This window comes from Tenrec ecaudatus, chromosome 2 (genome assembly GCF_050624435.1).
Source record: "Tenrec ecaudatus isolate mTenEca1 chromosome 2, mTenEca1.hap1, whole genome shotgun sequence".
In the NCBI taxonomy this organism is placed as follows: Eukaryota; Metazoa; Chordata; class Mammalia; order Afrosoricida; family Tenrecidae; genus Tenrec; species Tenrec ecaudatus.
In genome coordinates, this window is record NC_134531.1 from 156,120,621 (window position 1) to 156,192,709 (window position 72,089).

General features: G+C 41.1%; 1 protein-coding gene across 1 annotated transcript; it reads left to right on the forward strand.

Annotated features, from left to right (window-relative positions):
- Positions 1–32,506: 32,506 nt before the first annotated feature.
- Positions 32,507–35,842, forward strand: SCGB3A2 (secretoglobin family 3A member 2). The gene is made up of 3 exons (XM_075543151.1): positions 32,507–32,561; positions 35,032–35,231; positions 35,819–35,842. Exons 1-3 carry the CDS (start codon positions 32,507–32,509, stop codon positions 35,840–35,842), a joined length of 279 nt encoding a protein of 92 aa, XP_075399266.1.
- Positions 35,843–72,089: the final 36,247 nt, after the last annotated feature.

The following is a 72,089-nucleotide window of genomic DNA, read 5'->3' on the forward strand; positions in this document are numbered from 1 at the left end:
TTTTATGATTTTGACTTTTGTTCCACATTGTCTCTCACTCTACCCAGGACCTTTGATTGTGATCTTTGCAGAGCAGTTGCTAGGAGCTGGGTATCATCTAGTCCTTCTGGTCTCAGAACTATGGAGGTGGAAGTTCATTTGGTCTATGCATACCTTGGACTCACTGTCACTGCCAATGAGTTGATGCTGACTCATAGTGACCCTATAGGACAAGGTAGAACTGCCCCTGGGAGTTTCTGAGACTACCTCTTTTGGGGGAGGGCCGGGGGTGGGGGGTGGGCGCTCGTACAGCTCTTATCACAATCCATTCATCCATCCATTGTGGCAAGCACATTTGTACATATGTTGCTATCATCATTTTCAAAACATTTTTCTTTCTACTTAAATCCTTGGCATCAGCTTATTTTTCCCTTTCCCACACCCCTCCCTCATGACCCCTTGATAATTTATATATATATTTTTCATGTCTTACACCAACCATTCTCTCCTTTCACCCAATTTTCTGTTGTTCACCCCCTGGAAGGGACTTATATGTCAATCATTGTGATTGACTCCCCTTTCCTCCTCAGACCTTCTCCTTACCCTCCTGTTATCACCTACTCTCGTTGTTAGACTTGAAGGGGTTATTTGTCCTGGATTCCTTGTATTGTGAGTTCCTATCTGTAAAGTGTATGTGCTCTGGTCTAGCTGGATTTGTAAGGTAGAATTGGGGTCATGATAGTGGGGGGGGAGGAAGTATTAAAGAACCAGAAGAACGTGGTATGTTTCATTGGTGTTATAGTGTACCCTGACTGGCTTGTCGCTTCTTGGTGACCCTACTGTGAGGGATGTCCAATTGTCTACAGATGGGCTCTGGATGTCCACTTTGCCCTCCCCCTCATTCACATCTATAGGACTTTTTGTTCTGGGTCTTTCATCCCTGATACTTGATCCCACAGAGACCTCATGATCACACAGGCTGGTGTGCTTCTTCAATGCAGACTTTTTTGTTTCTCAGCTAGATGGCTGCTTGTTTATCTTCAAGCCTTTAGGACACCAGACCCTATATCTTTTGATAGCCGGGCACCCTCAGCTTTCTTCACCACATTTTCTTTTGCACCCATTTGTCTTCAGCAGTCATGTGGGGAAGGTGAGCATCACAGAATGCTGGGTGATTAGAACAAAGTCTCCTTGCATTGAGGGAATACTTGATCCATCTGCTACCATAATATATAACATAAAAATACATGTACATAGATCTATTTTCCTATCATTTTATATAAATATATTATATATGTATATGCCTGTATTTAGACCACTGTAAATGTCCTTTTCCTCCTAGTTCTTTCCTCTATTTTCTTTTCCTTTCCTCCTGTCCCACTATCATGTTTGACCTTTATTCAGCTCTCAGTAATTACTCTTGGCTACATTGCACCATCGATTTTAGATCACTTATTGTTCCCTTGTCCCTGGGTTTGTTGGCACCCTACTTCCTTTCCACTGCCTCTCCCTCTCCCATGTCCTCCCAGAATGATTGGTCCCATTGTTTTCTCCTCTGGGTTGTTTATCCCACCTATCTTATCTAGCTAGACATGCAAAACTAATAATTATCACAAAAGCAAAGCAAAGCAAATCAAAACAACAACAAAAAGGAAAAAAGAAAAGACTATAAATAGTTTGCTTGTTGACCTTTAGGAGTGCTTTCTGGTCCAATCTGATGGGGTGCCGCACCCTGGCTCCAAAGTCTAGCTTTGGTATTCTTCGGGAACTCCATTACTTTTACTCCTCGTGCTGCTCTTTTGCATGCCTTTAGTGTTTGGCCCCGGTGTGGTGGGGTCAGAGCAGTCACAATTCCTGCGCTGTGTATCCAGTGTCGTCTCCCATTGTGCAATGGGTCCTTACTGGAGTAGGAAGCCCAGTAGTTCTCCCATGAAGTGGCTGGTGGTTTTGAACTGCTGATGTTGCAAATTTCAGCCCAATGGGTAACCATTATGCTACCAGGGATCCTTTGGAAAAGTTGTTTCCATGTCTTTTGATTTTCATCATCCTTCTTTCCTTCTTGGAGCCCTGGTGATGCAGTAGTTAGGCGCTGGGTTGTGATCCTCGTGGCTGGCAGTTCAAAACCACCAGCAGCTCCGTGGGAGAAAGATTGGGCTTTCTATTCCTATAAACAATTACAGTGTCAGAAACCCACAGGGGTCACTATGAGTTGGCATTGAATCAATGACAGTACGGTGTTTTTCTTTTCTTTGGACAAGGCGAGACCAATGAATATAGCTTAGATAGTCGCTCATGAGTTTGTAAGACGCAAGTCACTATTCACCCAAGTAGGATAGAGAACATCGTCTTGGTGAACTATGTTATGGGAACTGACATTGGGGGGGGGGGGGTTCTCCCAATTCTATGTTCTAAATCTTCCATGCCCAGCAGCACAAAGGTTTCATAGCTTGTCCTCCTGTATGCCCCACCACATTCCTTGATATGTATACAGCAAACGTAAATGCATACACACACAAAGACACACACATATCATGTTCCAACATATATGTGTATGTATTAGTGGGTATACTCCCACTCTGCTTCCCACACCTCCTCAGCCTGTGTGCCTGTGGATATACTTATGGATCAGCACCATTGAAGGAGGAGGCATATAGCAGTAGCTAGTGCCTCTGACTCTGATGAACCTCTTGGTGTCTTTGCTAACCTCCTCTGTTGCTTTTTGCTGACCTCCTCCTTATTTTATAGAATAAGGAGGTTAATAGGTGAGAAAAGAAATTTCTCTCATGATCCTCAAGTCATTTGGAGAGAAGAGAATTTATGAGGATATTTTCACAAAACGCTTTGGGTAATAATGGCAATATATTAACATTCAGGTCATATCTGCCTTTATACCAAAGCCATTTTCACACCAAACTGATAATTTTCAAAAATTTTGAATTGTCTGTTATGATTTAGTATAGGTATGCATACATGCAGATCAACAAAAATGTTAAGAAGTAAAAGTTATCCTTATTATATGTGATCATACTTGATACTTTATTTCTATTAATCTCAAAGTTTATCAACCTTGACTTGCAATTTGAATGAACTATTTTTATAGTGTTTTCCTGTTGACTCGCAAATAATCTGGTTTTCTTAACCCCTGGTGGCACAGTAGTTAGATGTTAGGCTGCTAACCACAAGATCAGCAGTTCAAAACTACCAGCTACTTCTTGGGAGAAATATGAGGCTATATATTTTTAAAAAGTTCTCAGAAACCCACAGAGGCAGTTCTACTCTGTTCTAAAGGGTTGCTATAAGTTGAAATTGATTCAATGACAGTGACATGAGTTGTTGTGTTTGATATAATATTAGAATATAATTCATTATACATTGTTCCTAAAATTGTGGTGGAAAATGGCCCAATGGAAGCAAAAAGCTGAAGAGGGGTCATTAAACTCATGACAGCGAACTGGGTTATATTTCCATAAAGGCCACTTTAATTGCGATATGACCCTATTATATGTGCATTACGATATACTGATTTTATGTAAGAATAAATGTAGAGATTGTAAATAAATGTTGTGCAAAGATATGGAACAAACTGCTATTCTGTTTTCCCTGAAATAATATAATTGCTAGCTAGTAATAATATCATATTTCCTTCCATTCACTAATGGATAATATATCCAGACTTCATGTAATCAGTGTCTTCACAGAATAAATATTTTTCTTCCTGGGTTGTTTCTGGGAGAGGGGAGCATTGGCTGGAACAATCCCTCTCAGGTGCTAGGCCATGAATCATATTTAATGTGTTTATATTGCCTAACCTTGGATAAATCTTTCACCTTCTTCTTGCCTGTGTACATATCTATGCATGTATATCATCTAGCACTCAAGCAAACATGTGGTCTACGCTCCTCTATTCCAAGGATTAATAATTCACCTGAATAAAGAATGATAGCAACTCTTCACGGAACTAGACTAATGGGTGCTGACATATTGCTGGAACTGAGTGGCCATTAGGCACCTGCAGATTTTCACACACTTGGCCCAGTATTTGGCTAGCAAGAAATCATGGCAGAAACTAGAGATAGAAACCAGATCTATTTAGCATGGCATTAGAAGACTTATTCGACATTGCTTTTTCTGAACTTTTCAATATTTATGAACTTTATACTTTCTGATTTAACAGCCCCTGCTCTCCCTCCAGTCTGCATCCACGCAGTGGCGGTCAGTTTGGTTTGCTTTCCTCTTCCTTCCAGTGCTTACCCTCCACCCATTTCTCCGTGGCTTTGATTGTGCCTATCACTGACGTTGAGCCACCAGCACTGTGTTTTTCATCCCTCCTCTTTCATCTCTCCTACCCTTCTAAAGGTTATCAATAATTGATCACCATACAAGTCGCATCATTGCTATTATCAATATCATCTTGATAACCACTATTAATGCAATTTTTCAACATCTTCTTTGTGCCAGGTCCTATGATGCCTGGTTTCCATCCTTTTAAATCCCTCGGGCATCACTACAAGGCAGGCATTATTGTTTCCATTTTACAAGGAAGGATACGAAAAAAGGCAAAATTCAAAGGCCTTGTTCATTCTTCTTAGGGATTTCCTGGTGTTCCTATCTGATCACCTTTCACCCTTAATGGTGAGAACATTGTGCGCACTTCAGGAGACTAGGATCCCAACTCAGCATCAATGCTATCAGAAGCTTTGCAAGATTTTCCAAAACCTGTTGGAAGATTTGCAAGAGTTTTCCAAGCTGCTGGTTTCAGTTTTGCTCTGAGACAAGAAAAAATACCCAAGTACTTCAGGACCATAGAACTTTTTGATTGCGTCAAAACCTGTATAATAACAAGCTTTGCCTTCCAACCAGTTTTAAATGTACAATTCAGTGACAATAATTACATTCACCATGTTGTGCTACCCTCAATAGACATTCGTTAAAATTTTCATTATCACAATCAGAACATCGCATCTCTTCATCAATAACTCCCCATCTCTTAGCCTCTGTGCCCCCTGGTAACCACTATTAAATGTTGGCTTTTATGCACTTGGAATATCAGTTGTGGATATTTCATGTAAGGGAGATTACACTGTTTGTACTTTTGAGTCTGACTTATTTTACACACTGTAATGATTTCAAGGTTAATCCATATAGGAACACGTATCAGAATTCTTTTCACTTAATGACTGGATAATAATCCTTTGTAAGGATACCTCACATTTTGTTGATCTATTGATCTGGTGACCAACCCTTGGGATGTTTTCGCCTTTGGTGTATAAAGCTGTGCATGTGAAACGCAGCCTCCCCATCATGATGTTTTCTCTTTGCTCTAGCGTTGGGGCTTCTTTGTTTTTCTTTTAGAATCCATTTCTCTGGCAATGGAAAATGTGTCATGGCCTATCAGACAAATTGGGCATCTTCAAGTCTTGGTCCTTCAACTGGCATCACTAAGGATTTAAGTAGTGTTGAAATGCTGTTCTCTTCCGGAATGTGTTTTGTTTTTGGTAATGAGGAACGTTGATGGTAGCAAAGATGTATACATGCACAGCTGTGTACATGTCAGTGAGAGATGAAGCCCAGCTGTTTCTGACTGTTGTTTCAATCAACAGACTAAGAAAAGCATGTGCCCTAGGAAATACACATTTTTTTTTCACTAATGCATTTTTAAAACAGAATAATACTTTATTGTGTTTTAGGTGAAAGTTTACAGAGGTAGTTAGGTTCGTGATCTAACAATTTTTATACAAATTTCCTTATGTCGTTGGTTACAATTTTTACAATGTGTCAATGTCTTCATATTCTATTCCGTGACTGAACAATGACCTTCAGGAATAGATTTCCTTCCAAGTTCAAAAGATACTTTGGGATGCTAATCTCACGAGTCTCTAGTCTCATTGGGACCCTAGGCCTGGCCTTCTCTGGGATTTTGATTGTGGCCTACATTTCCCCCTAGTATATTGCTGAACCTTTTTTTGTGTCATTGTTCAGAATGCATTGGTAACCAGACCTCAGCTGGCCCTGGTCTCAGGTTAAAAGAAGCTATGGTTTGTGTGCACCCTAGTCCTGTGTACTGGAATCTTCTTGGAGCCTTTGATTTCCTTCACTCTCTTGGGCTATCAGTTTTATTTCGATGGGTGCTCCAAAGCTGTTGGGACCCAGATGTGCCTCACCAAACTGGGCAGTAGAACACTTTCTTTGTGGATTATTTTATCCCAATTGACAATGCTATCCCTAAACTCTATGTTCCTAACACTTGTAGCAGATTAAACCAATCCCCCAAATTGTTTGGATATGCCCAAGACTTCATAACTGTGTATGCTATATGCTTTCGTACAGATATATATAATTACCACATTCAAATGTGTGTATACCTACAGAATACACCAGCTCACGCATTTACTCATAAATGCCTTCCTGTAGTCATGTACATTACATATATGTAATCTATGTAACCACACATACGCCTTGGCTGTTACTATTGTTGCAAAACTGTATATGTTGTAGCATTTAGCAACACTGTCCTCTTTTCTTGTGTATTTCTTAGTCAATGAGCATGTAACTTTTTTTTCCCATTCACGGAGATCTCTTTTAGTTTCTTGTAGTAGAGCCAACAATGCAAATTTAAGTCAAAGTTAAAGTACGGAAGTGGCTGGCACAGTATACCTCTTTAAGGTTTTGCCATTGCTCCACACAGTGACTGTGTTTCTCATAGAATCAGGAGGCACAAGCATTACTTGTTCCAACTTTGAATCTGATACTTGAAGTCTATCGCCTCCTAGTGGACACTCCTCCCATTCTTAAATACGTCAGGTGACAGATCTGACAGCCCTTAAACCGAACTGAGAACTGTACATCTGACGTTTCTCTTATTTATCCTAGTCCTTGATTTGAGAACGATTCTCCTCCACTGTCCCCAAAGCCCCTTAAAAATGCCTTCATAGTGAGTGTGGTCCTTTTAAAATCTTCTCTTCTGTGGAGTAATGTGCTCCAGCCCATTAACTGCTTCTCGTTTACTTATGCTTCAGATTTTCTCTCCTCAGAATAGTTTAATTCTGTCTTCGTGGTTGTTAAAGGGAAAGCTAGAATTGAGTACTCTTCTCAACAGCAGTGTTACCAGCAGCTTGCCTCGATTATAGAACATAACACTTGGGATCCTAGCTTATAATTTTAATTAAATTCTTCTTCTTCTTCTAGGCTGAAGACTTGGATGACATGATGTTGCCTTTTATTTCCAGGATGGGAAAAATTCATCCACTCTGAGCAGTTGCAAGCATTTTAAATTTTAATATGTTTTCAAAGGAATGGTGGAGAAGATCACATCACCAGACCACAGAAGATTTAAAACATCAACCTTTTAAATTCCTCTTACCTAGCTAGGACTTTTCTCTGTGGCATGCTGCTAATCACAAGATCAGCAGTTTGAAACCACCAGCTTCTCAGTGGGAGAAAGACCACAAACAGAAAAGAAAAAGAAAAGAGTTACAGGCTCTGAAATCCACAGAGGCAGATCTACCCTGTCCTACAGGGTTGCCGACAATGGGTTTTGGTTAGAAAGGACTCTTTCTTTGCCCTTGAACCCACAAATAGAGTTAAACCCACAAAGGTGTGACTACTCCTTTATCTTTCCCTGTGCTATTCTCTCCCTTCACAATTGAAACAACTGGTTTTTGTTTTGTTTTTTTCCCCCTTGATTAAATCAGAACTGCTTCTTCCAAGATGTTTCCAAGTTAAATGATGCCTCAGGCCCTTGTATATTACACCCAGCAATTTTTTTAAATGTAAAGACACCTCCACCCCTACCCTGCCCCAAGATGTTCTTTTCTCTAAGATAATTGAATGGATTTGAAATTCAGTCTTTGGAAAATGTCACTCCTTACTCTTAATCTCTGCCCAGTGTGACTTTGAGCTAAACATTAGATTCAGGACCCTCGGTTTCCATAATCTCTTGTCTGAAACCTCTGAGGTTAGATGTGTTTTGGATTCAGATTTAATGATAATCATATGGTGAATATGCTGTTGGTTCTTGAAAACCCAGTGGTGTTTGGGCAGTTTCCTCTAATCAAGCACATTAGTAATCCTGCCATTAACTGAGCTAAAAATAAAACAAAAAACCTTTTGGCCTTCAAGATTGGTGGGGGTTTAGGATTGTGAATTGGAGGTTATAGGTTTATACCAATTTTAGTTGTTATGAGAAATAAAAAGAACAATGCATGTAAAGCTCAGCGTCATCCAAACACACACTGAAGGTTGAACACAACGCAGACATTACTGCTCCTGCTCCTAGAACTACGGTGAAGGGTCTTAGTAAGCTCACGAAAAATGGAATTAAAAGTTAAAAATACATAAACTTTGCTTCTCAACATAAGCTCCATCAAGTGTAAGACTTTGGCAAGTGATGCTACCAGATCTGGAGTCCATTCCTAAAGAATTGAGGGTCCTGGGGATTTAGCCATGTCGATGCAGTCTTTTTACATGATTACCTGAAGAAAAATGGGTGTCCTTAAATTAAAAGGAAAACAAAAAGATTTTAAGATTAGGAAACAAAAGGACGTCAGAAGCAGTCTATGGTTGTTACATAATTTCATGTCTACTTGAACATATATAATAGCATAGGGGTTGCGTTTAGCCTGTCAATCAGGTCTGATTGTCATTCCTTGAGTGTGTGGCCTTCTCATAAGAAGGTCCTGGGAACCTCTCTCTCTGTCTGTCTTGTCTGTCTTCACCCTCCTGCTGGCTGACTTTGATTTCGGCCAGAGCCACCGCCTTGGATCCACATAACTTTACACCCACTGATCTGTGATCAACCTGAATTTTGCATCATTGCATGTGGCAATATGAGTCAGAAGAGGGACTTATGGACTAGTATCTGACTTATGGACTTGATTTGGACTGGGCTGGAGGTTATCTCAATACATAATCACTTACAAAGCTCTTTCTTACATATATATGAGAGTCACTGGATTTGTTTCTCTAGTCATCCTGGCCAAACACATGGTAAGGTGGATGCCAAATAATTTCCCATACACACTCTCTCAAAACTTCCCTTGCCAATGGAAATTACTGAGCAGGAGCAAAATTGTGTGGGGGAGAACTCTCTGGTAAAGCTCTCTTTGAGTGTTTTCTGCTAAAATCTCAAAGCTCTCTCATAAAATGATTTATTCAGTTCTTGCCCCTCCAGAAAGTCAGCAATGTAAAAACTGCCAATGATACCATTATGTAATTTGAACATTTGGGTTTGGTTACAAATATGGATTGTTTAGAGTCAGTTGGCTAGATAGGTAGCTGTCTTCCGAATATCTTGGAACTGACAAGCGAGTGCTTCCAGTGTTTTATCTGCTTGTTGAAACATTTGATTTGGCATTCCATCAATTCCTAGAGCCTTTTCATGGCCAATGCCTTCAGTGCAGCTTAGACATCTCCGTTCATTAGCACTGGTTCTTGATGATGTGCTACTTGCTGACATGGTGGAATGCTGACCAGCTCTTTTTTGCACAGCGATTCTGTGTACTCTTTTTATCTTCTTTGGATGCCTCTTACAATGTTCAATATTTTGCCTGTAGAGTCATTCAATATTGCAACTCAAAGCTTGATCGTTTTTCTTGAGTTCTTTCGGTTCAAGTTGTGCTGAGCATGTTCTTTTTTTGTTTGTTTGCTTTCTAACTTTACGTCTTTAAACATTTCATTAGAATACTTTATTTGTAATGTTGAACTGCTCTTTGAAAATTTCTGTCCAACTCGTTTACTTCATTTCATCTATTTCCTTTTGTTACTCTACTTTCAAGAGCAAGTTTAAAAGTCTCTTCCGACATCCACTTTGATGTTTGTTTTCTTTCTTGTCTTTTAATGACCTTTTGCTTTCTTCATGTGTGATATTTTTGAAATTATTCCACAGCTCATCAGTTCTTCTATGATTAGTGTTCAAAGCATCAAATCTCTGAAGATGTTCTCAAAATTCAGGTGGGATAATTTCAAGGCTATATTTTGGCTCTTGTGGACTTTTCGTTAGATTCAACCTGAACTGATGTGTGAGCAATTGATGGTCTGCTTCGCAGTCGGCCCCGGGCCTGGTTTTAGCTGCTGATATTGAGCCTCTCCTTCTCTCCTCACAGGTATAATCAAGTTGAGTTTTGTGTGTCCCATCTGTAGAAGTTTACGTGTACAGTATTTATCTGTGTTGCTGAAAGAAGGTGTTTCTTCTCATTTGGACTCATGCCCCATCAGCAAAGGAAGCTTCCAAAGGCCTTATTCTCACGGGCTTTCCTTCATCTAGGTCATCATTTCCACCTCTACCTTGAGAAGGCAGCTCTATCTCAGTCGTATTTTGATTGCTCATTTTGGGGCATCATTTCTGACAATGTCTGCTTCATTTCATGAGGTTTCCCATATCCCACGAAGTTTTGAAGAAGCGGTCCATAAGGTGTTCAGGTTTATCCTTCAATACCTTTTGTAGCTGGTTTCTTGGGTCATTACTATAGAGGGTCTCCTTCGTGTGCATGCTCAATTCAACACTTTGCCTCTCAGATGCTTCACCAAAGATGATGCTCAAGAAGCCAATAAAAAGATGAAAAAATGCTCACAATCACTAACTATTAGAGTTGCAGATAAAAGCAGCAATGAGATGACATATTTCCCCAGCTTTAATAGCAAAGATCAAAACAATAACCAGAAAATAGCATATGTTGGTGATGGTGTGGAGAGACTAGAACCCCCACACACTGCTGATGGGACTATAAAATAGTACCAAACAGTATACTGCTTCCTTAAAATTTGAAAATAGAATGACCATATGCTCCAACAATTTCACTAGTAGGTACATATTCTAGAAAGTAAGACTCATGACAAATATATGCATAATATCTTCATCACCATACAGGCTACAATAACAAAAATAGGGAATTCGTGTAGGTGCTCAAGAAATACCACAGTGGGCGATGCCTAACCTCTTACACAAAAGAGCAGAACACCACTTCACATCTGTCCAAGGATGATTCCTACGAGACAAATATCAGATATGCTTCCGCCCTTCAGCTTTCTTTGCCATATTCTGACACCAACCACCTCTCCTGTGACACTACTTATTCTCTAGGTTCAATCATCTGTTTCAATAACCACACAGAATTCTTAAAAGCACTCATGATCATGGGGGTTTAATAAGGAAGTTAACATGTTATCACAGATCATGGTTAAAAAAAACAAAACAACCAAAAAACATTAAAGAGTCAGTCTTGTGCTCATAGAATATTCTCACTTTAGCCATGCCAGCAGCCACTTCTTTCTCTGGTCCTCAGCCTCTCAACCATATGACTCCCTTCTCCTCTATGCTTTGGCAAATGTTACAAAGCTCCTTTAGTGCTGCTAAATGCCCACAGGGCACCCCACTCTGCAAGCCAGCTTCCTGACCAAAGGATTTGATATACTGTGAACTGGAAAGTCTGCCGCTCTGCCACATGGTCTTCGCACTGCTCTTCTGTTCTGTTTCAGTGCTGCAGCCTTTGGTGACCCTTCTTTCTGGATAGTTGCAGGATTCTTCTCTCCTGCTTCTGAAATGGCCCACTTTTATACCCAGCAGAATGGGAAAATGAACCACACTTCCAGTTAGAGTCTATACATCTTATTTGCATAAGTCCACCCAATCATTTGGTGGCAGTTACAGAGATGATAGAACCCATAGTTGTATGAATGCATTTTGAGTTCTTGCTTGACCATAGCACTAGTAGAAGAACAAATGGTTCTCATGACATGACCCTGCCTGGTACTTGCTCTCATGAGATCACTGAAGACATGGGTACCATAGCAAAGGGTGTGGAAGAAATCGAATGGTGGCTGGCTTTCAGGGAAAATAGCATCTGGGGTACTAAGGGCTTCTCTCAAAATAAGCACCCATGAACTGAGGATTCAGCTAAGTCCATGCAGAAGAAGCACATGTGTAATCTGAGCATCATAAACAATAAGATCCAAACCCAGATGAGGGAATGGTACCGGTGCCTAAACACTAAACACACAGTTTGTGGAACACTGCAGATGAGAGTGGAAGCTGCAAATCCATTTGCAGGGTCTCTATGTTGAGTGAGTCTCCAGTAGATGTCCCAACTATCCACAGAGTAGGAATTGAAAAGACCTAATATTAGGCAAGAAGCATTGTAAAGAGGCACTTCGATTGGAATGTAGCACCTTGACACTAGATTTCCCTTTGGACCAACTTTCAATTTATCCTAAATTTTTAATTTCATTTGCCTTTCCTTAAATGGAAACCTTTCACTGCACTATTTTACACGATCAAGGTTGCTGACTTTGCTTGTTTGCTTGCTTGCTTTTTCAGATCCCTGTTCTTGTTTTATGTTTTTCTGTCTAGGGAAGGCGGCATTTATGAAGACAGTAACTTAAATAATATTAATGGGGTAATAGAAGGGAGTGGTGAGGGAAACGGGAAGTCAACAGCTGTGTTAGGCCAGGTTGAGTAGAGAAACAAATTCTGAGACACTCATAAATGTGCAAGAGAGCTTTCCATCAAGAAGTCATTCTATATCAAGCAGAATCCCAGGCTAGTCCAGATCAAGTCCATGGTCGATTATGAGTCCATAAGCCCCTCTTCAGATTTACGCAGCTGCATGCAGTGATGCAGAATGCAGGAAGATCACACGCAGATGGGTACAAAGTTGTGTGGATCCAATGGTGGTGGCAGCAACCAGGGTCAACCAGCAGGAATATGAAGGCAGAGAGAGAGAGAAGGAGGTGCCCTGGGCCCTCCTTATGAGAAGACCACATCCACAAGGTGTCGCCACCAATCTCTGACCTGATTGACAGGCTAAACTCTACCGCTTCACTTTAATATATCTTCAAAATGACACAAAATTATGTAACTACCACCAGAACAATGGGAACACGAAAGTAGATGTTCCGAAGTTGATTGCAATGATGTACAAAGTTGATTGTACAACTCTTCTTAATATAATTGAACTATTAACTGCATAATGTGTTAGTCATAGCTCAAAAAAACCTACTTTTTTAAAAAAAAGAAAATAAAATCTTACGAGTTACCACCTAAGGTATACCTAGTGCTCTCTCCCCATCCTGAGAAAAACAAGAGTAGGAAAGTCAAACACCTACAGAGACAACAGACCAACCAACTCAGACCTCAGCATCCCACTCAGACCTCAGCATCTCACTCAGACCTCAGCATCTCACTCAGACCTCAGCATCTCACTCAGACCTCAGCATCCCACTCAGACCTCAGCATCTCACTCAGACCTCAGCATCCCACTCAGACCTCAGCATCCCACTCAGACCTCAGCATCCCACTCAGACCTCAGCTTCCCACTCAGACCTCAGCATCTCACTCAGACCTCAGCATCTCACTCAGACCTCAGCATCCCAAACCCTGAGACCAGAAGAACGATACTACTGACTACTCTGAAAGGAATCACAATCAAAGGTCCTGGATAGAGTGTGTTGAGGCCGTGGTGAAACACATCTCAAAATCATGAGAAAAAAATCAGGTTGACTAGTTGTCCAAGGACCGGTGGAAGCCCTATGACCCTTAATCACTTTTCAAAACTAAAACGCACTCACCCCATGGCTCAACTTTCAGGCCTAGAAAGTGAGCAATAATACCAGAGTAGACTTATAACAATGAACTATTTTCAATCAAAAGGACAGCATTTACTCAGGGACAAATGCCTGAAGGCAGAAAGGGAGAGGAAGGAAGGAAAGATGAAAACGGGACACACAGGGAGCGTGTGGGATGAGTGCTGTCACATTGTAGGTGCTGGGGCCAATGTTGAGAGAAAATTGGTATCAATTATTGAATGGAAAACTAATTATCTCTGGAAAACTTCACCCAAATCACATTAAAACTATTTCTGTGAAGTTGATTCTTACTCGCAGCAGCCTGATGGGATAGAGGAGGGCCGCCCCATAGGGGTTCCAGAGTTACAGTCTTGACAGAAGCAGACTGACACATCTTTCCCCCGGGAGTGGCTGGTGAGTTTTGAACTGTCTACCATTTAGATAGCAGTGGAGTGCTTAACTGCCGTACCCTCAAATCTCCTTGCTATAAGGATAATGGTAAAATCAAGTTAAAGCAACAACAAAACTGAGCATCTTTGGTTTCAGATAAAGAGGACTTAGAGTATGCTTTTCCTGTTGCAGCCTCTAATACCAAGCCATTTGTGGTAGAGTGTGTAGTCTATAGTTAGTACTGAATAAACAAGTAAGTGTTGACAAACAGGCAGAAGGAAGTGAGGGTACATCATCTCTAGATGGAAGGCTCGCGTAGAACAAGGAAGGACGTTGGCCTTCATGTCCTTTAGGGGTAGAGGCAGGACACAGGCAGTATTCATAGTCCACACACACCAAGGGGTATTCTTGAATGGCTATGTGGCCACGTGATAGAATTAACTAAGAGGGTGTCGTAATTATCTAGTGCTGCTATAGCAGAAATACCACACTAACACAGAGAAAGCTGTTCTCTCAGTGTAGCAGGCTGAAGTTAGGGCCCTGGTTCAAGGGAGAAGGCTTTTTCTATCAGCTCCTGGGGAAGGACCTTTTGAACATCCTTGGCCTTGGTATCTTTAGAGATCACTATGTGTCTTGGCTTCAACCTTCCTCTGGAATTTAGAGGCTCACAATACAGAGACCCTGGGTCCAACGGATGTGCTCTATGTTTGGTTCTTCTTTTTTGGTGAAAGTAGGTTCCTTGCCTGTTTAATGCTTTTTATGTCTCAAAAGAATGACATAAGATACAGCCTGATCTTGTGCATTGTATTCTGCCTCATTAACATTATGGCGGGAGGGTTCGCAGCACATAGGATAATTACATCATATCCCTAAATGGAGGACAATTACATAATACAGAGAATTATGGCCCAGCCAAACTGACAGATATTTTGGAGAGACACAGTTCAATGCACAACAGAGGGATATGGGTGAGATTTTTTAAGTGCCTCCCCGACCCAAGAAGAGATGTATGGAGAATTATAAAAATTGAAATTATGTGAAGTTTCTTTTTGATTTTCTCTTCATTAAACTTCCAATTTCTTTTGACTTCTCCATTAAATATGGCCTTTATTGGTCCTCAAACACAGATTTTCTCTAAAACTACTGATGAAATGATTGGTTTAGATTTGATATTAAATAAAAAACTATAAATGTATTTAGTTTAATAAAAATCTCTCTACACGGCCATGAGGATGCTTGGCATAAGGAATGGAAAGGTAGCATGTATTACTAGCACTTATTTACCCTAGGAGGGTAACAAGAATTCTTTTTTTTTTTCAACATATGGCAGCCCTTAAATAAACAATAATAAATGTACCAGTCGCGATAATAGCCCCCATGTACTGAGCACTCAAGAGGTGCCAAGAATTGTACCAAATACCATACAACTAATTTGATCCCAAAGAACACGTTTTTCTTAGCTGCCCAGGAGTTGGGCCCTGATGTCCTGATGGCCTTGCAGCTCCATCCTGTACTAGCATCATGATCTGGCGTGGACTGGATCTTCATGGGTCATCCGGTTTTTAATTGGCTGATTTTGGAAGTAGACCATGAGGTCTTTTATTTAGCTCATCCTTGTCCAGTAGCTCTGCCAAAAACTTTATAGTATGTTGCTGTTGTTAGGTGCTGTGGTGTTGATTCACACACACACAGCAATCTGATAGACAACCAAACAAAACACTGCAGGGTCCTGCCCCATCATCACAATCTTTTCTATGTTTGAGCCCATGGTTGAAGCCACTGTGTCAATCAATCTCCTTAAGAGTCTTCCTGTTTTCGCTGACCTTGCACTTTACCAAGAAAGATGTTCTTTAAGGATTGTCCTTCCTGATAACATGCCCAAAGTAATGAAATCTTAATGTCCTGTCTTCCAAGGAGAAATCTGGCTGTACTTTTCCCAAAGCACATTGGTTTGTTCTTTTGGCAGTCCATGCTAGTTTCCCTACTCTTTGTCAACATAATAATTCCAATGCTTCCATTCTTCCGCTCAGTTCCTTACTCATTGCTCAGCTTTCCCATGCATATGAGGTGACTAAAAGTATCACAGGTCAGGTCAGGCCCACCTTAGTCCTCAAAGTGATAGGTCTGCTTTTTAACATGTTAAGAGTCTGATGCAGCAGGTTTACCCTATGCGGCAGTATGTTGTTTGACTTCTTGACTGGATAAATCAACAATCATGTGGATCCAAGTAAAGTAAAATTCTCCACAACTTCAATATTTTCTGTGCTTATCCTGGTATTGCTTACTGGTCCAGTTGGGAGTTTGTCGGGTTCCTTTACTTTGGGATGGACTCCATATAGAAAGCCATGGTCTTTGACAGTCATCAGTAAGAGTGCTTCAAGTTGTCCTTGCTTTCAGCAAACAGCGTTATGTGATCTGCATATCACAGGATGTGACATGAGCCTTCCTCTAATTTGATGCCATGCGGTTCAAAGTTCAGTTTATTGGGATGTCTGCTTGGCATATAGATTGAATAAGTATTGTGAAAAGAAACAGCCCTGGTGGGCACTTTCCCTAACTTTAAAACCTTCGGTGCTCCCTTTCCTGTACAAAACACCCACTCACTGGTTAGTGCTTTGTATGGTCAGTAAAATACAAGAAAGCTTTACAGCATGCTCTGCTTTCAGCCAAGCTACAGCTGACACCAGCATTCTCTCCTAATTCTAGCCTGAATTTCTGGCAGCTCCCTGTCAAAGTACTGCTGCAAATAATTTTGAATTCTCCTTGGAAAAATTGTATGTGCATGTGATAGTAATAACATTGTTCAGATATTTCCATATTCTATTTGATCATTTTTTTCTTTGAAATGAGCACAAAGCTGGATCACTTCCAGTTAGGTGGTCAAGTAGCTGTCTTCCTCTTTCTTTCCCAATTTCTTTTTTTCTTTCTTTAATAGATGAATGAACACTTCCGGTCTGTTTGATGAAACACCTCCATTGACAATCTATTGATTCTGGAAAATTGTGTTTCACTTGTGTTTCACCAGTCCCTTCATTGCAGCATGGACTTCTACTTCAACACCATTGGTTCTTGATCATTTGCTCCTCCTGGAATGATTAAAGTTCCACTCATTATATTTGGTACAGGGACTCAGTGTAGTCATGCTATCTTCTTCCTTTTTAAACAATCAAACAAAAGACCCCAAAACTTTTTATTGTGAATTGGGTGAAGCTTTACAGAACAGATCATTAGTTTCACGTTCAATGATCCTAATGCATTTGCTTCATCTCAGTCATTGTAATCTCCTTAAGATATCATCGCTTATGCCACTTTCCCCCTGTATGTGGTTTTCTCCTTTCTTTAAAGGTTCCAGTCTCTTCTCCTGCCTCTATCTACTGCCGACCTCCTTGTTATTGCATATTGACTTCCCCTTCACCCAAGTTAACATTTGTCGATCCTTTCGCCAGGGACTCCCCATCCGTCTCTTCCTCTCTTTCAAAGAATCGTTATTTTAGTATAAGCACCTACCCTGAGTTTTCATTAGAGTGGTCTGCTACAGTATCTGTCCATTTGTGAAATATATATATATATAAAATGATATATAATGTCCTCCAGATTTACTCATTTTTTCAGGTTTCCTCGCAGTCTTATTTTTCTTTAACATTGTGTCTCATTCCTTTGTACATATGCAAGTACATCTTCTGTTTGATTGTTTTAACCTTTCGCACACAGCATGGCATAAAGAAGGTATCTAAAAGACTACTGCCCTGAGGGGTTTATCTATCCTGGATTCCGTGTTGCTAGCTCTTATCTGTAGCAGAGTGCATGTTCTTGTCTAATCGGGTTTATAAGGTAGAATTGCAGTCATGAAAGTGGAAGGAAGGAAGCACCAAAGAACTAGAGGAAAGTTGTGGGTGAGGGGAGACAGAGTGCGATATAAGATATGAAAATAATAATAATCTATAACTTATCAACGCTTTGTAAGGGAGGGTGGGCGGGGAAGAAAGGGGAAGAAATGGGGGGCTGATATCAGGGCCTCAAGTGAGAAGAGAATGCTTTGAAAATGATGAGGGCAGTATATGTGCAAATGTGCTTGACACATTGGATGAATGCATGGATTGTGATATGTAAGAGCCCCCAATAAAAGGCTTGTGCATATGTAAATATATTTAAATAGGATGATGGGGAAATAGATCTGCGTGCATATATTTATAGGTTTAGTATTAAGGCAGCAGATGGACATTGGGCCTCCACTCAAGTACTTCCTCAATGCAAGAACACTGTGTTCTATTAAGTTGGCATTCCATGATGCACACATTCCAGACACGCTTGCTGAAGACAAATGTGTGTATAAGCAAATGTGGTAAAGAAAGCTGATGGTGCCCAGCTATCAAAAAGTATCGCATCTGGGATCTTAAAGGTTTGCAGGTAAACAAGCAGCGATCTAGCTCAGAAGCAACAAGGCCCACATTAAAGAAGCACACTAGCCTGTGTGATCACGAGGTGTCAAAGGGATCAGGTATCAGGCATAAAAGAAAAAAATATATAATTGTAAATGAGGGAGAGTGCAGAGTGGAGACCCAAAGCCCAACTGTAAGTAACCGGACACCCCCTTATAGGAGTTGTAGGCAGGAGATGGGCGAGTTAGCGTGCATTGCAGCAACAATGAAACACACAACTCTCCTCTAGTTCTTAAATGTTTCCTCCCCCCACTATCATGATCCCAATTCTACCTGACAAATCTGGTTGGCCCGGAGAATGCACACTGGTACAGATAGGAACTGGAAACACAGGGAATCCAGGACAGATGATCCCTTCAGGACCAGTGGTGAGAGTGGCAATATAAGAGGGTGGAGGGAAGGTGGGGTAGAAAGGGGAACCAATTATAAGGATCTACATATAACCTCCTCCCTGGGAAGCGGACACAGAAAAGTGAGTAGGGGAGATGTCAGACTGTGTAAAATATGACAAAATAATAATAATTTTTATATTATCAAGGGTTCATGAGAGAGGGGGATGAAGAGGGAGGGGGAAAATGAGGAGCTGATACCAAGGGCTTAAGTGGAGAGCAAATGTTTTGAGGATGATGAGGGCAACCGAATGTACAAATGTGCTTGACACAATGGATGTGTGTATGGATTCTGATAAGAGTCGTATGAGCCCCCAATAAAATGATTAAAACAACAACAACAACAAAGAAACGGTAACCTTTTAAGTGAAATATAATTAAAAACAAGGTTGAAATATTCATAATTTACATGTGTAACGGACTTCTAAGAGAATCTCTATCACCACAGTTGTCATTATAAGTGTATATAACTTGTATCCAATATTTCTGGAAGGATTTCATTTAAATTAAAATGTACCTATTTTTATATAAGAATAAAAATTAGACAGCTCTAATTAGAAAAAAAAAGACTATCTCCAGGTTGTTTTGTTTTGTTTCCTGAGTATGTTCTTTTTGTAACAAACCTGGCACAGTCTATGAACTGGCTACAAAGGGCACATGGGCTCCATCTTGAAGTGATTCTTGTTAACATAAAATTTTGTAAATTCTCACGGTTTTACATTCCAACTTGAAACAAATCATACATACAGTTACGGAGGCTCGAGGAATGTCAGACAGAACCCAAACCGGGTTGCCCACAGAAGGGTCCTCAAGAAGGATTGTACTTTTCCTTAACACCATCATGTGTCATATTTCAAAAGAATCTAAAGATAAGGTTATTGGAATTGAAGTTTAAGTAGCTTTACCTTTGGCTTTTTTTATTACCGTATGCCCTTGATAGCACAAACCTTCCAAAATGGGATTAAACAAACAAACAAACAAACAACAAACAACACCCTTGCTGCCATTGAGGCCTCCCAAGCAGCACCTGGTGGTTCCTCTCGCAGCTCACAGCACAGTGCACAATTGACTATGCCACGACAGCCCTCAAGCCTGTAGCTACAGGAGAAACACTGAAAAGGCATCACGTTTCCTCAGTTGGAGGCTTTTCACTGGTTCTAGAGTCCAAGAAAGGGTAAATAAAGGGTTAAGCCATTTATTTTTACATTTTATTAGGGGCTCATACAGCTCATCACAATCCATACATATACATACATCAATTGTATAAAGCACATCCGTACATTCTTTTCCCTAATCACTTTCAAAGCATTTGCTCTCAACTTAAGCCCTTTGCATCAGGTCCTCTTTTTTATTCCCTCTCCCTCCCCACTCCCCCCTCCCTCATGAGCCTTTGATAATTTATAGATTGTTATTTTGTCATATCTTGCCCTATCCGGAGTCTCCCTTCCCCCCCTTCTCTGCCGTCTGTCTCCCAGGGAGGAGGTCACATGTGGATCCTTATAATCGGTTCCCCCTTTCCAACCCACTCACCCTCCACTCTCCCAGCATCGCCCCTCACATCCTTGGTCCTGAAGGTATCATCCACCCTGGATTCCCTATGCCTCCAGCTCCCATATGCATCAGTGTACAACCTCTACCCTATCCAGTCCTGCAAGGTAGAATTTGGATCATGGTAGTTGGTGGGAGGAAGCATCCAAGATCTGGGGAAAAGCTGTGTTCTTCATCGGTACTACATTGCACCCTGACTGACCTATCTCCTCTCCTAAACCCCTCTGTGAGGGGATCTCCAGTGGCCGACAAATGGGCTTTGGGTCTCCACTCTGCACTTCCCCCTTCATTCACTATGATATACATATATTTTGCATGATGCCTTATACCTGGTCCCTTTGGCACCTCGTGATCACACAGGCTGGTGTGCTTCTTCCATGTGGGCTTTGTTGCTTCTGAGCTAGATGGCTGCTTGTTCACCTTCAAGCCTTTAAGACCCCAGACACTATCTCTTTTGATAGCCGGGCACCATCAGCTTTCTTTGCCACATTTGCTTATGCACCCATTTGTCCTCAGCGATCGTATCATGGAGGTGTGTAGCCAATGATATGAGTTTTTGTTCTTTGATACCTGATAACTGATCACTTCGAGACCACGTGATCACACAGACTGGTGTGTTCTTCCATGTGGGCTTTGTTGCTTCTGAGCTAGATGGCCGTTAGTTTATCTTCAAGCCTTTAAGGCCCCAGACACTATCTCTTTTGATAGCCGGGCACCATCAGCTTTTTTCATCACATTTATTTGTTCACCCGCTTTGGCTTCAGCAGTTGTGTTTGGAGGGTGAGCATCGTAGAGTGCCAATTTAATAAAAGAAAGTATTCATGCATTGAGTGAGTGCTTGAGTAGAGGCCCAAGGTCCTTCCACCACCTTAATACTAAACCTATAAATATAGACACAGATCTATTTCCCCATCCTCATATATATATTTGCATGTACATGTCTTTGTCTAGACCTTTATAAATGCCCTTTGACTCCTAGATCTTTCCTCCATCTCCCTTGACTTTCCTCCTGCCCTATTACCATGCTCCGTCCCCACCTGGGTTACAGCTATATCTCTTCTTTACGTAACCTTACCCTTGATCATTCCCTACCAGGCCTGTCACTCCCCCCTCACTACCATTTTGGGTCCCATGTTGTTCCCTTGTCCCTGTGTTTGTTAACAACTCTTCCTTACCCCCCCCCACCTCCCCCTATCCCAAGTTCCCCTGGAACTGTCGGTCCCGTTGTTTTTCCTCCAGATCGTTCATCCAGCCTGACTTATTTAGACAGACCTGTGGAGACAATAACATGCACGAAAACAAGACAGAGCAAAACAAAGCAACAGTATACAACCAGACAACAAAACAACAACAACAAACCACTGACAAAGAACAAAACAAAACACATCAAGAAAGAACAGCTTGTAGTTAGTTCAAGGATCATTTGTTGGCCCTTAGGAGTGTTTTACAGTCCATTCTGTTGGGGTACTATGCCCTGGCCCCAAAGTCCACTTTCAGCATTCCCTGGGGACCTTGCCACTCCATTCCCTTCCTGTTCTGCTGCACTCCCCCAGTGCTTTACCTCGGTGTGGTGGGATCAGGTCAGGTGCAATTCCTATACTATGTCTCCGGTGCTGTCCCCTCTATCGCCCTTGGTCACTGAGGGGCATCATTTCTCATAGTGGGGCCATCCATGTTGTTCTCTCTGTGGACTGGCTGCTCTACTCAGGAACATCATCCTCACGGCTTGGTGGGCCAGGCTGTGCTCCACTCTCTCCTCCTCCCCCTTCCTCTGCTCCCATGTGCTCTGATCAGATATGTCCATCTCCCAGAGCTGCAGAATCAATGTCGTCCTTTGAAACAAATTCTTCTCGGGGGAGGGGCAGGAATCCACTTAATTTTTGGTGCTGGGGCCAGCCTCCCAGACTTCAACCCAGTGCCGCAAGGTGTGAATGCAACATCCTGGCGTGGAGTAGGGAACCAGCGGGTTAAGCCATTTTAAAGTGATTCTTTTGTTGCAGTCTTGAGCATCTCTTGAATCGTGCTTTAGGTTAAGACAATGGTTGGAGTCACATAACCATAGATAGCATTTGTAAGGGGAATGAAGTTTATCTAATCCATTTAAAACACCTAATTTAAAATTCTCTTCTACCGTAAATCTGACATTTGCCAGCTTCTATTTGTGGGCTTCAGTGTGCAATTATTAAACTGTATTTTCTAATCACCTTTCAAATCTCTCAACATTTTTATGTTTTCAAATCTATTCTTGCTTTATTTACAGCCCTCCAAATATTTGAATAACACATATATTAAGAGCTTCTTGATTTATCTTTTATTTCCAGACTAGTTTCCCCAAATTTCTCACCAGTCTCTCTATAATCCTTTAAACCTAGGTCCTCTTTCTAAAGAACAGACAAGTGGTTTACACTCACTGGGATTGTCATGGATTAAATATAACTCTAAATTCTTTTCCTTTTTGTAGGAATAATAATTTTTATTATTCTCTGTAACAATTCCATATAAAATCATAGCCATCACAGTTACCAACTCTAACATATATTACGACATAAAGAATAAAAGTAATAAATTGCATTTTTCATATACATATATTTCATTTTTTCTCTTACAGATGTCATAATATTTCACAATTCAAATTAATCTAGCATAATTGTACAATTGCTACTAAAATCTGTCAAGTCCTCCCACCAGGAAGGAGAGCCTATTTCTAATTTCTTCCGATCCTAGGACTTGATTTGTTAAAGAGAATGCGGCAGAAGTGATACTGCATATCTGACTTGTGTTTTCAGAATCCTCTCATCAAATTCTTCTGATACCAAAGCATGGGACAGCAAAAGGGTTAAAGTTTCTTTATAGCAGCCACTCCATGCATACTGGGAGACATATAATTCTCCAAACACCACCCCCAATCAAAATAAATTAGAAATACTGCTCTTAAATTTGTTGGGGGTGGTAGCTGCGGTGTTTGAGATTATAGTCAGGAAGCCAGAAAACTAAAAACAGAAGCCAAGAGGGTAATGGTAATAAAATAATACATAATCGATGGTGAATACTCACTCTGAAGTACTAATTTTTGTACATTTTGCCTTGTATTAACTCATTACTCTTTACAGCCTTACTAGGAATTCAGTTTTGTGGGCTTCATTTTATAGTTGTTAAAAGTGAGGCCCTGAAGATTGAAGTAACTTTCCCAAGGCCATGCAATTGCTCAAAGGAACTAGGGTCTGGATCCCAACAGGCTGACTCTAAGCCCTGTACTCAATCTCAGAATGGAGAAGTCAAGCAGCCAGGGACCAAAGAACAAGCCTCAGGCTCCAGGATGGTTTGGAGAAGCTCAAGGCTTTGTTAAACAAACATCCATCAACCGTGCATGTTTGCATAAGGCTTGCCAAGAGTCCACAGGCCTTTAGAGAAGTCTTCCTACTCGGTACGGATGACCAAAGGAGTAATAGCAGTGTAAACATTTCAGAAAGGGGGAAATTATTTAAAAAGCAGAGGCACAAAGACTTATAACCTGGCAAAACGCAATATGAACTTTAGGTATTCTTTGAGTGGCATCCACATGATGGATGGACGTCCAGTTTAACAGCCGGCTGGATTGGTGTCAAGTCACACAGACGAGGTAAGGAAAGGTCAGGACTGAGGCCTGACTGGTAAAGACATAGTGAGGGGCTTTAGATTAGATCGTTGTGACTTGGTTCATAGTGGAAGAAGAATAAGTCAAAGGCGACGACTCCACGTGATCCTTGCCCTGTACACCAAAACTTAGCCAGCACGAAAACAAAAGAAGCGCAATGACCATCATTGAGTTATGGGATTTCCCATTGCCAAGGGCCCAGATCTAGCCTGCAGATCATTACTTTTATATTTCACAGCCCTATTCAGAGGGAAGTGTGCCGAAACTGTGAATTTTATCAGAAATGGGGACAAGAAGCTATCACAAGACATCCTCCCTCAGAGATAGGGAGGCAGTGGAAGATGGCCTCAAAGTAGCTTCGTACTGGACTCAACTGCTTCATACTTTTGACTGCTATGGAAAACACAAGGTTGCCAGGACACCAGGATGAAGCCATTGCCAAGCAAGCCAGCCAAGCAAGACTTAGAATAGGACCATTCATTCGCTGCATTTGAACTCTGGTATTAGTGTAGAACATTGAGTGTACCATGGACTGCCAAAAGAGCAAGCACATTTATCTTGGAAGAGGTATCACCGGAATATTCCTTGGAGGCAAGGATGGCAAGACTTCGTCTCGTGTACGTTGGGCATGTTATCAGAAGAGATAAGTCCGTGAAGAAGCACATCATGCTTGGTAAAGCGAAAGGGCAGTCAAAATGAGGAACGCTGTCCACAAGATGAATCAAAACAGACTGCAACCACGGGCTGGAACGCAAGACCAAGTGGGAGGATGGTGCAGGACCAGGCGGTGTTTCCTTCTATGGTACCTGGGGTCCCTGTGAGTCAGAACCAATTCCATGGTACCTAACAACAGCAACAACAGCAACAAGAGGATCAGACCACAGTAATATCAGCTGTCTGATATAGGAATGAAGGAAGACAGGCGGGGAATAGGCTACCACCTGGTTGCCGAGAAAGATCGTGGCATTAACAGGGAATACATGAGCGGAGGATGAAACATGGATTGACAGGGTCGTGACTTCTACTCACTGAAAGAGCACTCTACCTCATTTTTTTACTCTGAAAACAATTCTTCACGAAGCTGCTTTATCAACTGCTATGACCAGGTTTCCCCAGTACAAGAATCCCTGTTTCTCACTATTAAGTCTCACAAGGTGAAGTGTAGGCTTCATTCTGGCAATTAACATTTAGTGTTTGTTTTCTTTTTTGAATCAATTTATTGGGGGCTCATACAACTCTCATCTTTTGACAGCCGGCACCATCAGCTTCTCCACCACATTTGCTTATGCACACATTTGTCTTCAGTGATCGTGTCAGGAAGGTGAGCATTATGGAATGCCAACTTAATAGAACACAATATCTTGCATTGAGGAAGTACTTGAGTGGAGGTCCATCTGCTGCCTTAATTCTAAACCTATAAATATATGCATATAGATTTTCCCATCATCCTATATAAATATATTTACATATGTACATGCCTGTATTTAGACCTCTATAAATGCCCTTTGCCTCCTATTTCTTTCCTCTATTTCCTTTGACTTTCCTCTTGTCCCACTATCATGCTCAGCCTTCATTTGGGTTTCAGTACTTTCTCTTGGTTACTTTGTCCTTGCTGAATCCCTACCAGGCCTCTCACACCCTCTTGCCACTGATTTTGGGTCACTTGTTGTTCCCTTGTCCCTGGGTTGGTCAACATCACCTCCTTCCCCTCACTTCCTTCTATCCCATGTCTTCCCAGAACCATCAGTCCCGTTATTTTCTCCTCCAGACTGTTCATCCAGCCTACCTTATCTAGATAGACCTGCAGAGATAATAACATGCACAAAAAAACAAGACAGAGCAAGACAAAGTGACAAAAGAAAGCAGGACTGCAACAACAAAAATCAATGACAAATAATAATAATAAATAATTTTTTTACAAGGTAAAACCTGTAAATAGTTCAAGGTCTGTTTGTTGACCTCTAGGTGTGTCCTCCCGTTGAGTCTGATGAGGTGCTATGCCCTGACCCCAAAGTCTATCCTTTGCACTACCTTGGGACATCCCTGCTCTGCTCCCCCAGCTGCTCTGCCTCAGTGTGGTGGGCCAATCCTGACACTGAGTCTCCACTGTTGTCCCCAATAGGGCCATGGGTCAGTAAGGGACATTGTGGCTCATAGTGGGACCAGCCATATGATCCACTCTGTTCATTGGCTGCTCTGAGCGGGGATATCATCCTCAAGGCTTGGTGGGCCAGGGTGCGCTCCACTCTCTCTTCCTCCCCTTTCATTTTCTCCCATTAGCTCTGATCAGACATGTCCCTCTTCCTGAGGTACATCTTCAGTGATGTCCTCTGAACTAAATTCTTCTGGGTGGAGGGGCAGTTGTCCATGTAGTTGGGATTGGGGTCAGCCCCTCAGACCTCTTCACTGGTTCCCTACTCAATGCTGGCATGTTGCATTCATATCTTGGAGCACTGGTTGGAAGTCTGGTCCCTCATTCCCTGTGGAGATATAAAAATACCCTCCCCTTGGGTGAGTTAGTACCCTGTTACCCCACTACACATTGCTATCTATCCCATCCCATCCTCCTTTTTATTTGCCTACCATATGTACCCCTGGATTTAGTCTGGCCACTGCGATACTGCCTGGACCCTAGTTCAGGAATGTTTGTATACAGTAGCTTTTTTCCTATGTCCCTTTTGCATTTTTTAAGCTTACCTCAGTGGACTCATGCTGTACTTGTACTTTTGTGTTTGGCTTACTTCACTTAGCATAATTTCCTCTAGTTCTTCTCATGCGACCATATGCTTCATGCGTTCATCACTGATTTTTAGCGATGCATAGTACTCCATTACATGTATGTATCACAGTTTTTTAATCCATTTGTCTGTTGATGGAAATTTGGGTTGTTTCCAACTCCTTGCAATTGTGAACCGTGCTCCGATGAACATTGGAGCACAGATGTCTGGCCGTGATTTGGTTATTGCCTCTTCTGGGTTTATGCCCAGTAGGGAGATTGCTAGGTCATATGGTAGCATAGTTTCCATCTGTTTTAGAAATCACCAAATTGATTTCCATAGTGGTCATACATACTTACAAGTCCACCAGCAGTGGATGAGAGTTCCTGTTACCTCACAGCTCCTCCAACACTTGTTGCTTTCTGATTTTTTGAATTGTGCTGTCTTTGAGGGTGTTAGGTGGTATCTCATAGTTGTTTTAATTTGCATTTATCTTATGGCTAAAGAGCAGGAACATTTTCTCATATGTTTATTCATCATTTGGATTTCTGCCCTTGAGAAACTTCTGTTCAGATCCTTTGCCCACCTCCTCAGTGGGCAGTGAGTTTTTCTCTTATTGTAAGCTTGCAAAGTATTGTAGATATTAGTAATAAGGCCTTTGTCTGATATGTCATTGCTAAAGATGTTTTTTTCCCAGTCAGTGGACTCTCTTATTACTCTCTTGGTGAATTCTTTCGATGTACACAGGCGATTTATCTTCAGTTTATCCTACGTGTCTATTTGTGACTCCTCTATATTTGTGTCCTTCCCTATTTCTGATAGCCTATGTATTCCCTGTGTCAAGGTTCTCAGGTTTGTCCCAATTCCCTCATTAATGGCCCTTATTGTTTGGGGTTAACATTTAGTGTTTTATGATTAAACTTTCCCATCTAACTCATTGGCAAAGCCATTGTTCATGGATTTCCCCTCTTGAATCATAAGTTTAATTTCTTCAGAACATCCATTTGAAAAGCACATCCAAATTAACTTACAAACATGGATAATAATTAATAAATGCCTATTGGAAATTCATATCAAAGTGTGTAAAAGTAAAGAAATGCAAATCAAGAAAGGTCTCAAATTTTGGTTACATTATTTATTATGTAAGTGATCTTGGAAATTATTAAGTCCTTGTCTGACTTCAAACTTCTTATTAGTAAAGCAGGATACAAGTTCTTTTTTTTCTAATCATTTTATTGGGGGCTCATACAATTCTTATCCCAAATCATGCAAACATCCATTGTGTCAAGCACATACATATGCACATTTGTTGCCATCATCATTCTCAAAACATTTGCCTTCTACTTGAGCCCTTAATATCGGCTGCTCATTTCCCACCTCCCTCCCCACTCCCCCTACCTCATGAACCCTTCATAATTCATAAATTATTATTATTTTGCTATACATTACACGGTCTGACGTCTCCCCCCGCCATCTTCTCTGCTGTCCCTCCCCCAGGAAGGAGGCTCTATGTAGATTCTTGTAATCAGTTCCCCCTTTCTACCTCACATTCTCTCCACCCTCCAGGCATCGCCACTATCACCACTGGTCCTGAAGTAGTCATCTGTCTTGGATTCCCTGTGTTTCTAGATGCTATCTGTACCAATATACATCCTCTGGTCTAGCCAGTTTTGTAAGGTAGAATTGGGATCATGATAGTGGGCAGAGGAAGCATTTAAGAACTAGAGGAAAGTTCTATGTTTCATCATAGCTACCCTGCACCCTGACTGGCTCATCTCCTCCCGACAACCCTTCAGTGAGGAGGTGTTCAATGGCCTACCAATGGGCTCTGAGTCTCCACTCTACACTCATCCACATTTACAATGATGTGATTTTTTTTTGTTCTTTGATGCTTGCTACCAGATCCCTTCCACAGCTCGTAGTCACACAGGCTGGCGTGGTTCTTCCATGTGGGCTTTGATGTTTCTCAGATAGATGGCTGCTTGTTTATCTTCAAGCCTTTAAGACCCAGGATGCTATATCTTTTGATAGCTGGGCACCATCAGCTTTCTTCACCACATTTGCTTATGCACAAATTTTTCTTCAGCAATCGTGTCAGGAAGGTGTGCATCTTGGAATGCTCTTGAGAATAAAGTGACTATCATATTGAATGTAGTACCTGATACTGAATCCAAAAAATCAAAATCACATCCATCCAATTAATTCTGACCCATAACTATTTTATACAGCATAGTACAGTTGCCGCTTTGGGTTACGAGAGTTTAAATCTTTATTGGAACATACATCCTCATCTTTCTCCCCTCCTATCACTGGTCAGTCTGAAAAAACAACCTTGTGGGTAACACTCAGTGTGCAGTCCACTAAAATGATTATCAAATTGTGTTAGATTCAAGGAGCCTTGGTGATGCAGTGCTTAAGCATTCAACTATGAAACAAGAAGGCTGTAGAATGCAGCAGTTTATTTCTGTACATATTACAGCCTTGGAAATTTTATGGGGAAGTGCTATTCTTTCCTATAGGGTCGCTTTGATTTGGAATTGATTTGATGGTAATAGATTTTCGTGATGTTGGCTTCTGTTTGGGACATTAAGGTGTAGCAGACAAATCCTAAACATAAGTTTACAGTTTAATCCTGGAATAGAAGGCACTTATACAAATAATTATAATGCAGATCAAGGGAGAATAGTACTACATAAAGGCACAGAGAGATGTTTGATGGTTCAGAACATAGACCCTAGATGTAAGTCTAACTCTTCTTCCAATCTGCCTGCACCGCAATCCATTGGCTCTCTCTCATGGTCCTCTGTTTTCCCACCCCCATAATTCTTACCTCTTGTTCTGTTCTTTCCTTGGCTGTTTACCTGATTCTTCCCTGTTCATCCCATCACACTGACCTCTCTCTGTGGAGGAAGAGATTGCTTGTCTGATGGCTGCTTCAGTTATAGAGCTTGACACATTGTCTGGCACATTGTAGATGGTCAGCAAACGTGTGGAAAGGATGAGAGAAACCAATAAATAATGTTTCCTGTGTATTTGGGTCCGTGTGTCTGCATATGGGCACATTCACAGATGACTATGCATAGGTGCAGGAATGTGCATATTTGTGGGTGTTGTTGGTCTTCCTCTTGCATGGAGCAGTTTTAGCCTTTATTCTAAGCTCTCCATGCCGAATGCTTGATTCAGGTCATGATTGTATGACAACTACACGGGCCCCCCAGAAATCTGTTTCTAGTGGGGTCTAAGGATCCTTCTGGGAAATAATTCATGTCTGGGGTCAAAGAAAACAGGAAGACAAGCTCAAGGCAGTATCACACGTTACATGGCTTAGAAAGGGAAGCATTCCTGTGGTTGTCACGCTGCATTCCTCTCGGATGGCTTTCTTTCTTTTTTTTTCCGGATGGGTTTAATGGACCTGCTGCTCATGGTCCCTCAAAAGATCATGACACAAAAATGAAAGATTGCGCCACTCCATCACTTTGGCACAGAACTTTAGCACAGAAGCAGTGTGTGGCAGAGAAAGACATACAAATGGCAGATGGAGTACGCATGACAATTATAGATGGTCTTGTGCAGTTTATGAAGTTATAACGAGATAAAGGTATGGCAGTTACACTTTAGTAGCTTAGTAAGTATTGCTCATGGTTAGCTAAAGCTATATGCTTTATCTATATCCTTTTCTTCAGCCCTCATTATAACAGTATAAAAATCATATATAAATAATATAATAATATAAAGGAGATGTTACTACCCAGCACCGGCCTCACATGGAAGCAAGTGGGGTTCCTAACCCTGGTGTTGTATTTAGGGCAACCAGGGCCTTGGCACGCTGTTCTCAAGTTTAGAGTCTCTCTCAGAAGGTACACTTGACTTGGGGAAACAACGACATCTGGCCAGGCTTCTTGAATTAGGACTGGGATCCATGTCCATCAGTGCCACTGTTTCTCCCCTTCAAAGCACTCCCTTGCCTTCTGTCACGTGTGAGGTTCACTCCATGACTCAAGAAACCCAAGACTGTCTGTCATCCTGGGGTGGTGGGACCTCATTTCAGGAGGGCCTTTGGATAAGCAAATTCCTCCCCTGGGCAGCATAAGATCTCGTTCACATAATTACATGAGACTGGAACACCAGAGTAATTTGAATCCTTCTACTTTGGGTGGCCTTTTTAAATATATGTAAACAGACCTTTGAAAGAAATGTTTTCACACTGTTACATACACAAGGGGCATTTTTTTCTATGAAAACGATTTAAAATGAATAAATAAGAAAAGACTCCAACAATTTTGTGAAAAAAAAATCAATGATCCTTTTTGCTTTTTCTTTTTTTTACAAACATTTTATTAGGGGCTCATAAACTCTTATCACAATCCATACATATACATACATCAATTGTATAAAGCACATCCGCACATTCCCTGCCCTAATCATTCTCAAAGCATTTGCTCCCCACTTAAGTCCTTTGCATCAGGTCCTCTCCCCCCCCCTCGCTGCTCCCCCCTCCCTCATGTGCCCTTGGTAATTTATACATTGTTATTTTGTCATATCTTGCCGTATCCGGAGTCTCCCTTCCCCCCCTTCTCTGCCGTCCATCTCCCAGGGAGGAGGTCACATGTGGATCCTTGTAATCGGTTCCCCCTTTCCAACCCACTCACCCTCCACTCTCCCAGCATCGCCCCTCACATCCTTGGTTCTGAAGGTATCATCCACCCTGGATTCCCTGTGCCTCCAGCCCCCATATGCACCAGTGTACAACCTCTGCCCTATTCAGCCCTGCAAGGTAGAATTCGGATCATGGTAATTGGGGGGAGGAAGCATCCAGGATCTGGGGGAAAGCTGTGTTCTTCATCGGTACTACCTCGCACCCTGACTGACCCATCTCAATGATCCTTTTTTCATTAAGTTATCTTTTAATTCCATTTCCCCCACAATTTTTTGAAGCCACCTTCATATACTCATGTTGTAGACCAGACACGTGGCACTCAAGGGTTCACAGTAGTGAAAGAGGAACTATTGAGCGCAACTTTCTAAAACAGACACTTTAATTCTAGCTCTGAACTTACCATTTTTTACAAAGTACATAGGTACTCTCAAAATAAGCTGGAGAAGTTAGAAAAGGTAACCTAGATCTGGCCGTAGAAGGGGAGCAGGGAAAGAAGCAGACACAGTTCAGGGGAATCTGGCCTTCAATGCCATTGTACATGAATGTGTTATGCCCCTGGCGAGGCTGTCAGAATCAGTGTTTGCTCGCTAGCTCCCTGCACGTTCAGAGGTTCAAACCCACCCGATGTTCTGATGTAGACGGATGAGGCAATCTGCTCTTCTTAAGATGTACAGTCTCAGAAACACTACCCAGGGTTGCTATGAGTTGAAATGGACACAATGGCAGTGGCTCTCACCGCGAGATGGCTTCTCTAGCAGGAGAGTTCTCCACACTTTAAAGGAGCAGACATCTGGGGGGAAACATTGGAACTTTTGTTCCTTGGAACTCAATATAAAGCTTTCACTTATTTTCAAGGCAAGGAAAAGACTCTATGTTTTCTGTCTTCATCTCAGGGCTTGTGTAAGACAGATTTGAAAATGCTTCTATTTAGTGTCTTGTTTCTCGTGGGAACATGAGGGAAAGTAAATTAAAATCTCCAATTTGTTTAATGAGGAAACATGACCTACATGTTCTTCTTGGGTGTGGTGAGTCAAGTGTTGGTGGTTGAAATTTACATTCTTGTTGGGTGTATAAATATCTGTACGTGCATAAATAGCTTTCACATACCGTGTGCCAAGTGTAAATTACTGGCTCAGGAATTGTCTGGATTTTCCTCTTCAATTATAAACTCCAGGTAAATATCACAGACACCTATCATGAAGCTGGCTGTCGTCTTCTTGGTGGTGACCATCAGCATTTGCAGTTACTCTGGTAAGGCACCTGGAATATGTGATATTTCTTCCCCTCTCTGTTAATAGGAATGTACCTAGGCCCACCAATGGTGAACCTGGTAGGTCTAGCAGAGGGCTTTCTAGAACCATGGAATAGCAAGAATGGCAGGGATTTCTGATACTGCCCACTACCAAGCTCTAACTCAATACAAGTTCCTCTCCTAATGCATTCTATGTAAGAAGTTAGCCAACTCCCACTGAGGGTCAAGACAGCCCATTTTCATTATTGCTTGCCATCAGTTTTCCTTAATCTTGGATCAAAATTGAACTTTGTAACCTCTTTCTTTTGTATTTTTGTAATTATGTGGAGTCAGCCACTCACTATCATCTCCAACCAGTAAGTTCTCCTGAGGCAAAACTACACTAATCTATTCCACCACTTAATAGATATTTCATGAGTGACTATAACCTGGTTGATACTGCATAAGTATGGAAAGATCAAGCAGGCATGAATCCAACATAAGTATTCCTCGGTCTGATGGGGAAATATAACTCATATAGAAGTTTCCAGAGTACTAGATGGATGCAAATGGAAGGGAGACAGGCACATACGTTTCTCTGTGCATATTGAGGACATGCAGGCTCAATTTCCAGGTAGAGGGCTAGAGTATGACTTCCTGGAGGCGTGTGGAAATGGATCCATTCCTTGTGGGAGGTGTTTTTGTAGCTGGGAGGAAGCTATATTTGGGAGCATCTGAATAACACTGCGTGATGAGCTCTGTTCATCAGAGAATGGCAAGCCTTCGCGCATATGCAGAGAAACCAACGTTTCTAAAGTAGGAAGTACACAGATTGATTCCAAGAAAATATGCGCTTCTTCCCACACAGCTTTGACCTGTGCTTCTTACTGGGATTTGGGAAAATAGATGACTTCACTAGTGTGGGTTGTGTTATTGCTCTTTAGTATCCAGGGAGCTACACTGTAAGGAGGGTGGCCACGCATCAAAAGGCAGAAAGGAGCTAAGCGTCCCCTATGCAAAAGGAAAGTTCGGACTGGAGCGGAGTGGTGGAAGGTGAAGGGAAAAGGGGCACCCAGGTGCCAGTGTGAGGGTTTGAATGGGGAAATTAAGAAAGGAATCTAAAAGAACATGACTTATGACAGGACCATAACCAGGAGGCTATCTATCCCTGTATGTGCATGCACACATGTGTTTCTATGTATGTACATGTTTCTGTAAAATTACATATCACACATATTTTCCCAAGCTCTCCTCTTTATGTCTTCGAGACTCACCTCTTCCAGTTGAGAAGAGTCTAAAACCAAAGGTGGACACTGTAATTGTTGCATTTAAAAGGGTCGCTAGTTGCCCATTGCCCCCAAGGCAAAGATCCAAACCTTGGTTTGCCCTTCTGGGCTTTCAGAATCTGATCTCATTGGTTTTGCAGACTCAGTTCATTGACCTTTTCCTTCCTGCCATGCTTTACTGGGGTACTGTGCTCCTGCTCCTGTGGTTGAAGACCCCCCACTCTGTGTAAGCACTGTCATTAGAACATGTCAGTGCATTTGTTAACCCCATTCCAGAAAGGTTGCTCTGCTTTTTACCTTGTGGTCCTGGTGTTTGCCTAAGACACAGTGTCATCAGCACATTTTCTGAGGAAGCTCCTGCAATACCCCTCCACAACACTCTTCCGCGTTAGAATCCATCATCCCCTCCTTTGTCTATCAACAAGGCAATGATCCTTAATGCTAGCACAGCACATGCTGCCTTATAGTCTTCTTTGACCTTGATTGACTACTTATCTGTGTGAGTTCTCAAAGAGGAACATCTGGCCTTATTCTCGATGTATGTGTAGCAATCTGCACAGAATGGGTGTCTTTGAATGTGGAATTCAATTGAATTAGTTGAGAGCAATTGAGTCCTATGCCCCAGTGGAGTTCTATGATGGGGTCTTTCATTTGGCCTACAAGCTGTGGGCTGTGGAACCAGAATGAGACTCCCATGTTTAAAAGTAGCCAACTGCACAGCACAGGCCAACTCAACCAACTGCCAATATTTCCTGAGTAGTTACTACATGCCAGAGTCTGTTCTCAGCATGGGGCGCAGCTGTAAGCCCCACATCGTTTTTCTGTTCACAGAATCGACATTCCAATGGGAAGGTAGAGTACATAGTAATGACAGAGTTAGTGTTTTAAGTAATGCCTGGACTCTGAAGCAGAAAGACCAGAAAGAACGAGAGGGGGTTACAGCAGCACTATCTTAGAGTCCACGATCATCATAGTCCTCTGTAGGAGGCAACCCCCGAGGGCAAGTGAAAGCTGTGAGGAAAAGCAAACATGCAGCTCTCCGAGGAAAGCACGTTTTAGAGAGTTGGAACAGCGGTGCTAAGACCCGGAGGCGATGTCTCCCTGGACAATGAGCATCAGAAGGCTGGAGTGAGGCTCATGGTGGGCACCTGGCAATGGGGAGGCAGAGGCGCCCGGTTCACTTGCCTTCTCTGCTGTTCTGCAGCAAGTGCTTTCTTCTTGAAGCCAGCCCTCCCTGTGAAGGATGTCTTACCCTCCTTACCTCTGGACAACCTGCTCTCCTTCGATCCACTGAAGCTTCTTCTGAAGACACTGGGCATTTCCGTGGAGCACCTGGTGGAAGGGCTAAGGAAGTGTGTGAATGAGCTGGGCCCAGAGGCCTCGGAAGCCGTGAAGAAACTGCTGGTAACTATCGATCTGGGATCTGGGGGTTCCTCTGTCCCTGGGGGAGGGATTAGTCTCCAAGAGTCACCCCTTTCCACATCCCACTCCCATCTCCTCCTGTCCACACTTGTAACCATAACTGACTGTCCTCACAGCAAGTTCCCAGGTCCTGGAATCTCAAGGAAGAGTGTAGCGTCTACATTTCCACAAGTATTTTGTGGTATAGTTCGGGTGTAAGAGCCTTAGTGGTATAGTGGTTTCACATTGGGATGCTAATCTTAAGGTCGGTAGTTCAAAACCACCAGCCACTGTGAGAGACCTTAAAGACTTACAGTCCCAGAAACACACAGGTGCAGTTCTGTTCTGTCCTAGAGCCACTAGGAGGTGGCCTCAACTCTGGGGAAATGAGGGTTTTGTTTGTTTGTTTGTTTTTTGGTCTTTTGTTAGTGATGGCTCTCCCAGTTACCGGCTCAATGATTCTGGATGAGATCTCAACACTGAGATTTTGCTTCCCTGTCAGTGATCTGCTCACTGAGTGAACATAGTTGGGAAGGTGCTGGTTCTGGGCAGGTGGCCCTTGTTTTGACTGCTGTCTTTCTACTTTTCAGGAGGCCCTGTCACACGTGGTGTGACAGCAGGAGGCAGCGAGCATGGAGGAGGAGGGGGGAGAAGGATGATGCTCTCCTCCCTGGCTGAAACTCTCTTCTATCGAAATAGACACTGAGCATCCTACAATCCTACAATGTAGTGGCCTCCAAAAATGAATAAAGCAATTAAATAGATTTTCACTTGGTCTTAATTTCATGTCTGGGGGTTCTATTAAAAAAGATCTAACTAGATAAAATCTCTCTTGGTCAAAATCCTAGATAATGCAGCAATTTAAGTAGGACGTATACTCTCTTCTGGCTCGCTCCTGTGGAGTTCCTAGGTAATGCATTTCAACATTTGGCTGTTAGCTGAAAAGTTGGCTCTTTGAACCTACCCAGAGGTGCCTAGTGAGACGGGATAGGTGGCCTTCTTCTGAAAGACGCCAGCCATTGAAACAATGCGAGTTCGGTTCTGCCCTGCAGCACATGAGGTCACCCTGAGCTGAGCAGAAGCCAGTGGGGCTGGTTTTGGTTTCCCTTACTTTCATCTCTGGGCTGGCTGTACCACATGCCTTCATTTTCGTTTTAAACCAAGCAATGTTTCCAAATCTCCCACTCTTCTAATTTCCAACTTTTAATGATATTTTAAAAACCTAAAATGAAAAGGAAATATCAAAGTATTGCCTGATAAGACTAGGGTCTTAATAGCTTGATGTGGAGTTGACTTCACTAGGCCGCTAGTTTCCATTCAGTTTATCCTGGGACCACTGAATAGTATTCATACCAGCCACATATAAGGTCACTGTGAATTGATGTCAACTCAATGGCAGGGATTTGGGTTCACATATAATTACATGTATCCCTAAATCTGAACACACGTGTGTGTGTATTTTTATATATTTCTACATGGAAAGGTAACTTTTATTTCCTTCCATGAAATATGGAGAATTATTCTTCATAGTTTGAGGTGTATTTTAAGACATTTTTGTGAACATTTACAGGCGTGCATAGGTAAAGGATGGGTCACACTGTATTTAAATTGCCATCTACATACATTCTTCAGTGTTTCTAGTAATACCCATATTACAAAGACTGCCACTGTAGACATCCATCGGCTTGTGTTTGTGTACTCTCTGAGGTTTATCTTTTTCAAAAAAATCTTGGAAGTGGAATTGCAAGGCCAAGATGTTTGTAAGGTTTAATACTTTCATAGTCCCTTCAGACTTTTCCAATAGGAAGAGAAATGAGGCTCTGAGGGGATGGAGATCAGAACACCCATCCCCAGAGGCAGGTTTGGGGTTTCAGGATCAGGCCTAGGCTATGATTGTTCTGCCTGCCATATCAAGCTCTTATTATTGTGTGAGGGCAGCTCAGGAGATGTGATGGTCAAGTCATTTGATGTCTGCTCGCCATGGTTCAGGGAGGTAATAGAAATGAACAGATCTCAAAAAACAAAAACCCGTGCCGTGGAGTCCACTCTGACCCGTAGTGACTGCTGAAGATAGGATGAATCAGCCCCTGTTGTTTTTCCACATTGTAACTCTGTATGGGAGCAGACAGCCTCTCCTTTCTCCCGCAGAGCAGCTGGTCACTTCTAACTGCTGACCTTGGGCTTAGCAGCCCAGCACGCAGCCCACTGTGTCCCCAGACTTCCTAACAACAAACAGGTAAATAAAATGTAAGTGCTTCGTGGTTCTGTATAGAGAGGAGCCAGGTGGATAGCTCGCAGACCGTTGAGTCAGATTGAAGACGGCAGGTGGCGCTCAGGGGCTGTTAATGACTTCAAGAGGAATACTAAACTGGATGAGACATAACACCTTCCATTGCATTGAAGTTTTCACTAGACTCACAATTGAATGGAAATTATCTGACTTTCTTTCTCATAATTCCATTCTAGAAACTGCCATTGGTTTCTTTGGCATTTTTCTTTTATAAAGTACCTCTTACCTCTTTCTTTCTGTGTCCTTCATTAAGTAGTTATGTATCTTTATCAGATGAGAACTGTTTCCTGATTCGATTATGGACATGACAATTGTAACATATATTTTTATTTACTGTCATATCTATATAGAAGCCAGGCTCGCACTGTTGGGTAAGTCCTGGATGGCTCACTGCCAAATGGGTGGTTCAAACCCACCAGCTCCTCGGTGGGAAATGACAAGGCTGTCTCCTTCCCTAAAGGTTTACACTGTAGGATTCGGGGCCCACCCTTAATCCGAGCTCCAAGCTAGGAACAATTAGTTTTTAGGATATGGCCCTGCTCAATACTCGCGTTCATGAAAGAGACATAGCAGACAGGAGTGCTATAGCCAAGCATGCTGGAGATAGTAGATGGCTCCTGGTTATTAAAAAGCATATCATCAGGGTTCTTAAAGACCTATTTTCAAACAAGCAGCTATCTAAGTGAAACGTCAACTAAGGCTACATGGAAGAAGCACACAACATTTGTGATCCAAGGATTATAAATTTTACAACCCAAATCTGAAAGAGGGCATAGTATCCGAGATTAAATTGTGAGATTCTGGTGCGCACAGGCTATGGATGACAGTGGAAACCCACAAATATTTGCAAAATCTAGACAAGAATATGCCTCGGGAAATTTCCCTCTATCCATCATTGAGGGATTGGGAATAACCTGGCTATCAGACAGAGTATTGGAGAGATGATTAAAGTAGATTTAAAGGAGAAATCTGACTTGAATGGTTAAAATCTTGTCAATTGATCTCCATTTTAACGCACTTTGTACTAGATATGGTTTTTAATATTTTCTGGGTTTTTTTCATCTGGGGTTTGGCTCTGATGTATTTTGTCTTTGTTGGTAGTCTTCTTGACTCTCTTCTGTCCTGGGGGGGGGCATGATGAGGGAGTTGCTGGGATAAGGGGGAGCTGATATCAAGGATTTCAAGAAGGAAGAAATGGTTTTGAAACTGATTATGGTAGTGATTGTACAATGCTGCATGTAGCGATTGAACTACGGAAAGGTATGATGTCTGGATTAGCTCCTAATAAAATGTTTTGGAGGAAAATATTTGCATTGTAATTTTTAACCTTATATAGGGTCACGATGAGTCAGAATTCATGAGTTGAAACCAACTCAATGAAAGTGGGCTTGACAAGTTGTTTTTAAAAATCTATCTATATTTGTGAGGAGTCTGTGGCATAGTGGTTAAAGTGCTCAGCTACTAACTGAAAGGTCATCAGTTCAAATCCACCAGCCACTCTGTGGGAGAAAGTTGTGGTAGTCTGTTTCTGTAAAGATTACAGTGTTGTACATCTGAAAGGACAGTCGTATAGGATCACCAAGATTTGGAATAAACTAGATGGTGATGGGTTTTATATATATTTCTTAATTTAAACAACACAGATTGAATAATGATCAAGGTATCTTTGGCATCAAGTATGCACTGATATAGTAGCCTTGTCCCAACCCACATGGATTGTAAATCTAAGGAAATGTTTAGGCATTATTCAAGCTAACACAGGTAAGTAGATACTTATAAATCACTATGAGAGATCAGGAAAAAAGAGCAGGTCTCTAATAATGGGAATAGTGATGTGGAGGTCCCTATTTTTTATTGGGTGATCAAGGGAGACCTCTCTGTAGTAGTGTCAATCTGGGTATAAAGTAATGAATAATACATCTTGATCAAAGAATATTCTAGGTGGAAGGCAGACCAAGGAGAACTTGATTTCCTCAAAGAACCGAACCAGTGTTTGTCTAACTGAAGTTCTGTCTCAGGAATAAATATGTAAGAGAGGGGCTGGGCAGGTAGATAGAGCGAGACTCATGCATTGAGTGCCACAGAACGGGCATTGTTTATCTCCTAAAAGCCAAGAGAGCCATTAAGGTGTTATGTTTGTGTTCTCCGTCTCTATGAATGACACAGCATGCATCCGGTTCAGCTGCTGTTGTTAGGTGATTGGCCAGACCCACAGGGACATTATGCACAACAGAGCAAAGCACTGCCCAGTCCTGCACCACCCTCACAATTGTTCCTAAGCTTGAACCCAGTGTTGTAGCCACTGTGTCAATCCAACTTGCCAAAGGCCTTCCATTTTACCAAGCATAAGGTCCTTCTCCAGGGATAGGTCTCTTCTGAAAACATGTCCAAACTATAGGAGATGAAGTTTCACCCTCCTTGCCTCTAAGGAGCACTCCGGCCATACTTCCAGGACAGATTGCTTTGTCCTTTTGGCAGCACACGGTACTTTCAATATTCTTCCCCAGCACCGCAGTTCAAACCCATCAATTCTTCTTGTGCCTTCCATATTTAAAGACCAACTTTCACATGCATATGAGGCAATTGAAAATACCATGGCAGGGTCAGGTACACCTTAATCTTCAAAGTACCATCCTTGCTTTCCAACATTATGAAGAGTCTTGGGTAGCAGATTTATCCAGGGCAATGTGTCTTTCGATCTCTTGATGACTGCTGTCAAGAGCCTTGATCGCGGATCCCACCAAGATAAAATCCCTGACAACTTCAATCTTTTCTCCATTTATAATGAAGTTACCTATTGGTCTTATTGTGAAGATGTTTTTTGGGGGGGTGCTGGAGTTTTAATCCATACTGAAGGCTGCAATCTCTGATCTTCAGCAGCAAGTGGTTTATTTTCCTCATTTTCAATCAACAAAGTTGCGTCATGTGCATGGTGTTGATAAGCCTTTCTCCAATCCTCATAACTCATTCTTTTTCATATAAGACAGTCTCTCTGATTTTCAGTTCAGGATACAGATAGAAAAATGGGATGAGGGGCTACAACCCTGACTCACACTTTTTCTGGTTTTAAATCACGAACTATTGGTCTGGAATTCCCACTCTTCTCAATGCTATCCATGGATTGTTAGTCCCATGATCAGTGCTTCTGGCTTGTCACGAGTTTACCTTCTCTTGGGCACAGGCATCAGCTTATCACCTATCCTTTTACCTTTCTGAATAGTTTCTTGACTCCTGCCACATTTTACCATCTGCACTAATGTTTCTCTTGTCCAAGTTATTTTCTTTTCTTGCAATCGCTTCTTAGCATGATTTCTGCTTCTCCTCTGGGCCCTCCATTCTCTTCTGTCCAAGTGAATGCTCTATGCTAATGATTAAATCCCTTCGGGCCTCTTTTGCAGTTTTCAGGGTTTAGAGAACAACGTCTTGACATGACCTCTGGGGCTGTAAAGACAACTTGCCTTTCTCTTTCTCTTCCCTCTTTGTTCTCATTTACTTTCCAGCCAACTTGGACTTTGCTGCTATACAGGGTGCCGTATATAAACCTATTGCAAATGCTATTCACTCATTGGAAATATATTCTCTCTTTTACTTGACATTCTTCCTCTTAGCCTTCAAATCTCTTACTTTTCAGATCCCAGGACAATTCTCATTTCTTTAGGGGAACCAAACAAGGATCTACATAGAACCCCCTCCCTGGGGCACGGACAACAGAAAAGTGGATGAAGAGAGAAATCAGACAGTGTAAGTGTATGAAAAAATAATAATTTATAAATTATCAAGGATTCATGAGGCAGGGGGCAGGGAGTGAGGGGAAAAATTTAGAGCTGTTACCAAGGGCTCAAGTAGAAAGAAAATGTTTTGAGAGTGATGATGGCAACAAATGTACACATGTTCTTGACACAATGTATGTATGGATGGATGGATGGATGGATGGATGGATTGTAAGAGTTTTACCCCAAAATAAAATGAGTTGTAAGTACCCAAGAAAATGATTGTTTTAGATAATAAAAATTAAATAAAAGGGCAACACGACAGCAATGGAATTACAATGTAGTTGTGATAACTTGTCTTAGAACGTCATATTTTTACATCTAAGCTCTAATTGAGGGGCACTGTGTGCTGTTTATCACCACACAGAAAATGTAGCAGGAATGAACTTCTTAGGGCTGTTAAGCTGCTTCCTAGTAACCCTGAAGCTACACTCGCACCCCAGCATCTTAGGCTGTATTGTTTGTTTGTTGTTGTTGTTTGCAATAGGGAATTGTTATGAACGTGTACTTAATCTGAAAGGAATTGGATTATAACTGGAGTCATTGTGAAAGGAGAGTTGAAATTATTTGGTATTGTTGAGGTATATCAATGTACTTGGGATATTGAAAGGACGTGGTGGTCACATTGGACACAAAAAAAGAAATCCTCCCTGATCATCTATCCAAATGAGAGCTGTTTGTTAAAGGCTATAAGAAATACATGCTTCTTTTTCAGGAGCTTGTCCCACCAAACATAATTATATATTTATGTACATAGTGATTTGATTATTATCTGTCTCTCCCACGTGTTCTGCAAACTCTGAGAGAGCAGTATTCTCTACCTACTACAGTACGTAAACCCACTGTCAGAAGTTGAAAGAGAAAATAGTGGGATGGAGGATGAGTTTGTTACAAAGGATGATAAGGAGGCTTTTGGGGGTGAAGAATGTGTTAATTATGTTGATTGTGATGATGATTCGGTAGACAAAAGTCAAAATGTTAAATTCTAAAAAAACCGCTTTAAATTGTATCTTTTACATATGTGCAGTTTATTATAAACCAGTTATGCCTCAATAAAGTTAAGATCTAGATCTAGACTAATGTTTGTTAATAATGTGTCAATTTAAACCAATGTGAGCATTAATAGCACAGTTGGAAGATTTTTTGATAATATCTATTAAAACTTAAAAATCCTTGGTTTCTGGAACTCTGATAAAGACATAAAATCTTCAATGCACAAGTTTACATACAAAGGTGTTTACTGCAAGAACTGAAAGTATGGCTACTACGCATGCCCATCATTAAGGGAATACTAATAAATTATAAGCTGTCATGTAGCTTTTAAAAGGATTTGCCTCAGATAAAGACTATGAAATATTGTCAAATAAAAAAGGCAAAGTGCAGAGTCTGGTCTTTTTATGATTTGGGGATTTTTCCACATGTTCTTCCACTCCACCCAAAACCTTCGGTTGTGCTCTCTTTCGGGATAATCGATGGTGGTAGTTGGGCACGATTAGGTCTGGTGTGATGGTAATGAAGACATTTCCACAGGGTTCATGAGTCAATTGGACAAACCGTTTCCACTTGTTTTCAAGTTTCATTACTCTTTTTTTCCTCGAGTCAGGGAGCGACCAATCATTGCCCCTTAGATGGCCACGCAAGGGCTTTTAATCCCCCAGCTGCTACTCATTAAAGAAGAGTGCGGGACGTTGTCTGTGGATTATGGTATACCAAGAGACCCAGATGCTCTCTACGACTGTGGTCCTGGGGCCCCAGGAGCAGTGACTCATCCCCTCAAGGTGTTTGGTTATGTCGACGACATTTTGGTAACTTTGTACCCTGTGTGCTTTACCACAGGAGTCCTGTTGGTCGGGTGGACTCTGAGTTGAGGTGCTAACAGCAAGGTCACTAGTTCAATAACACCAGCTGCTGCACAGAAGGAAGATGAGACTTCTGCTCCTGTAAACAATTACAACCTCAGAGAATCACAGGGGCCATTTCCGTCTGTCCCATGTTTCCCAACTGACTCTGTATCAGTGAGTTTGGTTCATGTTTTACCACCTTCATGAATATACTGATATCTGAGTACAAATATTCACCATCAACTCTACTTAGACTTTTAGCTATAGTCCCACTCTCAGATCCTTCTGTTAGTCCCCTCTGCTAATTTTTACACTCTTATAACTCAGCGAAGTAAAAGTGATGGATTTTACTTTCACCAAAATTTTAAGTTCAAGTTCAGGCTCCAGCATTAATTAACAGTCAACTTTGAGGTAGATCTGAAAATCTTTCAGGTTCTTGGTTCCACAATTAAAAAACTAAATAAATAAAAAGAAAAATATCTATTTATTTTGTTTGAAGCTTCAATGTAGTGATTTAAAAGGAGGGGTACTTATAATCCAGATACTTATTGGATTATATGACTCAGCTGTGAGTGCTTGTTGACAGGGTTACCTTTGTGTGGTGTCCTGTTGCTGTTCTTGTTGGTGCCATCCAGTCTGGGCTCACTCAAAGCAACTCTGTACAGCAGAAGGGAGCGCCCAGACAGGCTCCATTCTCACACCGCTTCTCCTGTTTGAGCCCGTGGTGGAAGCCACTATGTCAGTCCATCTTGTTGTGGCCCTTTCTCTTTTCTCCTGTGCCTCTACTTTACCAAGCATGATGTCCTTCTCCAGGGACTGGTCTCTCTTGAAAACCTGTCCAAAGTATATGAGATGAAGTCTTACCAGACTTGCCTCTAAGGAGCATGCTGGCTGTAATTCTTCCACTGCAGATTTGCTTGTTCTTTCAGTATTCTTTGCCAACACCAATTCAAATGCATCATTTTTTCTTTAGCCTTCCCTATTCAAGGTCCAACCTGCACATGCATAGGAAGCTATCTGAATGCCATGGCTTGGGTCAGGTACGCTTTAGTCTTCCAAGTAATACCATTGATTCACAACACTTTTAAGTGTTGTGTGGTAGATTTACCCAATGCAATGCATACTTTAAGTATGGATTATGGATCCAAGGAAGTCAAAATCCTTGGCAGCTTCAATCTTTTCTTCATTTATTCCACTGGTCTGGTTATGAGGATTTTGGTCTTCCTTACATTGGGTATTAATCCATACTGAGGCTGATATCCTTGATCTTCATCAGCATGTGTTTCAAGTCCTCCTCACTTTAAATAAATAAGGTTGTGTCATATGCATATTTTGGGTTATTAATAAGCCTTTTCTGATCCTGATGCTTCATTCTTCTTCATATAAGCTATCTTCTCTGATGCATACAGATTGAATAAGTATGGTAAGAAGATACAATCCTGATGTACAACTAGGTGTTCTAGAATTCTCATTCAAGGTTATCCCACAGTTTGTTATGATCCACATAGTCAAATATCCTTGCATAGTCAATATAATATAGGTAAACATCTTTCTAGTATTCTCTGATTTCAGCAAAGATCCATTTGACATCAGCAATGGTATCCCTTATCCCACATCCTCTTCTAAATCTGCCCCAGACCTCTGGCAGCTTCCTATCAATATACTGCTGAAACCGTGTTGCATAACCTTTATTCAGCAAAATTTTACTTTCAAATGAAAATAATATTGCTCAATAAGTCGGGCATTGTGTTGGGTTACTTTTCTGTGGAATGGGTACAAATATGGATCTCTTCCAGTCAGTTGGCCAAGTATATATCTTCCAAATTTCCCGGCATCGCCAAGTGAGTACTTCAAAGGCTTCATCAGCTTGTTGGAATATTTCAATTGATATTCCATCAATTCCTGGAGACTCGTTTTTGACTAATGTTCTCAGTCCAGTTTTGATTTGTCCCTTCAGTACTATGGGTTCTTGCTCATATGTTCTTGATCAATGGTGGGATATTGACTAGTTATTTTTTTGTACAGTGACTCTGTATATTCTTTCCATGCTTTGTTGATGCTTCCTGCATCATTCAATATTTTTTCCATAGACACTTTCATTCTCGCCATCCTGCTGGGTATAAAATCAGTCATGCCAGAAGCAGATAAAGAAGAGTCGGGAATAGTGGGCACCTTTTGATCCTGAGATCCCTCTGCATGATCCTGAGAACCCCTTTGATCCGTGAGACAACTGTGACACCAGAGGCCTGGCAGAGGAGCAGCAACAACAGAACCTGCAGCCAGAGCATGAGACAGAGAGGCGGATTTCCTAGCCGGCCCAAGGAACAAGCCAAGCTGAGAGCTTCCGGATAAGAGGCTGGCTTTTGGAGTAGAGTGCTTCTGGGGGAAACTGAGCTTTGCGGAGTCAAAGAAGCTGGAGCCAAATGCCTTCAGAATTAAAGCTTACAGAAGAATGGCATGCCCTTTGCATATGTATTAGCAGTCCTAAAAGACCTTTGTGACATTGCCCAACCAGGACAGAGGCTAGGCCAAGTGGCTGAGAACTGGAGAGAAGAGACTGTCCTCACTGAACAACTCTGTACTGAGTATTTCTCCTCTGAATTACAGCTTGCTATCTTTCCTAATAACCTCTACAATCATGAGCTTTGTCTAGGGGTTTTGTGTGGCTATTGCAGTGAACAATCAAACCCAACAGAAAAGTCAGGAGTAGTCTAAGAGAAAGAACAATACAATAAAGGGTAGTATTTATAAAGGGCCTACGTTGGGAGGTGTCTTAATAATACCTGGTCCTTAGCAATCTTAGATAGGCATTGAAATATTGCACGGCCATCCTGAATGCTGAGCATTGTTATAGTCTGAGTGTTGGTTGAAGATGCTCTTTGTTGTTGAATTGTCCTCCTCCTTTCTCTGTTTAAAAACTATGTCTCCTCCTTTGAGGCACAGATCAATTATTGTGATTTCCTCTGAGAAATCTTCCCAAACTTGACAAGGCAGCATTCATCTCATTGCCATGTTTCTCATGTCGTGTCACCTGCTCCTCTGTTGTACGAGATCATGCTGGGTGCCATTAGTTGATGTCATGCCTCCATGGACTACATTGAGACTGTGAGTCTCTTGAAGGTCAATTTGGTTTCCAACTTTCAGTCCTTACTAACTTTACCTTTGGTAAAAGTTTTATGACTCCAATTTCTAGACCAGCGGTTCTCAATCTACGGGTTGCAACCCCTTGGGGGGGTCGAGCGACCCTTTCACAGGGGTCGACTGATTCTTAACAGTAGCAAAATGACAGTGATGAAGTAGCAATGAAAATAATTTTATGGTTGGAGGATCACCACAACATGAGGAAGTATATTAAATGGTCATGACATTAGGAAGGTTGAGAACCACTGTTCTAGACAAAGCACAGAATACAGAAAATTTATTCAGCAGTTACACATTGCCTTCTGGAACTAACTTGCATCAACAAGAACAATGAACCAAAAAGGACAAACCTTTACCTCCCAGACTTTATTTAAAAAAAAATCAATTTATTGGGGGCGCGTACAGCTCTTATCACAATCCACACATGCATCCATTGTGCCAAGTACATTTGTACATATGTTACCATCATCATTTTCAAAATATTTTCTTTCTACTTGAGCCCTTGGCATCAGCTCATTTCCCCCCTTCCCACCCACCCTCCCTCCCTCATGAACCCTTGGTAATTTATAAGTTTTTTTCCCATGTCTTACACTGTCCAACATTTCCCTTCACCCACTTTTCTGTTGTTTGTTCCCCCTGGAAAGGAGTTATATATAGATAATTGTGACCAGTTCCCCCTCTCTCCCCCCACTTTCCCCTTACCCTCCTGGTATTGCTACTCTCAGTATTGATCCTGAGGGGTTTGTCTGTCCTGGATTTCCTGTGTTTCCAGCTCATATCTGTACCTGTGTACATCTTCTGGTCTAGAATTGGGGTCATAACAGTGGGTAGGAGGGGAAGCATTAAAGAACTAGAGGAATGTTGTATGTTTTTCATCAGTGCCATACTGCACCCTGACTAGCTTGTCTTTTCCTTGTGACCATTCGGTGACAGGATGTCCAATTGTCTACAAATGGGCTCTGGGGCTCCACTTTGGCCTCCCCCTCATTTACATGAATATGATTCTTTGTTCTGGGTCTTTGATGCTTGATACCTGATCCCATAGAGACTAGAGACCTCATGATCACGCAGGTTGATGTGCTTCTTCCATGTGGGCTTTGTTGCTTCTCAGCTAGGTTGCTGCTTGTTTATCTTCAAACCTTTAATAATATATATCTTTTGATAGCCAGGTACCATCAGCTTTCTTTACCACATGTTCTTATGCACCCATTTTGTCTTCAGCAATTGTGTTGGGAAGGTGAGCATCATGGATGCCAGGTTATTAGAACAAGCATTCTTGAATTGAGGGAGTACTTTCAAAGAGGCCCAGTATCTGTCTGCTTCCTTAATACGTAACATATAAATATATGGACATAGATCTATTCCCCTATTGTTATATATAAATGTATTTACATATGTACATGCGTGTATTTAGACCTCTATAAATGTCCTGTGCCTCCTACTTCTTTCCTCTATTTCCTTTTACTTTTCTCTTGTTCCACTATCATGTTTGACCTTCATTCGGGTTTCAGTAGTTCTGTTAGGTAGCAAGATAGGGGTTTTTCCTCTCCATGTCTAGGGGCTCCCTACAGGAAGTTGGAAGCTGATAAAAGCTAAAGAGCACGTACCAATTCAGGCCCTGAGCTAGGAGGGGAGTGGTACACTTAGGTCGGTGGTATACCTGGATTCAACCAAGCTAGGCCAGGTAGGCTTAATTCATCCAATGGGGTCAACCAGTACCGTTGACCAAACCTCCCAGCCACAGGCCCCAAAAGGCTGGAACCTAGAGACCACCGCCCTCTTTTCCCACTGCTTCTCCTCGGTTCTGCCTGGCTGTGCTGCTGTCTCTCTCTCTTGGGCCACAGGTCGCCACATGTGGGATGCAGTCCTGTGTTGTTAACTGTAAAATCTGAAACTTCTATTCTTTATAAAAACCCACTTGGGTCACAAACCAGGCATCTGCATGAATTATTTCTCATGCAAGGCCAAGAATCAAGGTATTTCCCACCTGAGGACTCTAACGGGTCCTCTCGGCTACATTGTCTTTACTCGAGCCCAACCAGGCATCTTACACCCTCTTTGCCATCCATTTTGGATCACTTGGTGTTACCATGTCCCTGGGTTGGTTGACACCCCTTTCCTTTCCCCTACCTCCCCGTCTCCTGTGTGTCCCCCTGGAACGTTCGTCCCATTGTTTTCTCCTCCGTTTGTTTATCCTGCCTATCTTATCTAAATAGACATGCAGGCAATAATAAAACAAAAACAAGACAGAGCAAAACAAAGCAACAAAACAAAGCAACAAAACCCAAAACAAATTAAAAGACCCACTAATGACAAAAAAGAAAAGCCTATAAAGAGTTCCAGGTCAATTTGTTGACCTTTAGGAGTGTTTTCCAGTAGAGTCTGATGGGGTGTCACACCCTGGCCACAAAGTATATTTTTGTTATTCCCCGGGGACTTTGTTGCTTTGTTCCTCTTGCAGCTCTGTTGCACGCCCTTAGTGTTTCCCCCTGGTATGGTGATGTCAGATTGGGCACAATTCATGCACTGTGCCTCCAGTGTTGGCTCTTATAGCCCTATGGGTCAGTGAGGGATGTCATGTCTCATGGTGGCGCCAGCCCTGTGGTCCTCTCTGTGCATTGGCTGCTCTGAGCAGGAATATTGTCCTTGGGACTTGGTGGGCCAAGATGTGTTCCACTCTCTCTTCTTCCCTCTTCATTTGCTCCTGTGTGCTCTGATCAGACGTGCCCCTCTCCTTGAGTTGTTGTTTCAGTGCTGTCCTCTGAAGTGTATTCCTCTGGGGGGCTTACCTCCTAGACTTAACAGGAAGGAAAAGGAACAATGTCAATAGGTTTTTACCCGTTTTAAAAAGATGAATTCAATGGGGAACAAAAAGAAGCTAAAGGGATAGAGAATGTTCACCAGAGAGTACAGTTTTAAATACCATCTTCAATGAAGGCCTTACCAAGAAAGTAATATCTAAGAAAATATTTAAAGAGGTGAAGAAACAACACAGACATGTGGTTATTTTAGGCAGAATATTTTAGGCAAAACAGGCAAATAATCACAACTGTTATCTTTGAATCAGTTCTTACAGAATCCCCAAGTACTGTAGGGTAGAATTTCTCAAAGGTTTTTCAAAGTTTTAATCTTTAAAAAATAACTTAATATCAATATAAAATTCATGTATCATACACTTGCATAAAAGACTTGTATATACACCATCACAATCAATCCTAGTGCTGCCTCCCACTGTCAAAGCTGTGATCTTTAGAAAGCAGTTTACCAGACCTGTGTTCCAAGGAGATCTTGGTTGGTCTGAACCCTCCAACCTTTAGTTACCAGTTGAGCACTTAACTATTTGTGCTACCGGTGCAAGCATTGGGCAGAGGAGAGAATCAATGTTAAGGCCCTAAGGAGGAAATATGCTTTGATAGTGTTGGGCTTTGGTTCAGGTCTTTTGTTTTGAGGATGTCCAATGTATGATAATCCAGAAATACCATGTACTTACTACATCAATAGCCTCCTTGCATTCTTATGGCATATATCAATCTGGTCCATAAGGTTCTGTCTTTGTGTATAAGTGTTATTTAAACCTTTTACCTTTTTTGTATAAATAGTGTCCAGTCACTTAAAAGTTTAAGCTGTACAATTCAACAAGCCATGTGTTGCAGTCTAGAGCCAGCTGGCCTGTAGTGTATAATTCCCTTTCCTCTACAGTGTTTTAAATGAATACCATTGTTTAAATGGATTACACTATCAAGAGTATTATCTTATCCCCCAGGCAGATGATTTATAATGTTCTCTATTATAAAATGAAGATGTCATTAAAGTGAACCAAAGGCATATATAAACCATAGATATTGAGATAGTTAAGGTTTATTGTGCCAAGCTGACTGATAAACACATGTGGGATTAATTGAAGGACAGAGAGATAAATGGCTCAGTAGCCTTACCTTTATAGTTCTCTGGTCTCTTGCTTTCTGATGGTAGGACCACGGTGTAGCTGCCTTAGCCAGTTCCCTGCTACAGTTTGCAAGGCTCACTTCCTGTGAGACATCCCTGAGGAGAAGACACATGGACCTACCCCAATGAAGCCTGGGCGTTCAGCAGCCACTGGAGATCCATGCCAGTGCTGAGTTGCTTACGTATTCACTGATTCAGGTTTCCTCTTGCATTCAGCGTCATTGTGTGTGTTTTGAGATTGAGGAGGACTTTGTATATCAGTGTCACCATAAGGCTAATGTTGGACTTATGGACTTGGACAGCACTGGGTTGGGATGCTTTCTTAATGTAAATTTACCCTTTTATATAAAACATTCCCTTATATACATACAAGTTTCTGTGGATTTATTTCTCTAGTCTACCCAGACTAACACAGATATATAAATAGATTTTGGGCTCACTTAATTCTAGCCTCAATATAAGAACAATTAGTTTTTATAAGTTGTTCCTACTCGATGCTTACCCTCACGAAGAGATCACTAAAGATATGAGTGCTATAGCAAAGTGTGTTGAATAAACCAAATGGTGACTGGCTATCAGTTAGAATAGCTTCTAGGGTCTTAAATGCATGTCTTCATACAAGTATTCATCTACATGAGACATCAATTAAGTCCACATGTAAGAAAGACTATCCTGTGTAATCCATGGATTTTAAATAATAAAATCCAAATCTCTAAGAGGGAATTGTATCAGAAATTAAATTGTGAACATTCAGCTTGCAAAAGGGTACATCGATGACAGTGGAAGCTCAAAACTCATTTTCAAAGTGCACACATGGATTAAACCCTTGGAGAATCACCTGTTATCATAGTGAAGGGGTGTTAACTACTTTGCTATCAGCATTAAAAATCAACAATGGCAGATTTATTTAGGTTAAAATGAAATAACTTATTATTTGATCTCTATTTTGACCTATTCAAAATTGTTTCAGTTTTTATATTTTCTTTCTTTCTTTTCTTCTTCTTCTTCTTCTTCTTCTTCTTCTTCTTCTTCTTCTTCTTCTTCTTCTTCTTCTTCTACTACTACTACTACTACTAACACTTTTATTGGGGGCTCTTACATTGTTTATCACAATCCTTACATTCATCCAGTGTGTCAAGTGCATTTGCACATATGTTGCCATTCTCTTCCAACTTGAGCCCCTTTCAGTTCCCCATTTCTTTCCCCTTCCCCCGGCCAGCCATTCCTCATGAACCCTTGATAAGTTATAGATTATTTTTTCCATATCTTATATTGTTCTCCATCACCCCTCACACACTTTTCTCTTATTCATTCCCCTAGGAGGGGGTTCTAGGTTGATCCTTGTGATTGATGTCCCCTTTCTTTCCCCACCCTCCCGTAATCCTCCTGGTATCTCTACTCTTCTTGTTGGTCTTGAGGGGTTTATCTATCCTTGATTCCCTGTGTTGCAGGCTCTCATCTGTAGCAGTGTGCATTCTCTGGTCTACTCTGATTTGTAAAGTAGAATTCAGGTCAGGATAATGGGGTAAAGAAAGCACCAAAGAACTAGAGGAAACTTGTGTGTTTCATTGCTGCTATACTGCACCCTAACTGGCTCATCTCTTCCCTGTGACCCCTCTGTGAGGGTTATACAATTGTCCACAGATGGGCATTGGGTCTCCACTCCATGCTACCACCACCCCACATTCACCTTGGGTATGGTTTTGTTGTGGGTTTAGATGCCTGATCCCATCGACACCTCATGATCTCACAGGCTGGTGTGCTTATTCCATGTGGGCTTTGTTGCTTCTCTACTAGATGGCTGCTCGTTTATCTTCAAGCCTTAAGATCCCAGACCCTATATCTTTTGATAGCCGGGCACCATCAGCTTTCTTCACCACAGTTTTTTATGTACCCATTTTGTTTTCAGCGATCATGTATTGAAGGTGAGTATCATGGATTGCCAGATTGTTAGAACAAAGTATTCTTGTGTTAAGGGAGTACTTGAGTTAAGGTCCAATGTCCATCTGCAACCTTAATTCTTAATATATAGATATGAGTACATATTTCTATTCTCCTCTCGTTTTATATATATATACATATATTTACATATGTACATGCCTGTATTTAGGCCTCTATAAATTTGTACATTATATATGTACATGCCTGAATTTAGGCCTTTATAAACCAGGAATATTTGCTTCTTGGTTCTTTCCTCTATTTCCTTTTACTTTCCTCTTGTCCCACAATCATGCTTGGCCTTCATTTGGGTTTAGTAATTACTTGCTGCTACATTGCCCTTGATTAAGCCCCACTAGGCATCCATGACCTTTCCATTGATTTTAGTTCACTTGTTGTTCCCTTGTCCCTGGGTTGGTCCCAACTCCCTTCCTTTCTCCAGCATCCCCTTCTCCTGTATCCCCCTGGAACAATTGGTCCCATTCTTTTCATCTCCAAATTATTTATCCTGCCTATCTTATCTAGATAGACACACAGATACATTAATCAGTGCAAAAAACAGGGAAAGCCAAATAAAATAACAAAGGGAGTCAAAACCAACAAAAGAATAACTACAACAGCAAAAAACAAAATAATAATAAATAGAAAACCACTGACAAAAGCGAAAAAGCCTATAAATAGTTCAAGATCTGTTTGTTGACCTTTACAAGCATTTTCCAGTCAAATCTAATGGGGTGCCACACTCTGTCTTCTAAGTCTAATTTTGCTATTCCCTGGGTGGTTTATCATTCTGCTCTCCTGCATGCCCCAAGTGCCTCGTCCCAGTGTGATGGGACCAGACCATGCACTATTCCCGTATTGTGTCTCCAGTGTTGTCCCCCGCAGCGCCATGATTCAATGAGGAGACTTCTGGTTTCTTATTGATTGAAGATTCCCCATTTTTTTCCTACTCATTATTGTCAGAAATTTTGTTTGTTTTTTATTTGTTTTTTTTAACTGTCTTTTTTAAAAAATGATTTTGTATGATTTTCTGTATATGAGATCCAGGATAGGTGGATTTATAGAGAAAGTATTTGGATTGATAATTGCCTGGGTGCATGACAGTGGAGAATAGGAGGAAACTGGGAGCTAGCAATGAATAATTACAATAAAATATTCTGAAATTGATTGTAGTGATAGTTGCATCAATATTTTTAATATAATTGAACTATAAATTTGTATACTATGTGACATATGCCAACAAACTAGAATTTTTAAAGGAGTTTGCCTGGGATATTTAAAGGTAAAAAAGGATCTAAATGTGGCTGGAATAGAGTGCAAAAGAATAGGTAGGCGGAGAGGAAATGGGAGCTGGATACACAGCTGGGATAGAGTGTTAGTCACCATTGTAAGGGAATTGTGTAACACTGTACAGAAGAGTGCAACTTTTGCTCATAGTAAGATTGAGAGTCAGAAGTTAGTAGCATGACTTGAATTATATTTTAATAGACGTTATCATTGGGTTCAGCATATATGTAATGAGCCACAGGTAAATTCCCTGAAGTACTTGAGGTCAAGATACAGACTTCTTGCCTGAAGACAGGAATACTGATGTTGCACATTGTATTCTTAAAGTCTGTGAATAATACAACTGGTTAGCACACTTAGCTGCTAAATGAAACGTCAGTGGTTCAAGTGGCCTCAGAGGCACCTTGGAAGAAAGGCCTGCTGGTTTACTTCTGAAATCAGCTGTTACGGTTCTACAGAGCACAGTTCTCCTCTGACGCACATAGAGTCAGAGTGAGTTGGAATTGGCTTGGCAACTGAGTTGGTGTTTCCCATCTTTCGTAGGAAGAAAATAATATCTGACTGCTATTATTTAATTGCTTTGCACTGACCAGGGTATAGATGGATAATGAAGGTGAAAGGGTCATAAAAGAAAAGTACTGTGAATATAAGACATTCTAACTTCAGTAAGAGGTGCTGAGAACTGTCAGGAAGGGTATCGCTGAAAGCTAACCCCAAACCAGATCCAGTGCCATCAAGTTCATTTAGACTTACAGTGACAGATAGGACAGAGAAGAGCCAAGACTTGTTTTATGGGAGAAAACCGTGTGACCCCTTTTCCTGACAAGTGTCTGGTGGGGTTGGACAATTGACCCCACTGTGCCATCAGATCTCCTGTCAGAGGGTAGGGAGACAACTTAAGGGACAGGAAGAGGAGCCATACTTTGTAAAGCAATCAGGAAATCTTCAAAATCCCAGGAGATCACTGGAGAACTTGCACAGTGAATTCTTATTTAGCACAGTCAATCCACTAGATTAAGCACTTTATAAAATGCCAAATATGGAACAATAATTTCATAATGTACCACAAATAGGTGAAAATACAGGCAGAGACACCACAGTAGGGTATATTTCTCATCCGTGGATAGGGTGCTAAGTTTTGTAGTTATGGTAAATATTTTCTGAGGGAAAAATTAAAAACAAAACAAAGCAATCCATTGCCTTGGAGTAGATTCTGATAACAGTGGCGCTATCTGGTAGAGCAGGACTGCCCCATTCCAAGCCTGTGAGCTCCATAGAAGCAGGTTGCCACAGCTTTCTTCCACAGAGCAGCTGCTGAGTTCCAACAACTGATCTTTTGGTCGCAGCCAAATACTGCACCACAGAGCTACTTGGGCTCCCTTAGGCACAAATCCAGGACGTGAAATCTGAAACGGGGTATGTGGCTTGCATTTGGTGGGGAGAAGTGGTTTGTGCTACAGATGATGAATCTAATAGAAATCTCAGGTTATTTGATTACAAGTGACATGCTAGTTGAGCGTGGTGCCATCTTGGAAAAAAGACAGAGAGTGTGTCATGTGAATTTATGGTGAAAAATATCAGGCATTTTCCAATATTTAGTAGACATTCGGTATTAGCGTAGTCATTTTCACTATTAAAAGTTCTTGTGTTACATGCAAACCTCTTCTGTTTTAGTAAAGCTCGACAAATAGACAAACAAAGAAACAGTAGCTTTATTGAAAAGACACTAGGGTTACTTCAGTAAGGAAGGATTGGGGGTGAATTGGACTCAAGGAAGCTCTTGAGAACTTTATTGCAGAAGTACATGGGTCTTTCTCCTCGAGCCTACGGCACTGCCATGCTTGTCATCTGGCTCTCTGAATTCAGTCTTCTTGTCTGAATGTCCATATTCAATAACCCCGTGTAAATAAATCTGTTAGGCCCAACAAGGTTGCTGTTTTACTATACCCTAGTGCCAAGCCTTTATGGCCAAGAGGCCAGCTACTAGAGCAAAGGCCGCCGGCCTGAGATGATTTGGTGTGTGCTCTGTTCTCTCACTTGGAAACTTGCACTGCTTACTCTAGCCAACGACAGCTTGGTGTACTTGGCATTTACTTGCAACATTGAAAACTTTACTGCTCAGGAAAAATAATTACTCCTTCTTGAACTAAGATATGTGACTTCAAATATTATACACCTACTCTGACTCTGTGGTTGGAAATAAAACTGTAGAGTCAAGATATTCAAAATGAGTTCTCTGTGGTTGAAGTCAGGGTCTCTATCCTGCAAATTGATTGGAACGTACTTGGAGGCCTCTGTCCCAGAAGACTTGTGATGTGTATGAACTGGAAAAGCAGGAGATGACTATCCTTGGATTGTCCGTGAGCCAGGGAGGTGTGTCCTCAAAACACAAGCCACAAAGAAGGAAATAATTAGCAGCTCAGGAGAGCTTAAGACAAAGAAAACACAAAGATATTTAATCTTTTATTTAATAATCCACTTTTTTGCTTTATATTTTTAAATGTGAAATGGTTTATAATGAAAATCAAATTCATTAAACAGATAGGGAGAGAAATCAATAAGCAAGAGAGGGGGAAAATCTAAGGTTATGAAGAAGGAAACAACTATAGGGAGGCAGTAATTAGACTAAACATAAGGATCAACTCAGCCATTACTTTCAACCTGAGTTTCCAGATTGACGGGGAAGAAACACAAATAAGCAGAGCAAGTCACATGAATCTTATAATCAGAAAGTCATATGTCAGCAAATTTCACCCCCTGTAGCTGAATTGTTAAACATTTTATAGGACAGAGATTGAATGATTTATCCAACTGCAGTTTTGCCCTTCCATGGCATGAAAAGACTGTTAAATTTCTCCCTCCAGGATCCCTTTCCAGAAGGTTCTGACTGGTATAATCTAAAAATAAAACCTAGTACATTTTAATATATATTTTCTGAATCCAATAAATGATTACGGAACTTGTACTGAAATTAAGAATAAACAAAATGTTTTCCATTCATCACTGCTTTTGATAATCTTAATAAATATAGTGAGACTCATCAAATAGATACATATCTGCTAATAGAACTACTATTTAAACTAGTTTCCTGCATCATTTGAAATCATGTAGATTCAAGTTCTCCTTGTGGTTTCATCATTTAACACCGTGAAGGCTACAATTCTAATGGAATGTACATGATTTCAAGGGATGGAGAAAACTAATTTAAATAATAATTCTATCAGCTAAGGAAATCATGCCAATGTGATTGAGCATAGGTTGGGAGAATCTCATATAAATTATGTGTTCAATTTTCATACTAATTTTATCTTTTCTGAATACTGTACTTTCTCTATTTGCCACCTGACACTGTGTCCAGCAAGCCCTTTGCTATTCACTCTTCCCTCTCATCTCCTTTTCACTGAGTGACTAGGTATACCCGAATTCCTTCTATTTATAATTGCACACTTTTCTCATATAGTTCTAAATTACACTGTGCCAAATAATCTGTTAGACGATGAATGCCTCAAAGCCTTGTCAGAGTTATTTATCTTGATATCATTGGCAGAACCTGACACATAGTAGGTGTGGATTTTACATAAGCACTAAAGGAATGAATATAAAAGGGGGTATATGATTTTAGGAGAAATATATGAGTGTGCTGTCTAACTAAATTTAGGAAATCTCCAAAATTTTGGATGACATTTCTAGACTAAAGAGACAGGCATTGTTGTGAACCACTTAGTTTTCAAATGATGACATGTCTTTGATTAAATGAAACAATAACCATAAAAATGCAGCATCTAAACCTACTAATTAAATGTATCATCACTCAGACTCAGAGTCACTCTCCTTTTCAAACTAGCCAAATTTTAATCTCTGCTTAAGAGATTTTCTTTTCGATAGACTTTTTAAATGTTTTTTTAAGTCCCTATACTGACCCATTTCTCTTTGCCAATTAAGGTATCTAAAGTAGACATCGGAATATACTTAAAGTTTTTTTTATGAAGAATTAAAAATTAACCTAGAATTAAAATCTAGGAGAAATAATGTCCTCACCATTTCAATATTAAAAACAATTTTAATTGTCTGTCTCCATATCGCTATTGAGGAAAACAAGGCTGAGGAATGTTGACTTCTCTGGGCTCACACAACCAATAAGTGGATGTATTTGGAGTTGGACCCATGTCTTCTTTCTAGCATTTTCTCTTTCTCGCCTTCCTTGTTTCCTGGTCTATTGATCTGCCTCATACATTGAGCCTCTAGGTTGATAACCCAAGGATTTGGTGTCTGCATGGTAAGGGAGAGCCCACCTGCAGTGGGAGATGGATTCTTCCCTAAGAAATGTGACCTAATGTTTGTAGCATCTTTCCTGGCTTTGACATGAGCATAAAAATGCCTTGGTTAGTCATATATTGATTCTATCTCCCAACCCAGATTTGCATCCTTGAAAGTTTATGGGAAAGTTGGGCTAAATTATGGGGTAATAAGATAGTAGCTTCCTGAGCTTCTACTAATTCACACCCAAGTTATGAAATGGGACCAGTAGAGAAAAGCTTTCCCAGACAAGAAAACAAGCAAAAATTGGGAGAGGCCATGCCTCCTGTGGATATGCATAAATTAATTCAACCAACTAATAGTATTCTATTTGCATGGGCAGCACAGGGCCTGGCTAAGATTACACAGCTAAATCATTATTCTCTACTACACCCTTTGAACCTGTTCTACACTGCTCTGCACTAGCACTATATCATAGGGGTGGAACTCTGCAGTCAGGTTTCTTGAGTTCAAGTCGTCCCCACCTCCCTTGTTAGCCTGGCCAAGCTCACAAATTTCCCCATACCTTGGCTTCCATGTATATAACACTTGATCAGTACTTATTTTTTTATACCAAAAGATCGCTGGTGGGGTAATGGGTTCTAGTTGGGCTGTTAACTGCAAAGTCAGTAGCTAGAACCCACCATCTACTCCTTACAAGAGGTGAATTTCTGCTTCTGTAAAGATTTATAGTCTCAGAAACCCATCGGGGCTCTCCCATGCCGTTCTGTCGGGTTGCTATGACTCAGCACTGACTTCATGTCAGCGAGTTTGGTTTTTGTTTTATTGTTTTACAAAACTACAGAAAAACAAAACCCACAAATAAAAAAAATCAACCTGCTGTTTAATTGATTCTGACTCAGAGAAGCTCCATCGGTCAGAGTAAAGCTGTCCCTAGGGTTTCCATAACTCTGCATCTTCCTGAAAGCAAATGGCCACCTCGTTTGCTTCCAGAGCAACTGGTGGGCTCAAGTCACTAGCCCTTTGGATAGTAGCAAGCAGTTAGCCAAACAGCTGAGATACCATGTATAAACCACTTAATGCCTAGAGTAGAGTATTGAACTTGTGCTAGCTACAATATTAATTTTCCACCACAAATGTTTATTTCTGTTACCCATTTCCACAAGAGCTCTGAATAAGGGGGAGGGATCAGATATTGCTGTGATCTCCTCCCAGATTATTTGGACATCTTTAATCTAGCAGTGGGATAGCAAGATTGATAGCCCCTTTCCCTGGAATTGGATGTAGAAATTTTTCTTCTCATGGGTAAATAATTTCATAGAATCAGATGTAGAAATTTTTTCTTCTCATAGGTAAATAATTCCATGATTCCATACATCCTTAGCTTCTAGTAAGTACAATCCCATCCTTTCAGAGGCAAGATTTGTACCAAGCAAATTTCTAATATGATTGTGATAAGAATCTTATCCCTTAACTCCCAAAGCTATACATATAACTCTAAAGAAAATCCCATGAACTCAGCCAACTTCAAAAAGATAAAAATAAATCCGTCTAAAATTAATTGAAAAAATAACTCAATTACTAGAGCAAAAGAAAAAATATAAATGTTTTTCTTTTAAAAAATCATTTTATTGAGGGCTCATGCAACTCTTATCACATCCATACATACATCAATTGTATAATGCACATTTGTACATTCATTACCCTCATCATTCTGAAAATATTTTTTTCTCCACGTAAGCATCAGCTCCTCATTTCCCCCCCTCCCTCCCCGCTTGCCTCTCTCCCTCATGAATCCTTGATAATCTATAAATTATTATTTTGTCATAACTTACACTGTATAACATCTCCCTTCACTCACTGTTCTGTTGTACATCCCCCAGGAAGGAAGTTATATGTAGATCCCTGTAATTGGTTCCCCCTCTCTACCCCAGCCTCCCTTCTCCCTCCTGGTATCGCCACTCTCATCACTGGTCCTGAAGGGATGATCCATCCTGGATTCCCTGTGTTTCCAGTTCCTATTTGTACCAGCATACATCCTCTGGTCTAGCCAGATTTGTAAGGTAGAATTGGGATCATGATAGTGTGTGTGAGGAAGGGGGATCTGGGAGAAAGAATTTGGGAACTAGAGGAAAGTTGTATGTTTCATCATTATACACTGCACCATGACTGGCTCACCTTCTCCCCGTGATCCTTCTGTAAGGGGATGTCCAGTTGCCTACAGATGGGTTTTGGGTTCTCATCTTGCACCACCCTCATTCACAATGATATGATATTTTTGTTTTTGTTGCTTGATACCTGGTCCCGTTGACCCCTTGTGATTACACAGGCTGTGTTCTCCTTCCATGTGGGCTTTGTTGCTTATGAGCTAGATGGCCATTTGTTTATCTTCAAGCCTTTAAGACCCCAGATGCTATATCTTTTGATCGCCGGGCACCATCAGCTTTCTTCACCACATTTACGTATGCACCCATTTTGTCTTCAGTGATCGTTTCGGGAAGGTGAGCATCATGGAATGCCAGTTTAATAAAACAAAGTATTCTTGCAATGAGGGAGTACTTGAGTGAAGGCTGAATGTCTGTCTGCTGCCTTAATACTAAACTATAAATATATGCACATAAATCTATATCCCCATTCTCATATATAAATATATTTACATATGTACATGCCTTTATTTAGACCTCCATAAATGTCCTTTTCCTCCTAGCTCTTTCCTCTATTTCCTTTTACTTTCTTCTTATCCCACTATCAAGCTCAGCCTTCATTTGGGTTTCAATAATTCCTCTCAGTTACATTACTCTTGAACACACCCTGCCAAGCCTCCTACACCTTCTGCACCACAATTTGGATCACTTGTTGTTCCCTTGTCCTTGGGTTTGTTGACACCACTTCCTCCCCCCCCCCTCCCCCTCTCCCATGTCCCGCTGGAACTGCCGGTCCCATTGTTTTCTCCTCCAGATTGTTCAAACAGCTTATCTTATTAGACAGACCTGTGGAGATAATAGCATGCACAAAAATGAGACAGAGCAAAACCAAGCAATAAAAGAAAACAAAATAACAACAACATCAAAAAGCCAATGACAAAACAAAACACAACAAAAACAAAGAATAGCTTGTAGTTAGTTCAAGGACTGTTTGTTTGCCTTTAGGCATGTTTTCCAGTTGAGTCTGAAAGGGTGCCAAGACCTGGCCCCAAAAGTCTATTTTTGGTATTCCCTGGGGGCTTCGTTGCTCTGTTCTCCTTGCTGTTCTGTTGTATGCCCTTAGTGTTTTGCTTCAGTGTGGTGGGATCAGATCAGGCTCAATTCCCACACTGTGGCTCCAGTGTTGTTCCCTGTGGGGCTATGGGTCTATGAGTGATGTCATGTCTCATAGTGGGACCGGCCTTCTCTGTGGATTGGCTACTCTGAGCAGGAATATCATCATCAAGGCTTGGTGAGCCAGGATGTTCTCCACTCTCTCTTCCTCCCCCTTCATTTGCTCCCGTGTGATCTGATCACACATGCCCCTCTCCCTCAGCTGCAGCTTCAGTGCTGTCTTCTGAAATGAATTCTTCTGCAGGGAGGGGCAGCTGTCCACGTAGTTAGGATTGGGCCAGCCACTCAGACCTCTTCACTGGTTCCCTACTTCATGCCAGCATGTTGCATTCACATCTTGGCCCTCTTTCCTTGTGGAGATATAAACAATACCCTCCCCTTGGATGGGTTAGTGCCCTGTTCCCCCACTACCCATTTCTTTTTTTCCTCTTCCCCACTCTCCTTTTTTAGTTGGTTACCATATGGATACTGGATACCATATTGGATTTGGTATGGCCCCTCACAGACTACCTGGTCATTGCCCCAGTAATGTTTGTATACAGTAGCTTTTTCCCTATTCCCTTTTTGCACTTTTTTAAAGCGTACTTCAGCAGACTCATGTTGTACTTGTCCTTTTGTGCTTGGCTTACTTTGCTTAGCATGATTTCCTCCAGTTCTTCCCATGCAGTTATGTCTTTCATATGTTCATCACTGCTTTTTAGCGATGCATAGTACTCCATTGTATGTATGTACCACAGGTTTTTAATCCACTCATCAGTTGATGGAAATTTAGGTTGCTTCCAACTCCTTGCAATTGTGAACTGTACTGCTGTGAATATTGGAGCACAGATGTCTGGCCGTAGTTTGTTTCTTGCCTTTTCTGGGTATATGCCCAGTAGGGGGATTGCTGGGTCATATGGTAACTCGATTTCCATCTGATTTAGATATCGTCAGATTGATTTCCACAGTGGCTGTACATACCTACACATCCATCAGTAGTGGATGAGAGAGTTCCTGTCTTCCCACAGCCCCTCTAACACTTGTTGCTTTCTGATTTTTTGAATTGGGCTACCTTTGAGGGTGTCAGGTGGTACCTCATTGTTGTTTTAATTTGCATTTCTCTATTGGATAAACAACAGGAACATTTTCTCATATGTTTATTGGCCATTCGGATTTAAGACTGTGAAACTTCTGTTCAGGTCCTTTGCCCACCTCCTCAGTGGGCAATTAGTTTTTTTTTTTCTTTTTTGAAAGCTAGCAGAGCATTGTAGATTTTAGTAACAAGGTCTTTGTCTGATGTGTCATTCCTAAAGATGTTTTCCCAGTCCATAGACTCTCTTAGTACTCTCTTGGTGAATTCTTTCAATTTACACAGGTGTTTTATCTTCAGTATAGCCCACTTATTAATTTGTGCCTCCACTGTGCTTGTGTCTTTCCCTATTTCTGATATCCTATGTATTCCCTGTGCCAACGTTCTCATGTTGATCCCAATTCCCTCATTGATGGACCTAATAGTTTGGGGCTTCACTTCAAGGTCTATGATCCACCTTGAGTTTATTCTTGTGCATGCAGTGAGATAAGGGTCTTGCTTCATTTTTCTGAACTTAGATATCCATTTTTTTTTCTAGCACCACTTGTTGAAGAAGGCATCTGCTTCCCATTTGATATTTTGGGGACCCTTATCAAAAGTCAGGTGTCTGTATGCTGATGATTTTATTTCTGGGTTTTCAGTTATTTTCCATTGGTCTAAGTATCTGTCATTATACCAGTACTGTGTGATTTTGACAACTGTGGCTGTATAATATGTGCTAAAGTCAGGTAAATCAAGCCCTCCCACTGTGTCCTTCATATTGAGGAGTTCTCTGCTAATTCTGACCTTCTTCCCTCTCCATATAAAGTTGGTGATCAGATTTTCCATTTTTTGAAGAAAGATGAGGGTAATTATATTGGGATTGCATTAAACTTATATAGTGTCGTGGGCAGAACTGACATCTATAGTATATTGAGCCTTCCAATCCAAGAGCATGGAATATTCTATTTGTTGAGGTCACTCTTGGTTTCTTGTAATAGTGTTCTGTAGTTTTCCTCATATAGATCTTTTGTTCTTTCATTTAGGTATATCCCAAATATTTCAATGTGTTTGGCTATTGTGAAGGGTACCACCTTTTTGATCTCCTCTTCTGTGGTCTTATCTGATGTGTATAGCAGTCCAATGGACTTCTGTTTGTTGATCTTGTATCCTGGCACTCTGCCAAACTCATCTATTGCTTCCAGTACTCTCCTTGTGGAGCTTTAGGTATTTTCCATATATAAAATCATATCATCTGCAAATAATGATAGTTTCACCTCTTCCTTCCCCAGACAAATACCTTTGATATCTTTTGTTTGCCTTATGCTGTTAGCTAAAACCTCCAGTATGATGTTAAATAAGAGTGGGGACAAGGGGAATCCGTGTCTGGTCCCCTTTTACAGCATCATGTTAGCCTTTTGGGATTGTGTTAGTCTTTTCTCCATTGACTACCAAGTTGGCTACTGGTTTTTCATATATAGCTTGTATTGTCTTGAGGAATTTTCCTTTCATTCCTATCTTCTCAAGCGTCTTAAATAGGAATTGGTGTTGTATGTTGCAAAATGTTTTTCCCCATTTGTCAATATTATCATGTGGTTCTTATAGTTTTTCATGACAATGTAGTGAATGATACTAATAGTCTTTCATATGTTGAACCATGCCTGCATTCCTGGTATGAATCCCACTTGGTAAATTATTTGTTTTATATACTTTTGTATTCTATTGACCAGTATTTTGTTAGGGATTTTTGTATCGATGTTCATTAGGAATATTTGTCTGTAGTTCTTGATTCTTGTGGGATCCTTGCCAGGTTTTGGTATCAGATTTATACTAGCTTCATAGAAGGAGTTCAGTAGTTTGCCGTATTTTTCTATGTTCTGGAAGAGCTTGTGTAGGATTGGTGTTAGTTCTTCCCTAAATGCTTGGTAGAATTCTACAGTGATGCCATCTTGTCCAGGCGTTTTATTTGTTGGTCATCCCTTGATAACCTTGTCTATTTCTTCTATTGCTATGGATCTGTTGAGATTCTTGCCACCCTTTAGGGATAGCCTAGGGAGGGATTGTTTTTCCAAGAATATGTCCATGTGTTCCAAGTTGTTGAATTTATTGGAGTACAATCCTTCATAGTACTGTCTAACTATCCTTTTGATTTCATTAGGGTCTGGTGTAATGTCCCCTCTTGCATCCGTCATTCATGCTATTGAAATTTGTTTCCTCCTTTCTTTTGTTAAGTTTGCCAGCCTTCTGTTGATTCTGTTTGTTTCAAAGAACCAACTTTTAGCAGCATTAATTTTTTCCATAGTTTTCTTAATTTCCTTCTTCTGAATCTCAGCCCTGATTTTTATTATTTCTTTTCTTTTGCTATTTGTAGGATTGTCCTGCTCACTCTTCTCTAGTTGTTGTAAATTTTGTGCCAGCATATCAATCATGAGTCTCTTTTCCTTTTTCAGGTGTGCATGTATTACTATGAAAGTTCCTCTGATAACTCTCTTTGCTGTGTCCCATAAGTTTTGGCACATTGTCTTCTCATTCTTCTTGGTTTCTAGAAATTTCCCAATTTCATCTTTGATCTGTGTCAATATGCATTCCTTTTGAAATAGAGAATTATTAATCCTTCAATAACTTGCTCTTGTTTCTTCGTCTACCTTTTGTTGATTTCTAGCCTTATGGCACAGTGGTCAGAGAGAGAGGTCTGTTTGATGTAGGTGTGCTTAAATTTATGTAGATTTGCCTTATGCCCAGTATGTGGTCTATCTTTGAATATGTGCCATGCGGGCTTGAAAAGAATATGAGATATTATGTATTTGAATAAAAAGCTCTGTAAATAACTATCAGGTCCAATTGTCTAATTGTAGTGTTTAGATCTTTAACCTCCTTGTTGAGTTTCTTTCCCTGTGATCTGTTTCTCAGGGATTGGTGTATTGGAGTCACTCACTATAATTGTTGAGGCTGTGAATTATTTTTTCATCTTTTGTAGTGTTTGGTTGACGTATTCAGTGGGGCTCTCTTTTGGGGAATATGCTAAGTGATCCTTTGTCTGCTATTCCCTTGCGCATTGTATAGTGTCCCTCCTTATCTCTTTTTATGGTTTGAACTTTGAAGTCAGTTTTATCTGAAATTAGGATTCCAACCCCTGCTGTTTTTTGAATTGCTGTTTGCTTGCTTTATCTTTCTCTAGCCTGTGATTCTCAACCTATTTTTTCTGTAATCTTGAGATGTGTCTCCTGTAGACAGCCAATTGATGGGTTGTGTTTTCCAAGCCAGTCTGCTAGCCTCAGTATTTTAATACCCTGAGTTCAGTCCATTGATATTCAGGATTATTATCTCCATCTGTAGACTCTGTGATGTCATCTTATACTTTTTATGTTGTGTGATTCCCTACCTTCCTTTCGTATTGGTGTATTGTGCATGTGTGTCTATCATTTTTTACTTCTTTCCATCCTTAAGTCAATGCTATCTTGGGGTCTGTTTTTTCTTTGTTGCCGTCTGGGTGAGGTTATTCTATGTGTGGTCTCTTACTTATGTTTGGTGAGTGTTATTCTTCTGTCCATACTGGGTCGGCAAGGATCTTTTGTAGGGCTGGGTTCTTCTAACATATGCTTTGAGTTTTTTCTTTTCTGGGAAGGGTCTTTCTTATGCATCTATTTTTATCGATAATTTAGTTATGTAGAGTATTCTTGGATTTGCATTGTTTTTCTTCAATTTTTGGAATATGTTACTGCACTCTCTCCTTTTCTTCATAGTTTCTGCTGATAGGTCTGAGAATATTCTTATCTGGAAACTTTTATATGTGATTGCTTGTTGTTCTCTAGCTGCTCTCATGATTGTCTCCTTTTTCTCAAAGTTGGATAGTTTAACTATTATGTGCCTTGGTGACTTCTTCTTGGGATTCAGTCTAGTTGGTGTTCTTTCAGCCTCCTGAATAGTTGCCTGGTTTTCATTCATTAAGCTGGGGAAGTTTTCCTCCAAGAATTCTCTCATATTTGTTGCAGATGACTTTGTTGCATTTTCCTCCGGTAATCTTATTATTCTGATGTTGTACCTTTTCTTGGTATCACACATAGCTCTTAGGTTTTCTTCAGCTTCTCTTATGATCTTATTAGATATTTGTTTGCATTTGTCTCAGCCTGCTTGACTGTCCTCCAAGTCACTGATGTAGTTCTCTGCTTCCTCCTGTTGATTCTCGAGGTCCATGAGCCTGCTATGGTTTTTCGTTACCTCCTCACTAAGCTCTTGTATTTCCTGTTGGTGTATGGCATTTATCTCCTCTATCATTTCATCCTTTTTCTGTATTGTTTCCATCATATCCTGTATGAATCCAAGCAGCATTCTGAAAATTTCCTTCTGTGGCAGCTCAATTTCTCCTTCTTCTATGCACGTTGTTGAGTTCAGAACATCTTCTGCCATTGCCTTTTGTTTCTCCTGTTGATGGGGTTGATGGTTGTTTGTGTTGCGTTGTTTTAGATGAGCCAGGTGCCATTTTCCAGGGAGTTGAAGAGCACTGGCTTTCTCTTGGAGACTTGTAGGAATGCTTCTTCGAACTGCCTATTGCTAATTTCACTATGGAATTAGCCTATCGCTTTATCCTCCTGTGGCTTCCCTCTCAAGGGAAGTGCCCCAGAATGCTGGTGGGTTGTCTGCTTAATGTTGAACACTGCGAATGGTGGACAGAATTTCCCTGACCTTGTATATCACTGCAGAGGTTGGGCAGATGTTCCTGCAGCAGTTTGGAATATTGGCGAGAGTTGACTGAGCTTCCTTAGGCTGTGTGAGGCATTAAGGTAGGCAGGAGGAAGTTCCCTCAGTCATGTGGTGCAACAGAGGGAAAATGGGATCTCCCCCAGCCACACAGACAGGAATTTCCTGGTAAGAAGTTGGGCAGAGTATCACCTGGTGGATGTCAGCTGGGCTTTCCCCAACTTCAGACTAAGCTGCACAGGGTGGAGCTCTCCTAACTGGGTTGGGGGCAGGCATAAATGCCCTAGGCTAAGGGGAGTGGTCTGGAGGTCAGCAGTGGTGTGTGAGAGAACAGGGAAGAAACAAAGAGGATAAAACAAAATAAAAAACAAAGCCGGCTGAGACTATGGGGGGATAGAGAGAAAAGAGGGAAACAAAAGTAAGTATTTGTTGAACCCCGATTCCTGCCCGTGGGATTGCAAGTGTTTAATCCTTGCCCCGAGAAGGTGGCAAATTGGCTGTGTTGAGATAAGGTCCCTGGGCCGGCCCCAAATGGTCCTGGCTCTGGCCGAGACAGTGGCGGGGCTAAGGTCAAACCCTAGCCGGCCTCTGCTGTGGTAAGCTCAAAGCCCTCATACCCTCAAAACTTTGTGGAGCTGTGCCTACTTATCTTTATGATGCTCCTCCTGCGAACCAGCAGTGCTGACTTTCACTCTTAATAACTCTCCTGCGTGATTTCTGCGGATTCCCTCTGGTATGTGTTACTCTGTTGCCAGAAAGTCTGAGAATTTTTTTCTTATAGGTAGACAAGGGTACTCAAATTCACTAAATAAAATTGAAAGATTATTTTTCTATGCCCAATATGCCCCTTTTTAGTTATAAATTATAAGTTAAAATCACCTGGGAAATTCACTTTGATGGATGCTCTCCTTGTTTATAAACAGATTCCATAAACCCTCTTGAAGAAAAGGAAAGAAAAAAAATTATGCTTTAGACTGAACGGGAGAGTAACCCCTAAGTCATTTTATAACACAGAGCCCCTTTTATTCTCCTAAGAAAATGCTATCTCAAATTTCCAATATAATTTGTAGCTGTTAATAAGTCTTTTTCAATCTTCCAACCAATCTATTCGCTAGGCATTTTTTTTCCTACATACGGTCTATGCAGTTAGATACCGGGGTATCTGGGTTCATAACACATACTAGTACCCACAACTGTGGCTGCAAATAATATCTGTTAATACATATTTATTAATTATATTCTATTTCCATATCCTCCTACTAGGTTACTGACCATTTCCTGGGTTTTTAGTTGTTGATTTTAGATAGTCTTATTTTTAAAATCAATTTATTTATTTGTTTGTTTATTTATTGTGTTTTCCTGAGTTCTTCTAGGGCTTCTAGGGCTTTGTTTGTGTTTTCTTTGGTATTTTGTGAATCCTACATACACAAGGGTGCTTCAAAAATTTTATGGGAAAATTTCATTGTCTTTCAATTCCATTTTTCATAAATAGTTTGGAAGCACCCCTACCCTCACCCCCTGCCTGCCTTGTAAGTCTTTTGAATTCTCTATCAGGTAGCTCTATTACCATTTCTTTCTTAAAAAGGTTTCTGCCCCTTTATTTTGCTCACTGATTTGAGCTATCTTATAATGTTTCTTTATATGACTTGTTATTATCTGCTGTCTCTGAGGTATTCAATTGCTAATGTATTTATGTATGTATTTTTGTTGTGATTTATCGTCTTTGTTTCTTCTCTTTCTCTTTAGATTGTCTCCCTTTCCATTAATTTAACAATTATTGTGTGGTTTCAGTCTGTGGGTTGTTTTTCTGCGTCCTAATATCTGCAGGCTGAATGTGCTCTCTCACTAGTGTATGTCTGCTGGGTCTCACCCATATGTGATTTCTGTGCTTGATTTCATATGCCTTTCCTAGTGAGATTGAATGAAGGTGAAAAGCCACTTCCTTTGGTCGTGAGTGGTAAGTGTTGTATTATCAGGGTCCCTCCATAGCTTTTGTGAGATTCTGAGTCTCTCCCATTAGAGCGAGACATTAGGGCATTCTCTAGGGGGGAGAATGTCTCCATTGCTACAGTGAAGAAGTGTTAACAAATGGAAAGAACAGACTTGCTGTGAATATACAGCGGGCGGGCTATATACACAAATTGGTGCCTCAATAGGTAATAGAGTATCCACGGCTTTCTGTACACACGTGCATGGCCTGAAGGAATTATTTATGTGTAGCATGTGTGATGCTGCAGCTGGACGAATATTGGATGTGGACACTGGGAGCTGCTTCTGTTTGTTTGGCAGAAGTCAAGATGGAACTTGTCAGGACATAACTGGCATTGCTGATGAGTGAAGTGTCTACCCTGTTGATCATAGAGGCACAGAAGGTTCTCTTCAGTTGGGCTGGATCCAGGGAATTTAGTTATTGGTCACTGAATGAGTAGCATGTGAATTGGCCCTTCCCATTGTTGGCAGGCAAGGGAAAGGAAGTAGGGGTTGTGCAAGGGGTTGGGGTGGGGTCTTGTGCCCAGTGACCAGTCTTGTGGTAGTACAACACATTGCCAATCTCTGGCCAAGTGCATCAGCATGGAATGTGTAGGAAGGTATGAGTCTCTAGTCGCAGGTCCGGTGGTTTGGGAGTGTGCTACATGGATCTCTAAGTGGGTGGTGCAGAATGGGTATCAGCAGGCTGGTCACGACACAAGCCTCCTATTGCAGGTCTCATGGCCTGCAAGTGTGTGCCACAGGTTGTCAGGCAGGTAGGGGTTGGGAAGCACATCACTTATCACTGGGAGAACACCATGGAGATGAGGTGACAATATATTTCCCTAATATTTGGTGTGGGTTCCAGGATACTCCCTTCAGAATGCAGCTGTGGATGAAGACCCAACCTTGAACAAATGGGAGGTGTAGGCACCTGTGCAGAGATCAGTTGGATGGGAGCTTTCTAGCTGTCATTCCAAAGGTTCTCAATCCACCCACCCCACACACCCAAATGATCAGTGACCACTGGTGGTGAGTGGTTCTCTTCCTATTTCCTAAGACTTTTCCTGTTCTGGAATGCTGGTGCTGTCATGGTTGCACATAGAGCTGCTAACAACAAGGTCAGCAGCTTGAAATCACCAGTTGCTCCATAGGAGAAAGACAAGGAAACAACCACTATCTCAGAAACTCACCGGAGCAGTTCTGTCCTGTCATCAAGGGTCCCTATGAATCAGCATCAACTCAAGGGCAGTGAGTTTGGTTTGTTTTCTTTTCTTGCTGTGCCATCTAACTTCCTGCATTTCCCTTCTTTAGAACAAGTTCATTTTCCATTCACTTTTTGTTCATCTACATAGTATATCTGTCTTCTATTGGAGACACTGTTAAATTGTTTTCCTGTGTTTCTCACCTGGATACAAGGATTGCTTTGTCTTAGGATGGCCACCTGTCCATAATTCTCCTTGTTGGCTCATTTCAGTTTCTCATTTCCTTTGAGTTAGATCTAATGCTTCATCCTTCTGCTTCTTGTTTTGGGTTTCTAGATTGTCACCTGACCAGTTTCATTGATTTCCTGGTTCTTTGCTGTAGGGGACAGCATGACCTGATAATTTTTAATGTCCACTGACCACTTATATGCATGATCTTCCTTTGGACAGAAAGTTATGGATATGTCTCAGGTCCTGAATCTACTACTAACTGAACTTATTCTCCTCAGCAAGGACTAGGGTGCCTTGGAGTAAATATTTCTTATGATTCTTTAGTCTAAAAGGGTAGTTAAGCTTTATAACTGATTTAAAATTACCTCTCCTATTAATTAATTCTCAGTGATCTATTGATTGTCTGATATTAAGTGCCAGGTCTGTACAATAGCAATGAGATTGGCCAGAATCCAATTTTCATATACTTACACGATGAAAAACTAAAAATTTCAGGTGGTGGTAAATATGATGAAAAAAATGTCAAGAAAAAATGACAGATGATAAGAAGGGATGGGAATAGTACCTGTAAAAGTGGTCATAGAACAAACATGGGAATGTATAATAAATAATATCAATTATAAATGATCGTATTAGTAAGAGTGGTAATAAAATAATTTTCAATAGCAATGATATTTTATAGGAGCTGCAAGAGAAAGCACTTGTGTGGCAATTACATCATCTCCTGTCAACTTGCGTGAAGGGGTGGAGTCTAGCCTGTTAATCAGGTCATAGTCAATGAGGCCTCTGTGTGGGCATGGGCTTTCTCCTGACGATCCTGGCAACTCCTGTCTTCCTCCCTGGAGGCAGGACACACACTCTCTCTGTGAGACATTCCTGTTGACAAGCCACATGGAGCTACACTGATGAAGCCAGAGCCCTGAACCTGGAGGGGACACATGAAGACCCATGCCAGCACTGAGTTGCTTCTACCACCACTAGATCCACAAGACTTTCCACCCACTGGCCTGTGATCTTCCTGCATATGGCGTCATTGCATGTATTGTGTGGGTTTGAAGAGGAATTTATAAGCTGTTATCAGACATATGGACTGATATTGGACTTATGGACTTGATCTGGACTGGGCTTATGGACTTGATCTGGACAAGTGCTCTTTTATACAAAGCTCTTTCTTATATACATATTAGTGTCTATGAATTTGTTTCTCTAGTACACTCGGACTAACACCACTAGTTATAAAAATCTCAGGAAAAGAATACTCTAGGGAGGAAGGAAAGCAAGGCTAAAGAGTATGTGATGGGTGTGAAAAAGTTCCAAGAAAATAATGAAGTAAAAGGAAAATGTCCCCGGAGAAAGACATCATGCCTGGGAAAATAAAGGGGCAGAAAAATGAGGAAGGCGCTCAAAGAGCTGAATTGTCACAGTGGCTCAAGCACGGGACCAGGTGTGACGATGGCACCTGGCTGCACAGTGTTGTGTTCTGCTGTGCGTAAGATCACTATGAGTTGATGTTATTTAGACAAAGCAGAGCTGACAATATTTTTGCATGTCAGATCATCTGTTTTCAGAGATAATAGAGAAAAACAAAAGTACTATTTTATATTTGAGGACTTCTCTAGGGAAAGAATAAAAAGCTCTGTTATTTTTCAATGTCTTTGAATGACGGTTGTGGTGATTCATAACATTATCAATTCAACTGCCATCTAATCTGTAATCTGAGCATAGTGAGTGCTACTCATCACTTACCTCCCTTTTATATTTACAAACAGGGAAGGCAACAGTTGTGAAAGCAAGTACAATAGAAAAATAACAATTAAAAATGTGTGGAGGAGGATTGTACGCAGAATCCTGCCCAGCCAGATGATAACATGCTGATTTAGGCAGATCAGAGAAGATTCTAGATTATTTTTATATTGAAGTTTTTT

Bases quoted from the DNA above. Each gene is read 5' to 3' on its own strand.
- SCGB3A2 (XM_075543151.1), top strand. From the start codon at position 32,507: ATGAAGCTGGCTGTCGTCTTCTTGGTGGTGACCATCAGCATTTGCAGT. The intron at 32,562-35,031 runs GTAAGGCACCTG...GCTGTTCTGCAG, and splicing joins CAGCATTTGCAGTTACTCTG to CAAGTGCTTTCTTCTTGAAG. The intron at 35,232-35,818 runs GTAACTATCGAT...TCTACTTTTCAG, and splicing joins AAGCCGTGAAGAAACTGCTG to GAGGCCCTGTCACACGTGGT.